At 41.5% G+C, this 72,089-nt stretch overlaps 1 protein-coding gene across 2 annotated transcripts; it reads right to left on the bottom strand.

The window, feature by feature from the left end:
- Nucleotides 1-16,819: 16,819 nt before the first annotated feature.
- On the bottom strand, nucleotides 16,820-44,086 carry LOC127644506 (guanylate-binding protein 1-like). 2 transcript variants are annotated; one of them, XM_052127692.1, is made up of 11 exons: nucleotides 43,954-44,086; nucleotides 42,642-42,836; nucleotides 42,428-42,555; nucleotides 41,499-41,608; nucleotides 36,610-36,800; nucleotides 30,532-30,774; nucleotides 29,850-30,127; nucleotides 25,392-25,604; nucleotides 25,003-25,105; nucleotides 23,522-23,715; nucleotides 16,820-18,619 (listed from the first exon to the last, which is right to left on the bottom strand). In XM_052127692.1, the coding sequence occupies exons 2-11, from the start codon at nucleotides 42,832-42,834 to the stop codon at nucleotides 18,503-18,505; spliced, it is 1,770 nt and encodes a 589-aa protein (XP_051983652.1). In that variant the 5' UTR covers nucleotides 42,835-42,836; nucleotides 43,954-44,086; the 3' UTR covers nucleotides 16,820-18,502. The 2 variants fall into 2 exon arrangements, with proteins under 2 accessions (XP_051983652.1, XP_051983653.1); XM_052127693.1 differs by lacking the exon at nucleotides 43,954-44,086 and adding an exon at nucleotides 43,079-43,264.
- Between the last annotated feature and the right edge of the window lie 28,003 nt (nucleotides 44,087-72,089).

The following is a 72,089-nucleotide window of genomic DNA, read 5'->3' as shown; positions in this document are numbered from 1 at the left end:
TAGATCCTAGGTTCAAGGAACTGGGATTTTGTAATAAAAGCTGTGCTCAGTTAGCTGTACAAAAGGCGTCTGCACGAGTGTGTCAGCTTCATTGAGCCTGGGGCAACAACATGTTCACAGGACCCAGCAGCAATTTCAGGAACATCAGAGCAACAAAATAGCCTCTGGGCCCAGCTGGACTCAAGTGTGTGCACAGCAGTGGGTGACAAGTCCAACTGCCAGTGCCACTGTTCAGGTCCAGAGGTACTGTATGTTCTATGCTCATTGACTGCTGCTGAATGACCATGACATTTCTCCTGAGATCTATGCATCTTTATATTCTTTTAAATTAAGTAAGAACCAAATGTTCCATGGTCACAGGACCCTTTGGAAACTAGGCATGTGTAACCCCGTTCAACACCGTTCTACATTTTTGTTAATTATATGCAGTACCTATATAAACTGGTTGACTGAGAAGAAAATATTAAGAGAAGACTGCATATAGCTGATACGCACGAGGTGATCAAGTGCTGCTTTTGAAGTACTAAAATGCGTGATTTTCTGACAAATAGAGTTTAAACTTTTCATAAGATTTATGCAGTATGTTCATGGGTTCAAAAAGGAAATTCCTTTGATTTTATTGAGAAACTTATGCGAACTCTGTTTTTTTTTGTTGCCTGATTCCATTCTGTGAAAAGATCAACTGTGAGATATGGCGAGCCGGACCGTGATTTGGTGAAGGGCCTACTGCGTTCTACTGACGTTCAACCCGGACCAGTTTCCATCTGTTTGCATCGTGGGATTCATTTCAATTACAGCTAAGCTGTTACTTGACACACACTACCCGGGTAGTAGGAAAAGGCCTTCCATATACAATTAACTTTATCACACATTTATACACACATCAACTTTCAAAGGAACCAGGAAGACTTTTGGACATTTTATTTTTCTTTATTTTCATTTTTTTCCCTTTTTATTCTTGGATCTTTCCTGCACAATCTGGACTAAATATTGTTTTCAGATAATGTTGTGACGAGACCTCAATATATTTTGCAATTGAAGCATTCGTTTATTAAGTTGTTCAGTCAAATAAATGTGCTGGCTGTTAGCTGATTTACACTATTTGGCCTAAACTTTATTTCTATCCTCCTAGAGTCGAACCTAGTCTTATATATACTCAGAGTAATAGAATACTTATGTGTTCTATTGACAACTTTAACATTGTTACACATGCATCCTCATTTTCTTGCTAGTCCGTTCTCAAGCCCATGACCCAAAAACTGTTCAAAGTCTGCCATCATGAAGGATGTATCAATTCTCTAAATGCACCACAAGGTGAGGACTGAGGAAGCTTGAGCGAGGAAGCACAGGAGTATATGCGGAAGACTTTTTGGTCAAAGAACCTGACACCCATAGATTCTCCTCCCCCTTCACATCTGACACAATATTCTTAATTCATTTTTCACCATTCCCATTTAAATAAACAATAATTTTCAAATATTTTAACAGGGCATGTTGAATTATTAGGTTTTATAATTGAAACATCTATTAATCAAGTTTCAAAAACATAACGGCAAGCGCTCAGAGGTACTTTTGATGGTCAGAGACATGCTTGAGTAATCTGGAAATTCCATTTTACAAATACATCTTGCTTCAGATCTTCCATCCTCATTTCCTTTCCTTGCATACTTTCCTTGTTTACTAAAAGGGAGGAAATAGGAAGTGAGCAAAAGAAGGATGCACAATTTCAGAAACCAGAAGCACCAACAATCACGCACAGAGCCCATTAAAACGGGTCCCTGTTGTCGTTACAAACAATGTTCCTGAAAGGATATTTTAAACTTTTGCCACAACAAATATTGAGAGAAGAAACTCAAGACATTAAGTTCAGCGTATACAATAAAGGTTTAGAGCAGTGAACCAAAGTTTAACCCACCTGGTGTTTATTGATTTCATAGTTGAACTGAGTGATGTGACATTGCAGACTGTTGTTTAAGTGTTTATGTATAATCCCTTTTTTGTTCTATGTATTAGTATTAATGCTATAAAAATAGCCATATCAGCACATCTTTGGCAGGATGTGGCTGACTTGGCTGTGCTGGGCTGTGTCTAGATTGTAACTGTAAGGCAGGTGCCAGTGAGTCTGGGCTGCTCCTCGAGATAACAAAAGGCTCTCATGAGAATTAACATCTGAACTCTCTCTTGCACATGTAACAGCAACATCTGAGATGCAACAAACTGTGCAGCTAACACCTCCCTTCTAAAGTCTCTTCATCTCACTCCTCCTCCTCACTTAAAGCTCACTAAAAACCTATGCAATGTGAAGTGTGTAAAAAAAGTAACTATAACATGTTTGGTATCATTTAAAGTGTCTCAGTGCGCCTGGTAAACTGCTCTCATCCTCCCAGCCATAATAAAAAGCAAAAAGAAGTAATAAAATATGAGAACTGTGGTGTGCCCCTTAAAGATGTGCCATCCCCCATATCCTCCATACCTCCTGTATAAATCTACAGGAACCCCCTCAATAGGGGACCAAAATCTAATTATAATGACAGACACCACCATTTGGTAAGCATATTGAATTATCTGGGTATTTAAGGAGATGTGATACATTGTTCATGGTTCTCTGTAGTCAGACGAACCCACACCATTTACTGTGTGTAATTTATATCAGGTGATTGCGATTCGAATTTCTTTGGTTTTGATAAAATGTCTAAATTTGACTTATCACTGTCTAATTGGAATTAATGAATTGATTGTTACCTGGTCAATAAATTGTAACATTTGATTTTATTCTGACTGACTCTGACATTGTTTTCCCCAAACAGATTAAATGATTCGTATGTTACCGCAAGTCTGCGTCAGATTAGTGACGACTAATATTTGGCATCAATTCAAGTGTACTTGGTTTGCAAAGACAAAAAGGGAATTTCCATTTAGAACAGCAAACGCTGCTTGACCAATCTAAATTTGGGTGTGTCTTACCTCTGTTTTAATTTGATGTTTTTCCAGATAAGTGTACGTGGGAAACCACGCATGGCCAATCCAAAGCTATTACAAGAGGAGTTATGTTGGTCAACTAACATCTGTAATAGTGGCCGTGACCTCTACTGAAGAAAACGTTAAGTTAAATTCAAGTGTATGCAATTCCAAGGGGGCTATACTGAAGTATCTTTGAGTGAATGTGACCGATCTCAGGTATATAGCAATTACCTCTGTTTGATGATCCAATACTGGCCGCTTGTGATAGGGAGACCCGCGGTGTAGAGAAAAACACACGAGGACCTCAAAGCGACAAAATGTCCTAATCAGAACGGGTAAAATATAATTAAAGGAGTTAAAAGGAATAATCAAACTTTCGCTCACTTTTAATGATGCTCAGATATCATTAAAACCTTTTTCATTTATGGAGTCAGATGAAATAACGAGGTAATACATAAGAGAAAATGTATTTCATTTAATCTTGTTGTGTTGCGTAACAAGAAAGACAGTAACGCGCAGAGACCTTCACCCATATTATTGGAGACCGCCAATGGACCAATAAACGGGCTTACAAAACCTCCCTGCAGCCAATTTCACAAGAGTCTCATTCGCTGTTACTAAGGTTTGGGTTAAGACCAAAGTATACTTCAGTTGGCCGCATTCCAGATCGCTCTGAGATTTCTTCAATAGCACAGTCTGCACGGACTGTCACCACATGGCCCAGATTTTCTCAATACGCGAACAGTCCTTGTCTGTGTGCACTGACTGTAAAGGGTTTCACAAAGCAGTCGTATTGTGCAAGCTGTGACCACATTCTTATTTGCTCATGGTCAAAAGAGTATTCTTTGAAAGGCTCAGCAACCCTGTTTAGAAAAACAAAGTATACCAAAACCTTTATGATTAGATTTAGGTGTAGGGTTAAGTTAGGTTTAGGGGTACATGCTCCACCAGAGACAGAAATTGCTACACAACAATAAAGGATACATATCGCTCTGTCCCTAGAGCAGCTTTGGGATTCTCTGAACACTGTATGGTTCATCTTCTTCCAAACTACAGGCAGAAACTAAAATCACCCAAGCCAGTAGTTAGGACTGTACAGAGCTGGACCAATGAAGCAGAGCTGGAACTACAAGCCTGCTTTGACTGCACTGATTGGAGTGTTTTTGAAGCTGCAGTCACAGACCTGGACACGCTCACAAATACGGTTACATCATGTATAATTTTCTGTGAGGATATGTGCATTCCAACTAGGACTTATTTATCATTCAATAATGATAAACTATGGTTTACAAAACTCAGACAGCTTCGTCATACCAAAGATGATGCTTACAGGGGTGAGGATAAAGTATTGTATAATCAGGCCAGAAACACACTGAATAGGGAAATCAGAGTGGCTAAAGCTGGAAAACAAGTTTTTAGCTAACGACCCTGCATCAGAGTGGAGTGGCATGAAACAACTCACAAATTACAGGACTCCTACACCAACCCTGTGATGGACCAACAAGGGGCTGACGACCTGAATGTGTTCTACTGCAGATTTGAAAGGACCAATCCCTCACCCAACACCCGCTCTGACTTTCACGTCACAAAAACACCTCCTGCAACCCCCTCCTCCCCCCTCCTGCTACTCAACCTGCCGGGTTTTTCAGAAACAAAATACGAGGAAGGCATCAGGCCCAGATGGCGTCTCACCAGCGTGTCTTCGATCCTGTGCTAACCAAATGCCCCCTTCTTCACACAGATCTTCAATAGATCACTGGAGCAGTGTGAAGTCCCATGATAATTCAAATGCTCAATCATTATCCCTGTCCCAAAGAAACCAAAAATCACAGGACTTAATGACTACAGACCTGTCGCTCTGACATCTGTGGTCAAGAAATCATTTGAGAGACTGGTGTTGGCCCACCTGAAAAACATCACTAGACCTTTTCTGGATCCCCTTCAATTTGCTTATCAAGCTAACAGGTCTGTGGATGATAGTCAACATGGAATTGCATCATATCCTGCAACATCTGGACAGACCAGGAAATATGCAAGGATCCTTTTTGTAGACTTCAGGTTGGCTTTCAACACCATCATGCCAGCTATACTCCAGAACAAATTATACCAACTCTCTATTCCCATGTCTATCTGTCAGTGGATCGCCAACTTTCTGACAGACAGGCAACAGCTTGTGAAACAGGGGAAATCCAGAGTGAGGAAAAAGGCTAGAAAAGTCACTCGGGACCCCACTCACCCAACCCACTACATTTTTGAACTGTTTCCTTCTGGCCGATGCTTCAGAGCTCTGAGCACCAGATCCTTCAGGTGCAGCAACAGTTTTTTCCCCCTCAGGCTATCCATCTCATGAACAGTTAAAATTGCCCCATTGAACAATTATGTGCAACACACTGTTTAGTCTTTTCTATATTATCCAAAACATCTACCTCTTCTGCCATTTCATTCCTCAGGGGAAAAATAGCACTGTACATAACAGATTTGTATTTTGCACAGTACATAACTGATAACATATTTGTATTAGAATTGCACTATGTATGTGTATCTGTGTGTGTATGTATGTATGTGTATAATTATTGTCTTGCTGCTGTTTTTGTATTGTTTTTGTATTGCTGTGCACTGGAAACTCCTGTCACAGAGACAAATTCCTTGTATGTGTAAACATACTTTGCAATAAAGCTGATTCTGATATGTAGGGTTTCTATGGGACTCCAAAAAAACACAATAAACATAGAGAGTGAACAATACTTGCAACAGGGGGGTTCAATTCAAGACACGACCGCTGCTCTGGTGGTGCTGTGCTAGCTACCGCGAGTGAGAGTAATGCCATGCCTGATGTCACAAAGGCTCGAGTAACAATGTGCTTTATCTTGAGTTCAAAAAGAAATTATTATGTGGCTAATAATTCATTGATGTTCTTTAACCGAGTCAAAAACATAGGGATAAACAGCTGTAATTTCCTAAATAATTTGCTTAAAAAAAAAAGACAGACTTCGAACTGAATCATTTATTTAAACTGGTAAAAATAAAATTTGATAATGTGCTTAATTTATTTTCAACATTTATTTTTTACTTATTTTCACCAACAAGCAATGATGCATGAAAAGTTACATTTTGCAAATCACATCAGTCAACAGAAATTCCAGTATGACAAAAGCAAAGAATGTGTGAGCATGAGGAGTGAGTTGTTTATTAGAGATGTCCTGATACCGATACTGTGCCTAAGTACTGTGCAATTGTATTCATGCACGAAAAAATGCTGGGATCCAAAAAAAGATACCATCTGATGTATGAATGTCATCACATTCGTTAGTCATAAACATTCAGTGTACAAAATAAAATGTGTCCTAATGTGATTATTAACCTCCTGAGACCCAAGCGTGACTGTTGTATGCATTTACCACTTCCCTATTTGATTTGTAACTAGTAGCACATAATAAAAAGAAAAAAATTGTAAGCAAATAATTTTCCTAAAAATGTAAGTCCACAGATGTGAACAGTGGGACTAAGTTGTGAAACTTTAAATAATACCATGATATAGAAAGTCAGATTTTTTTTTTCATCATATTGTTTATTTCCAGGAGTGTAGGTTATTCAAGTTTTTGAGCCGTTACAGACATTACAGCTGATTTTGACCCACAGATGTTTTATTGTTGAAACTTATTCAATTATTTGAGGGAATAATGTCCCAAAATCCATGTATGTGGACATCACGTTTATCAGTGCGCTGATGCACAATAAATTAATAATTTTTTAAAGTGCCATAAAAAGCTAAAGTAGAGATGCTACTCTTTACACACAGTTTTCAATGAAAAAACTTGAGGTTTCTTACCAGAGGCACTTTTGTTGGCTCTGTGTCCATAGAAGTGCTTCACTGAAATCTACGTCATGTTGCTGTGTCACGTGACTCGGTGTGCCAGAGGTTAAATCCTTAAATGATAGTCTAGATTGTTGAGAACAGTATTCAATTATGCATTGCGTCTAGGAAAGCCAAAATACAACGTCCACACATGTGGACACTGTCGCACAAGGTTAAACAGAAAAGCTGTGATTTAATGAGATAAATATACACTCACCGAGAACTTTATTAGGTACACCTGGAAAGTATACTTCGCCTCATGCGATTATCAAATCAGCCAATCATGTGGAAGCAGTGCAATGTATAACATCATGCAGATATGGGTCAGGAGCTTCAATTAAGGTTCAAATCAACCATCAGAATGGGGAAAAAAATTTCAGTGATTTGGACCATGGCATGATTGTTGGTGCCAGACGGGCTGGTTGAGTATTTCTGTAACTGCTGATCTCCTGCGATTTTCATGCACAAGTCTCTAGAATTTACTCAGAATGGTGCTGAAAAATAAAACAGTGGGCCTCATTCATGAAACACGAGCAGAACGAATTTTTGTGTAAATCGTTCGTAAATTCGGTTTGACTTACATTTTTTGAATCATGATTTCATGTATTTTTTGAAAATGTTAATTGGTACAAAAACAGTGCTTTAATTTATGTTTCATAATTTAGTATAAACATCGGTAAATCACATTCAGTTGATAATGTATAGTCAATCGTAATGCTGTTAAACTCATAAATAAACACATTTTGGCTAGTGCTTACACAATACAATGGAGAAAAAAGAAAAAGCCTGCGGTCATATAGCTTGCAAATCTGTAATATCTTACAGCGTTTCGGTCAAAGACCTTTTTCAGGCATTCTATTAATTTCTTTGAAGATTTTTCCTGTTGCTCGAGAAGTTTCTCCAATGACGCTGGCGAGGCGCTCAACTGAACCAGAAAATTAAGGGGGAATTATTATTCCACTTTTTACATATTGTAATAGAAGTCTCATGTTTCCCCAGAATGTGTCTGTCAAGTTTCAGCTCAAAATACCTCACAGATCATTTATTCTACCATGCTTTATACCCCTGTTTTGTAGCCCTGTTCCAAACGGGCTGTTTTAGTGTCTGTAGATTTCAATGCAAAGGAGCTGCTGCTCCCCACACCCCATTCTTGAAGTGGGATGTGCCTTTCCTGTGGTGCCATGGATACCCCGGGGAGAACAATACAGGATAAAACAAAATTATAAATAACACAGTCAGGGCTGGACTGGTAATCTGTCATACCAAGTATTTTCCCAGTGGGCCGATGCACTTTGGAGCCGATCAGGGGCGGACTCGCCATCGGGAGAATCCAGCCTTTTGTTAACCATCATTGATGAAGCAATCCAACTTAGCACAAGCAGCTCTAGCGAGGAGATACATATGGCAAACTGTGCAACGCTCGCTCAGGTTTTAATGAGGGTGGATCTCTTTGCCAGCTGTGGGCAGTACCTTTATCCTTTTCACCTCATAAGGGGCTGCAAACCTGAACGGCTCATTCAGAGACAATGTTTTTTATTGATAAGGAAAGAAAAGAAACGAGAGCATGGTCTTTTACCATATTTTGTGGTTGTCTACACACACTGGGGACACATAAATATGTCAAAAAAAAAGAAAAGTGGATTTTGCATAATATGAACCCTTTAAGGTTAATGATGGTGGACATCCTCCTGACAGCATGAACAGACATTTTTTCACACTATAACTACATCTCATACCATTTTTATTGACCTTTTGGACTGTTTAATTCACAAAAGAACCTCTGATGACAGCAAAAGTGATGACTAGGGTTGCAACTAATGACTATTTTGATAATCGATGAATCTAATGCTTATTAGAACGATTATTCGACTATTCGCAGATTATTGCAACAATTAATCATTAGCCCTTAACTGATTATTCAGCTTGTGTCCCATGTATGTATGTATGTTGTTTTAAATGATTTTTAGATATATTTATTGGAAAACAAGCCAAAACCAAATCAAAAAAGTATTTTGTTGCGGTGTATAATGTTGCGAAGACTCTCTCACCTTTCTGTTCACTTCAATCCATCTTTAACCCGCTGGGGTCTGAAGGTATTTTGGGCCCTGGAGATGTTTTGACATGCCTTGACATTTGTGCTTTTTTCAGTTGCTTAAAAACACATTAATGGCTAAAGTCTGATAACACTGTATTCAGCAAACAATAAGTTGCGAGCCATCACTTTATAATCTAGCTGCATTAAGTGTGTGCACTTGATGAGTGTCCCTGTGACAGAGAGTGCATAAGCCGGGTGCAGTTTCAATCTCTCCCCCTTAGATCGCGACATTTGCGCAACTCATAGAAGAGGCGCTGAAAGCACAAAGAAATGCCAGTTTCTGAGTTTGTTGTTATTTACATGATCTGCTTCCGTATTATTTGAACTTTAATAAAGCTAGAACGTATTAAATATAACTGCATTTAAGATGTAACACCAGGATATTTCCATTAAAGAGCTCTGGCTCCGCTTATTCCACAATGAGTGTGCTTCTGAATTTACCTATTTGGTATTTTTGTGTAATTCCCTTATACTTTGGGATCTACATCACCTGAAGCTGTTTGTAAAGTTTTGGGTAGCTCAGAGAGTGTTGACTACCACACCTGGAGTCACGAGTTCGAGACTGAGTGACTCCAGCCATGTCTCCTAAGCAATCAAATTGGCCCGGTTGCTCACATGGGGTAACCTGTTCGTTGTCGCTATAATGTGATTCTCGCTCTCGGTGGGGCGCGTGACAAGTTGTGCGTGGATGCCGAGGGGAATTGCTCGAAGCCTCCACATGCATTGTGTCTCTGCGGTAATGCGCTCAACAAACCACTTGATAAAATGCGCGGATTGACGTCTCAGACGCGGAGGCAACTGAGATTCGTCCTCCGCCACCCGGATTGAGGCTATTGAGTCGCTACACCACCACGAGGACTTGGGGATTGGCGCATTGGGAATTGGGAATTCCAAATTGGGGAGAAAAGGGGAGAGGAAAAAAAAAATCTCACATCTGTGAGGCTCCATTATGCAACACTTTATTTGACCAAAAATAACTTCTATGTTGTATTAAAGCATCTGCTGAGTGACTATATGTAAAATGTAAACGTAATGGCTGTTGACATGAGATCAATACATAGATATACACTCACCTAAAGGATTATTAGGAACACCATACTAATACTGTGTTTGACCCCCTTTCACCTTCAGAACTGCCTTAATTCTACGTGGCATTGATTCAACAAGGTGCTGAAAGCATTCTTTAGAAATGTTGGCCCATATTGATAGGATAGCATCTTGCAGTTGATGGAGATTTGTGGGATGCACATCCAGGGCACGAAGCTCCCGTTCCACCACATCCCAAAGATGCTCTGTTGGGTTGAGATCTGGTGACTGTGGGGGCCATTTTAGTACAGTGAACTCATTGTCATGTTCAAGAAACCAATTTGAAATGATTCGAGCTTTGTGACATGGTGCATTATCCTGCTGGAAGTAGCCATCAGAGGATGGGTACATGGTGGCCATAAAGGGATGGACATGGTCAGAAACAATGCTCAGGTAGGCAGTGGCATTTAAACGATGCCCAATTGGCACTAAGGGGCCTAAAGTGTGCCAAGAAAACATCCCCCACACCATTACACCACCACCACCAGCCTGCACAGTGGTAACAATGCATGATGGATCCATGTTCTCATTCTGTTTACGCCAAATTCTGACTCTACCATCTGAATGTCTCAACAGAAATCGAGACTCATCAGACCAGGCAACATTTTTCCAGTCTTCAACTGTCCAATTTTGGTGAGCTCTTGCAAATTGTAGCCTCTTTTTCCTATTTGTAGTGGAGATGAGTGGTACCCGGTGGGGTCTTCTGCTGTTGTAGCCCATCCGCCTCAAGGTTGTGCGTGTTGTGGCTTCACAAATGCTTTGCTGCATACCTCGGTTGTAACGAGTGGTTATTTCAGGCAAAGTTGCTCTTCTATCAGCTTGAATCAGTCGGCCCATTCTCCTCTGACCTCTAGCATCAACAAGGCATTTTCGCCCACAGGACTGCCGCATACTGGATGTTTTTCCCTTTTCACACCATTCTTTGTAAACCCTAAAATTGGTTGTGCGTGAAAATCCCAGTAACTGAGCAGATTGTGAAATACTCAGACCGGCCCGTCTGGCACCAACAACCATGCCATGCTCGAAATTGCTTAAATCACCTTTCTTTCCCATTCTGACATTCAGTTTGGAGTTCAGGAGATTGTCTTGACCAGGACCACACCCCTAAATGCATTGAAGCAACTGCCATGTGATTGGCTGATTAGATAATTGCATTAATGAGAAATTGAACAGGCGTTCCTAATAATCCTTTAGGTGAGTGTAGATGGGTTTTGTTTAAAGTGTTTACCCTGAAAATGAAATTTGCTCAGTATGACAACTTTGGACAAGGCTTTTTTAGATGTGTCTGTAGATTACTCGACTGGGTAAAACTCTTCCCACATGACGTGCAGTGGTATGGCTTCTCTCCAGTATGCACTCTTTCATGTGCTTTCAGGTTTCCTAACTGAATGAAACCCTTTCCACAATGTAAACACTTGTACGATTTTTCTCCGGTATGGATTCTTTGGTGCTGTTTCAAGTCACGAGCTCTGCTGAAGGCCTTACCACACTCCGAGCATACGTGAGCTTTCACACCGGTGTGTATTATCTTGTGATCATTAAAATAGTTCAGCCGTGAAAACTCTTTCCACAAATAGAACACAGGTAAGGCTTTACATTTGCATGAGTTTTCAGGTGCATCTTTAGGTGTGAGTCCAATGTAAATTCTTTGCCACAATGATCACAAATGGCTTTAATCCAGAGTGAGAGTGCAGATGAGTTGTGAGATGGCTTGCTTGTGTAAAACTCTTTTCACACTGAGGGCATGTGAATGGCTTCTCTCCACTGTGAATTCTTCTGTGTTTTTTGAGGCTCTCTTCTTGTGTGAAACTCTTTCCACACTGATTGCATGTGAAAGGCTTCTGTCCAGTGTGAAAGTTAAGGTGCCTCTTAAGGTTTCCTTCTACTGAGAAACACTTTCCGCACTGATTGCATATGAAAGGCTTTTCTCCAGTGTGGGTTCTTCTATGATTTTTTAGGCTTTCTTTTTGTGAGAAACTTTTTCCACACTAAATGCATGTGAAAGGCTTTTCTCCAGTGTGAATCCTCAGGTGCCTCTGTAGATCTCCTTTAACTGCAAAAGACTTTCCACAATAACAGCAGGTGAAATCATTTTTGTTTCTTGTTCTTTGAGTTTTTTTCATTTCAGTCTGCAAGCAACTAGCAGACTCTTCACTGGTTATGAAATTATCACATTTCTGATCCTGATATTGTTTTTGATCCATGAGATTCAGTTCTTGACTTTCCTCTTTTACTGCCATCAAGTCTGAAATGAACAGTAAATAGTGACAAATGTGAAACAAATGGAAAACTCAAGTTTAATGACAAGCATCCACTGAGTCCAAATACTCCACTGTACCAATTTATTTCATTATCTCTGATATGCTGAAAAGTAGTTCTGTCAATCTCATGTTAGAGGGAGATGGGGAATGATGCAACAAGCAAGAGAGCACAAATATTACACACAGCGAACACGGTCTACGGGGACTCCGAGACGTACGAGCATGATGCTATTGAGCGCGCAGAAACGAGCGAGCGCATAATATACTGGAATGCTGGCGTGAGCACACAAGAGCATACAGACACTGAGCATGCTCTCATCTAACTGTCCTCAATCTATTCAAAGTGTTAGTAGCATCAATTCCAATGGGTTAAAAATACATTACTCGGCATACTAATGGTGTTTAATATGAAATAAATAAATAAAAATCACTATGGCTTTTATTATTATCAGAGCTGTTCTGTAAAGCCCTTATATGGGGTTACATAAGGCCTTAAGCTGACTTCAAAACAGCATGTTAGTAGTAAAAATGTTGCCAGGGCAAGTAAAAATCTAAACCAAATCCTTAAATAGAAAACATCCTTAGTGTTGAGCCATGCATAATAACAGTTCAAATGAAATAAATAGAAATTAATATCCATAGCATCCTCTTTAAGTATCAGTATATTGTGTATCATACATTAGGTTGCACCAGAATCATGTAAATCAGATTTTATGATGGTCAAGTCTGCAATTCTTAACTGTCTAAAGGCTTGACATCATTTTCTGGAATTTTCCAAGCTGCTTAAAGGCACAGTTAACTTAGTGTATGTAAACTTCTGACCCACTGGAATTGTGATTTAGTCAGTTAAAAGTGAAACAATCTATCTGTAAACAATTTTTGGAAAAATAACTCTTGTCATGCACTAGGGTTGTGCCGATGGACGATATCATCGTCCATCGTGATGGCTGACCAACATCACGATGTAGAGCCACCATCGTGATGCCACGCCCCCTTTTGCGAGTCTTGCTAGTGTGACTCACTAATCCTAGTCTCTTCTATAGTTAACCTAAAAACTTTGCAGGGATTGCTCTGTAAATTAAATTGAGAATATAACTAATGCATATATGCTATTTTAAATACTGTAGTATATGCCAGAGACGTGACGTGTTAGTCTGTGAAAATACCGTGTCAGGCAGGCTACACAAATATTGATCTTGACATTGTTAGCTTCTTGTCTTTTTTTTTACATATCTTACACTGTACATTTAGATTAAAATATTTTATGTTGTAGGATTCAAGAAAATAGCCTTTATTAATTAATTATTAGTAGTTGTAGTGTCTCAGAAAATCTTGCTCATTGTCACATAGCTCTTGTACACACTGAAGCGGCAGTTTAAGATAAACCCAGACCAGCGAACGTCAAATAACTTTTGTCTGGTTAATACTTTTAAAGAAAAATTTCCTTGGCCATAAATCCATAATGTCAAATCAAATGAAAGAAACAAGGTGAATATGAATAACACACATTTATTAAAACATAGAACAACAACAAATAAAGAACAAGAAAACGTGAACAACACTCAGACCGAAACTCGGCATTAACATTTCACTTATAATTAGCAGCACAATTAACTTCAGCACAGGCTACAAAATAAATTATGTTATTGAAATATTGTAAAGTGGTCATATGAACTACACAAATGAACGTTTAAAAAATAATATGCAAAATCGAATAGCTCCATAGCGGATGGCGAAAAATGCGTAAAGAAGTCTAATATCTTTCACCATAGACCATGTTTAAATTTCGATGTTTCTGGCCAGAAATACCAACATATTCACTTTATCTGGTTTTAATAAGCTGCGGATTGGAGTAACTACACTACCCGCTGTGCTGAAGACCCGCTCTGATGGAGTACTGGTAGCACATATGCACAGATATTTCCGTGCTAATCTTGCCATGAACGGAAACCTTTTGTCGTTCGTTTTCCACCAAGTCAGCGGGTCCTCTTCCCCATCAATGGCCATTTCCTGCAGGTACATGGTCATTTCTGCCTCGACCTTTTGCTCATCAGTGAGCGTGGCTGTGGCTGCTCTCTTCGCAAGAAGGCTGCCCAAAGACGACTTTTTTTCTTAGGCGCAATATATTAAAAAGCCTGGATGAGTACTAATTAGTTGAGCTAGTAAAATAATGAAATTATAGTTTTTCAGTAAAAAAAAAAAATATCTATGTAAAGAGATATTAAAATAAAAAGTGCTTAAAAGTGCACAACTCTTCTTAAGTGGAAGAAATATTTTTCCCCTTACGTGCAACCTATTGGAAAGCCGGATGAGTCAGTTGGGATAGTAAAATAACGAAATTATAGTTTTTAAGTGGAAAATAGTATTTATGTAAAGAGATATATTAAAATAAAAAGTGCACAACTCTTCTTAAGTGAAAGCTAAAAAAAAAAAAAATGCTTCACGTGTCGTGCAACCTATAAAGCGCCGACGATGGGTTGGGTTAGTAAAATAACGAAATTATTATTTTTCATATAATTTTTGATAATCGCCCCCCCCCGACGATATCATCGTCCATCGCGATGTTTTACTGTCAACATCGTCAACTGCCAATTTAGGGGACATCGCCCAACCCTATCATGCACAGAGTAGATGTCCTAATGACTTTCCAAATATATAGTTTGCTAATATGAAATCTGTGGAGTGGTTCAAAAATGAGTTTTAATGACTTGAACCTAAGTGTATGTTAAACTTCTGACTTCAACTGTAAACGGTACTGTGCAAAAGTTTTAGACTCTTGTGAAAAATGTTGCATAGTGAGGATGTCTTCAAAATATCGACATAAATAGTTTTCATTTATCACTTAATGTCATACAAAGCTAAATCAACAGCACCAATTCTCCTAGGTACACCTGGACAAAGTTTTTCTTGGTTGTTGGAAGATAGGATGTTCCAAGCTTGTTGAAGAATTGGCCACAGTTCTTCTATCTATTTCGGTCTCAATTGCTTCTGTCTCTTTATATAATCTCAGACAGACACGATATTCGGTGGGGGGCTTTGTGGGGGTCATGACATCTGTTGCAGGTCTCCCTGTTCTTCTATTTTGTTACAACAGGCCTAAAAGCCCAAAGTCCAGCATCTCTCAGCCTATTGCAGACAGACTGAGCACTGATGGAGGGATTGTGCATTCCTGGTATAACTCGGGCAGTTGTTGTTGCCGCCATCCTGTACCTGTCCCGCAGGTGTGATATTTGGATGTACCGATCCTGTGCAGGTGTTGTTACACATGGTCTGCCACTGTGAGAATGATCAGCTGTCCTTCCTGTCTCCCTGTATCGCTCTCTTAGGAGTCTCATAGTATGGACATTGCCATTTATTGCCCTGGCCACATCTGCAGTCCTCATGGCTCCATGCAGCATGCCTAAGGCACGTTCACACAGATGAGCAGGGACCCTGGGCATCTTTTTTTTTTTGGTGTTTTTTTAGAGTCAGTAGAAAGGTCTCTTTAGTGTCCTAAATGTTTATAACTGTGACCTTACCGTCTGTAAGCTGTTAGTGTCTTAATGACCGTTCCACAGGTGCACTTTCATTAATTGTTTATGGTTCATTGAACAAGCATGGAAAACATTGTTTAAACCCATTACAGTAAAGATTTGTGAAGTTATTTGGATATGTACAAAATTATCTTAAAAATGCAGTGTCCTGAAAAAGGGAAGTTTCTTTTTTTTACTGAGTTTACACACCGTATATATAATGTGCTATGACAACTGTAGATGTGTGTACAAAGTCTACAACAACAACACTGGTAGATGTTTCTATTTATTTCCTGTTATATTATATTGGGTAATGCATCATCATCCTAAACATCTAAATCTATATCTAAATATAGTAAATGCAAATTGCTCTCAATCTTCCCTTAGTCTCACAAAATCAGGTAGATTCTGGTATTATTTGTTTGAAACTGCAAGATCTAGCAACCTACCTGCTTTTCTACCTCAATGTTCCTCAAAACTGTCAATGTGAAGAATCATGAATGACCACCACCCTCTTTGCTCCTCATTATTTTCATTTTTCAGTTTGCATGCTTCTTTTTGCTTTTCAACGGCGGATTGTAAACTATTAAAGCACACTACCGCCACCTGCTGTTAGCTCAGACCAGTGACTTTCTGTTTACCTTCCCCCCCTCAGACCATCAGAGCTCCCAGTTACATCTGGGAGGTGCATGTTCAGCTCCTCAAGCTTTGACTCAGAACCCTTCTCAATACCAAGAGAAAATAGAGATAAAAAATACTTAAAGTAGGCAATATAATATACTACAGGCCAGGGTAGACAGAGTACAGTTGTAACACTGTGAATATTTCCCTTCTCATGCATGTTTGAACAGTTACTATCAGTGTGCAGATTCACATTAGCATCCTTTTCATAGTACTGTACTGACTCTTTAATTGTGACTGACCAAGAAATGTCCTTCCTTGTTGTAATCACTGATTATTCAATGCAAAATAAACATATTTTGAGACACACTAGGATTCAAGGTCACTGAAAAAAATCAGTCAAATGTCACTAGGGTCTGAGGCATAAGGAACACATTACAATAATTGTTTATTGAACATCAGATTTCAGAACATCACAGATCAGATTTTTTTTTCATTCAAAGATCATGTTCTTCTTTAATACAGTCTGCAAAACTGCCTTAAATAAAATATTATATATATATATATATTATAAATTGTATTTTATTAATAGGAAAGGGGACCTGAGCAATACACAGTCAGGGGGCCCAAAATACCTTGCTACAGCCCTGCTTATGTCGTTTTAATAAATTTGCAGTTATCAAAAATATGGGTTTTGCTTTGTCATTATGGGTTATGGAGTGCAGATTGATGTGAAAAAAAATTAAAAATAATTGAAAGCATTTTAGCATCAGGCTGCAACATACCAAAATGTGAAAAAATGAAGGGGTCTGAATACTTTCTGAATGGACTGTATATATTTCTATGAACATTTTTAAAAAGGATCAAATATTAATTGTAAGTACAAAATTATAATATACTACTTAGTACTTAGTTTTTCCTAATTTTTTGATTTACTTGTTTGTTGAATGTTAAACTGTTATATAAAACCAATATCACACAATCATGCTGTGTGGCCCTAAATCAGCACAGCTGTAATTACCTGAGCCACTCAGCCTGCGGACTGGGCTGGTCTGGGAAGAGAAATCGGCCCAGGATTTTACATGGCAACTGGCCCAACTGTTGGGGGGGATGAGCCATTTTGTGGTCCATTCTGCATAACGAGGCAGCACATTTTTGCTTAGTGCGGACCATTCCGGCATGTTTCGCGGCCGACCCACCAGACCACTCGGTTCTCCCGATGGCCAGTCTGCCCCTGATTGGCTCCAAAGTGCGTCAGCCCACCGGGAAAATGCCCGGTATGGCAGATTACCAGTCCAGCCCTGGCTGTGCTGATATAGAGCAATACAGTACACTTGCTCGTGTGATATTTCTTTAAAAACTGTAAAACTAAGATTTAATAATCTGATTATTCTAGCCATCCTTTGAAGACATTTCAGAACATAATAAACTTTTTTAAATAAAATGACTTATGTGAGGTGTCATTTATATAGTAAATCATTAAATATTACTTAAACTAAAACTTTTGTCTCAGCCACAGACATGCTGAAATCTCAGAAATTGTGTGGTTTTAACACTATGAACGTTAAAATGAAATAAAAAAAAACAGTAAATATCTGTTGCCAAACCAAAAAAAAATAAAAAAATTGTCGAGTCAAATACATTTTTTTTCCATCATTATTTACTTGATCTAACAAGAAAAACCCCATAAGTTGTATATGATGACAAGTTTGAAGTTATACTGAAAAATATAATATTTTTTTTTAAAACTAAACAACAGCTGCATGAAATTAATTCCATTTTAATTCCTTTAATACTAATTTGAATTGCAATTCTACATCCTACTAGTTACCTCAATTCAAATTCAACTGAATGGTGCACAACTCCGCTTTATCCGTCCTCTAAAAATGACCTTGGGACTGTTTAGTTGAAAATAACTGCAAAAATCCCTCATAACAATGAAGAAAGCAAGCAAAGTCTCAGCCAATATTTAAATTGTTCTAAAAAACACCTCAGAACCAATGTAAATGATTACCTGTCTGCTTCCTTTACACTTATGAAATAAAACACATGATTTTGTGAAAAGAAAATAAATACTAATAATAAAGCAGATCACGTTTAGTGCGTATTTTCAGGAGATGCTGCATGAGCTGCCTCCCCTGCTCCTCTGTGATCTCAGATTGTTGATCTCCATCTGCAGGCGTGAAGCCTCCTGCTGGAAGCCCTGCTGTAGAAGAGCCTCCTTTTCCTGTAATACAATGGAAACTATTGAATAGAATAGATGACACAGATCCAAACCCTCACTTTGAAGAGGGAACTGCTCACACATTCACTGAAATGACAAAGGCCACATTTGGAATGTTATACTACCATTCTACTCTTACCATTTCTGCCTGGGCCCGTATTCACAAAAACGCTAAAGCTAAATGTAGCTCCAAATGCAGAAATGAACTCGTAAAATTACGTAAGTGTTTAAATGCATTTTAACGCTAAAAGTAGGTCCTAAACTCACGACAGTTTATAAGTTGTCCTGAGGACTTCTAAATCCCTAAGAGTGACTCACAAATGATCCAAAGCATGCCTTCTGTCATCAATCCACATTAAAAACAATGTATTAGAATATTATTATGACATATACCTTTTACAAATGTATCGCCTGGAGCGTAATTGAGTGGATGTATTTTAATAATATAAAACTTTAAGTAAACTTAAACTTAAACTTAAAGTAAAAACTATGGAAGCAGTAAGGCCGTGTGTCCACCAAAGGGTTTTTTGCTGAGGCTGGTATATTTTTTCAATTGTTTGCAATGGGAGCGCAGCGTATTTAAAAAAGCTAGCAGGGTGATGAGTCGCTGAGTATCTATCCCATGTTGAGCCATGTGCACTTTGCATTTTTTCTGGACATTGAGAGTTTAATAATTTTCAACTTTGGGTAAAACGCAGCACTCGTCACTGTCACTTTTTAACCCAGCTGCGTTCCATTCCAATTACCATACCATACTGTTATTATTATTTCTGCCAAGTAGTAAGTATGAAGTAGTATGGGTAGTATGCCATTCCAAACTCATCCTAATGCTGCATTCCATTCCAATTTCCTACTTGGAAAAGTGCAATGGAATCCATCTTTAAGTCAGATTTCCAAATTGGAAACTCGTGCAGAAATCTTTGATTTTCACAGAGATTTTATTAAATTTTTTCACTTTAGCAAATGTTTGCAGAGACAGAGTTTCTAAACAAGGTGAATTATACTCTATTAACGTATACCTGTAGATCAAACCCTAGCATTGCAGCATCGTTTAACAGTTTGGTTGCTAGGAGATGACAATCAAATACCTGCTAAGCTAACAGTAGTGTTGTATTTTTGTTTCCTTATACATCATCTTCTGAGCATCAGTCAAAGGAATATTTGATGGCCGGAGATATCAAGTAGGAATATCCCACAACCGACATTGAATGTAACGCAGTATACGTTCAGGAATGAAACTCACCATGGTGCAAACTGAGAGGTTCTTTAAACTTGTTAAGCCAATCAGCTCACATGGTGTAAGCTGATTTTTCTCTAAAAATACTATTTGCTCAGGTGGTCGCTGGGGTTTTCTTCTACCAGCTTGCACCGTACGGTCAGCTTTTGACCATGACACAAAGAAACACGTTTTTAACCAGGTCATCTTTTGCCAAATCTGGAACTGGCACACGTATCTTAGGTCAATAGTTTAAATAAATACATAGCTAGGATAAGTCATTTGTTAAATAAACTCTGGGCTTTCCTAGTCCAGATACACATTTTGTATCCAGCCACTAGTCCCATTAGGATTTTGCAACACTTTTTCCTGATTATTGTTGCCCAATATGTTTTTTTTTTTTGGCGATAATCGCCTTAAAAAATGTCGCGATTATTTGATTACATCGTCAACCCCCCTGCCAAGGTTCGGTGAATTCTTTTTTTGGACTTATTCATTTTGCTTATATTTAATTCCTTTATTCAAATATGTAAAAACATAAAAGACATTTCTAAATTCAAATTGTACTTTACACTAAATGAAAAAAGCAATAAAATAACAAAATTATAAATAAAACATATTTAACCACCTCCCCAAATCCAAACATTTGCCATCTCCAACGGCTCCATTTACCATCACACAAGCATCCTTCAACGACGACAGGTGGAAAATTACTAATAGTCTACAGATTAAAAACAAAGACAATGATGAATGTAAACACAATAATAATTAAAATAAATAAGCCAAATAATTGCCCTTTTGTTCCCCAAATAATGCTGCCAAATGTGTGTTCTTATCGAATTTGTGTTTTTATTGCGTTTTGGTAATACAGTTAATGCTGCCTAAAGAAAATAATATAAAAAAAAATGTTTGGTTCAAGGTGAACGTGTCTTGTATTACTTTATGATTTAATCACTTTCGTCTTTGTTTCTTTAATACAAATATATATATTACTGAACCTGCAGAGTTGCGTTCACAATGGATGCCAACTGCATGGAAATAAAGCGAACTAAACTCACAGCACCTCCTGAGATGATCGAAGATAATTTGCAGCATTCTCATAGATGGAATTATACTTGCAAACAGTTTTCAGATGAATGAAAGAGAGAAAAAAAAACCCACGCCCCCACAACCACATACCCCCATCGCCCGACTCAGGCAAGGGAGCCATCTAGCCAACCCAGTACCACCCCCCCACCCCCTCATTTCTGGAGAGAAAATCCACCACGGTCTGTGGACCACTTCAAACTTAAAAGACTGAAGAGCCAGATGCCAACGAGTGATCCTTCATGCGATGGAGCCACTGAAGCGTGGCGTGGTCTGAACAGAGGGTTAAAGCCAGTCCCAGGAGATAGTACTGAAGGGCAAGGACCACCCACTTGATGGCCAGACACTCCTTCTCAATGGTGCTGTACCTCACCTCTCTCACTGAAAGCTTATCGCTGATATACAGCACCGGGCGCTTCTTCCCCTCGACCACCTGGTACAAATTGGTGTAAGCCAAACATTGTGGAGAAGGCCATTTTTTTCACAGGACATTGGTGTTAAGGGGATCTACCAATAACCCTTTGTTAAATCCAGTGTTGAATAAAAGCAAGCCATGCCCAACCGATCAAGCAGTTAGTCAATATGAGGCATTGATACATGTCAAATTTAGAGGAGTGGTGGCTTAGTGGGTTAAAGCACTGAACTGGTAAGCAGAATGTTGCCGGTTCAATCCCCAAAGCCACCACCATTGTGTCTTTGAGCAAGGGACTTAACTCCAGGTTGCTCCAGGGTGATTATCCTTGTAATAAGTGCATTGTAGCTTTGGATAAAAGCATCTACCACATGCATAAATGTAAATGTAGAACCGGACCGAGCCGTCACTCTTCAGAACCAGTACCACCAGGCTGTACCAGTCACTGTGGGATTCTTCTATTATCCCCATAACAAGCATTTACATTTATGCATTTGGCAGACACTTTTATCCAAAGCGACTTACAGTGCACTTATTACAGGGACAATTCCCCCGGAGCAACCTGGAGTTAAGTGTCTTGCTCAAGGACACAATGGTGGTGGCCATGTGGATCGAACCATCGACCTTCTGATTAACAGTTATGTGCTTTAGCCCACTACGCCACCACCACTCCAAGCATGGCCTTAAATTCTTGTAGTCCCTTGATCAGTTAGGATTTGTTTTGGAATCCTCACTTGGGAGATAATTCTGAAGAGTGCCTCCAACACTACGTGCAGAGATGTTGCGCAAAGGCACTGCTTTCGAATATTGCGTTGCGTAGTCCACCAGAACCAACACAAAGCGACGCCCATGTGCCGTACGCTCTAATGGCCTGACAAGGTCCCTACCAATTCTTTCGAATGGGACGTTGATCAAAGGAAGTGGGCGCAAAGGCACTCTTGGGGTGGCCGGCGGATTCACCAGCTGACATTCACAGCATGCCTCACACCATCTGCAAACATCCCTGCGAATGCCCGGCTAACAGAAACGGGCCATTAGATACTTCAGTGTCTTTTCCTGCCCTAAGTGACCCACCATCGGATTATAATGAGCCGTCTGGAATAACATTTCTCGACAGTTCTTCATTATCAATAACTGGGTTGTATCTTCCTTTGTCTGAGCATCCTGCATCGCTTGATACAACCAGTCATTTATAATAGAAAAGTGCATCACAAATCACACACCGAAATGCTCTGTTACAGGAACCATCCGCACAAATTTGCCTTAATAACGTGGGAAAAAGCTGGCCAATTCATGCACAAAATTAGCGAATGGGTGAGTCGCGAACTAACCACACCCTCGACACTATGCTTTTGTGCCAGAAATTTTATCATCACGGTCACTACAGGATAATTGTGGATATCCCCATGCACATACCTTACCTTCACCTTGTGACTAGCACCCAAAGGTGATTGTCAACAATGATGACAATCAAAAATCATACTTTTAGATAAAAAGTAAAACCTGAACCAACTAAAACTGCAACAAAACAACAGCAAAATAAACCATTACATAGTAAAAATTCATGTAATTTCTTAATGCCGCAGTGCATGCTGGGACCTGAAATGACGACATAGTACTGTAGAACTAAACTTTAATTACTCTGAAAAAGCTGTATTTCATGATTTTAGTAAAAAGCTGCATTTGAGCTTTACATTAAGTGTGCTGTACATTTGCAGTAAATCGCTGCCAGTATTTTACTGTAAATCTAAGAGGTATTTATTTACCGTGTACTTGACATATTTGTTCTGTGTTCTAAAAGAAAAAAAATCAGATCAACCACAATATTTCCCTTTATATTTTAGGAGGGTTGTCCCTCACAAGGGGAACATAAAAAGATTGAAAACCCCTATGCTAGGCTGAGATAGATTTTCTAGGGATTTCCAGAAGTCAAAATGTGAGTTGATGGAAAACAGTTTATTAGCAAAAATGATGATGACGTTTTGAACATTTGAGCACAAGAGTGGCCCAATGAAAGTCATAAAGGGTTATAAAACACTAAAGAGATGTTAATAAATATGTGTTGCAGGGTGACCACATTTTTAATGTCTCTAACCAGGACCATTGTTTTGTTTTTTTGTATTTTAGGGGGGTGTTAGGGTTTCATGAAGACAGACAGACAGACAGATAACAATGTGTTCCCTCTTCTTACCTTTAGTTTAGCATCCATCACTCGTACATTGTCTTGCCTCGTTCTCTCCTGTTCTTTCTCCATCCTCTCCATGAGCTGCTTCACATTCTCATCATGGGTTCTTTGCATGTCACAAAGCATCTGATGCTGTAACTGGTTTTGTTCCTCTAGACCCTTTTGCTTCTGTTCTAAAAAATCCTTCTGTAAACTTGCAACTATAGAGACAGACAGAAAATGAAGGAAATCAATCTGTTAGAATGATCGAGTCAAATTCCAACATTTCAACCTCACTGAGATGCTGCGCTCTGATGGGACCTTGGAAGCAAACACTCTTGGTGTTGTAATAAAGAGTGGGTTAAAAATGAATAATAATTGTAATAAGGGAATTTCCTACTATCAGAGCAATTCAAGATTAAAGAGCAGCAGAGAATGTGTAAGGATCTGTTCACACAGAATGTTTTTGCATTCAAAACAGCTAGATTGCAACAGATTGGAACTGAACGCAGGGGTCTCAAGATTTTGTATCTCCAATTTAATTTTCCTAACTACAATTTTTTTAATTTTCAATATAAATAATAACAATAATGTTTAAAAAAAAAGATTTGTCAAAGCAATTCAGAGTTATGCGCCAAATAAAATTATTGGGTTTGGCCCATTTTCGAACATTATCTTTAAATGCAAAGACCAAACTTAACAAAACTAGGTAAACTTTGACAAAGACATTTTAAGGATGCATGCTAAATTTCATCTAATTTTGCCCATAGTGGGCACTTAAAGTAAAAAATTACAGAACTCTGCAACAGTTTCCTCAATGAAGCTGGAATATGGATTTGAAAAAAATAAAATTTTATTGGCCACCCGGAGCCAATCTAAAAATGTCAAAATTTCAGCAGCTAATAAGTTGCATTGTAAATAGCCATGAAAATTGGTATCTAATTACAGGTTTCCAAAATTTGTATTGCATTTAAAAGCCATGATCTACATGTGTACATAGACCAACAATAAAAAAATATGGAATACAACAACTGGTCTTGTGTGAACGGCCCCTACCTCAGATAGATTCACAATTGCTGAATTAATTTCTGAAGACAGCAGGCTAGTGGTAAACTATGGCAATGAAATAGAAACATAGTGTTTTTTTCATCTGTCCAAATGAATCATCATTTGGTAGCTTTACTCTGCAAAAAATTAAAAAATGCGATTTTGTTTAATTTGATTGATTAAAAATGTTAATCAATTTATTATATGCCAATTAATTAATCAACAGCCATACCTAATGTTTTGGACCTGGTATGGACCAGATGATTTGTAAATGTCCTGATGCATAAAATTACAAAAAACACATACTTTCTTATTCACAGATTAACCGGCATGTTGTTTGGACGGTTTAGACATGTAAATGAGACCAGTATATGCACTTTAGCTTGAAAATCAGCATGTACATCTGATATTCTAAGTCAGATTTCATTACCGCATGTATTCAGTGTGAATCTGATGTTTACCCTCTTGCTGGTGTTGCGCTTCAGTCAGAGATTCATCAGCAGCTAAAATTATCATTCCAGAATTCTCCTTCTCTTCCCAATATTTACTCAACACCTCCTCACTCTGTAGAAACCACACACATTATTACATATTATTATTCTTTTTTCTCAGTAAGTTTATCTTAAATGCGTTTTACCTTGTTTATGACAATCACTTTATTTGTTAATTATATTTATCTGCCCAAGATCTTAGATTACCTTTGCCCATCTTTAGCAAGTATTTAAAAGTTATCTGCAGTGATCAGTACTGTTCTTACGGTGACTGACTTCAAGATAATATATATATATATAAGAAATGCAATAGTATTCATCAGTGTGTGTTTATATTTATAAGTGTGTGTATTTTGTACCATTATTAGTGAGTGTGCTTGTGATCTGTACTCCTCAGCCAGCTTTGCAAGTGTGTCTCTGAACTGTCTGTATCCTCCAGGTTTCAGATATGATCCATCACGGAGGGCATTTTCCAGCGGATCAAACACACAAAGCAGAACTGTCTGACACTCGCTCACAGATGCTTCCTTATTCTGTACACAAAAATCTTCATATTCTTTTTGAATCTTCTCCTGCAGAGAGCAAAATTGAGAGGGATAAACAGAGGGAATAAGACATGTTGTACTGTATACTGCTACAATTTTCATACTGTATTTAATGTGTTGTTGTGGGAAAAATTATATATAACCTATAGGCCAAATTGTTCAGATTTTTCAGAACACAAAAACACTAATAAGTCAATGCCTGACACAGCTTTTCAATTACTGACCCACAGCTACTGGTGTGTTTAAATCGCCATGTCAAAGTCCAAAGTTTCAGCCACACTGAGATGCTGTGATGGGATCTTTAGAGAGCCGTTTGAGGTCTGCTATCTGTTACGGTCAGTTTTTCAACTAAGGGTTAATGTCTAGTTTGAAATTAATAAAAAAAAAAATTACATAACTTGTTTTGTATTTTTCTATCAGAAATCTAATGCCAGTCCCCACTTCTGAGGGACTGCATGAGCAAGGGAAGCAATGATGGGAAATAGATCACAGAGAGTTTGAGGATGATTTACTGCCAGCTCAGGTCTTGCATCTCTCTTCTTCTCTATCTCAAACAGCTTTGCCTATTCAGTATGACCTTGACAATCTGCACCCCACTGTCGATGCACATGGTTCGATTATGTTTGGCAGAGATGACAAGGGGGATGCTATATCACTGGAGGTCTCTGATGGTGAGGCCTGGTTACACTCTGCTAAAGCGGCCACTGGTATTTCCCCTCCACGATGAAAAACTGGGCCAGAGTGGCCTCTGATGTGGAGTTGAAGGAAGTTCTCAAATAGGCGATTTAGAAATTTAAGCTCAACTGGCCCATACTCAATGCACCAGTGTCTCAACTCGATGAATGTTCTTTACCGAGTCGGCAAGACTCCCAAGTCCTACCATTCGGTGTCGTTCTTCCTGGAGTTGCACAAACAGCTGGTTAAGAAATTGACCTACTCAGTGAGAGTGTATGTCTCCAGTGCTGCAGCCTTAATGATGTTTGATAGCACTGAACAGAGAGGCTATTTAGAGCTTCCCCCAGTCGAAGAGGCTGTGGCATTCCACTTGTTCCCTCCTTCTCTGGACTGGTGAGGAAATCAAAGCTGGTGCTTCCGTCCAAGCCTTTGGTCAGATAGGGTTATACTGCGGCAGGCTAGGCTGGTTCGACCCTGCACACAATGGCAATCCTACAGGTCTACCAAGCGAACCTTTTAAAGGACATGGGTGAACATGGCCCAGACCCAGAGTCCTTGCTGAGGGTGAAACCGCAATGGCAGTGGCCAAAAAATAAAATTGTGCTTTCAGGACCTCGTCCCAACAGAAAATCTCCTTCTGGGAGAGCAAAGCATTCCTGATGGTCTGTGGACCTTGAAACAGGCACTAAAGCTTGTGGAAACTTCCGTGTCCCCAAAACAATTCTCTTGCTCAAGAATACGAATTTAGTCTTATTACTGCTTGTACTGCTGTTGGCAATGTGCCATCAGACTGCCATATCCAAACACAATTGCCAATGCCAGCAGTCAGGGAGGAGCCCCTGTGTCCATTGACTCATTGCCGGAGGATTACCTGGCCTGAATCTGGAAGTGGAAAAGTGTGACGACTGGCCCTGAGCTGTCTAATCAGTGGGAGAGAGATAAGGAGGGGGCGGGACGCCAGTTCGGGAGAGAGAGAGATATGCAAGTGTTGTGGGTGTCTTTGTTTTGTTTGCTGCTTTATGTTATGATTGAGTTATGTTCTGTCATTACAGTTTCCATTGCTGTTCAGCCTGTTCCAGTCTTCTCCTTGCCCATGCTGTGAAACTTGTTACCTAACCCTAACTTGTAAGGAAACGTCTCGGTTACAAGGTGTAACCTCAGTTGTCTAAAAGGAGGCAATGAGATGCTGCATAGCTTTGCCACACAACTGATTTCTTGCATATAAGGACCAAGAGATAGCTTATCCCTTCAGTCAAAAAATCCTGACAAAAAGGAGCTTTGCTCTTATTGAATATTGTGCACACAAGTGTTAGAGCATAAAGCACCATCTGCGAATAGATTGGCATGATTCTACAAGGGCTTCAGAGATTGTGACTCCTGGGAGGAGCTTCCATAGCATCAGCTACTGATGCAGCATCTAATTTCCTCCTTTCAGGGAACTAAGGTTAAACTTGTTATAGAGATGTTTAGGCCTTAAATTTGAAGGTACTGATCAGGTTGGGTCACATGGTGGATGAACAATATCTTTTGGAATTTTGTTTAAAATGCCATAAAGAGAAGTGAGCCAAAGAATAAAAGCCATACATGTATATACACAGAAACAATTAATTGATGACCTGGAACCATCAAAGTTCCAGCTGGTTATAGGGGGTCAAGCTGATTTTTGGCACATGGTTGCTGGTCCAGGCTTGCCTACATGCTCAGCAAGGTCCCCACTGATTAGTCAATGAACTTGCACCTTGTTCCAAAAATAAGTTTCCCTTTCAAGTTGGATCAGACAATATGGGAGCTCCTCTCAGGAGTAACAATCTCTGAAACCCTATAAAATCACAGCAATTACATATTGGCAGGTGGTGTTTGGGTATTCCCCTCCTATGCACGCAAACCACGTGCATATAAACCGGGGTACAATGCCTCATCTGCAGAATTTTTCAACTGAAGGGAGGAGAGCACATCTTTCCATCCCCTAACAGCGAGAAATCAGTAGTGCGGCAAAGCTAGGCAGGTTCCCTCCTTTCAGGGAACAAAGGTTACCCAAGTTTATTCATTACCGAGAAGTTGATTGCCCTAAGCTGTCAGACCCATTTGGGCCAGCGACTATAATCTAAACACCAGCTTGACAACTTTAAGCTAGTATTACAAGCTAGTAGCTGGTTTGTTGGTGGTGCAAGATGACCTACCAGATCAGTATTATAAAGAAACAAGAATATCATGAAGAAAGTTTGTAGGGTCTGTGGCGGAACAACCTGCCCCTCCCTCTACAATTTAAAAGCCTTATTTGGTCAGTGGATGATGAGGCACACCTGATGTGAATATAGCCTCATAACTGCTGCCATTAAAACACAGAGTGCATCTCTCCTCCTGAAGTTGGCTTCTATCTCCTTGTGCATACATAGATCCATGAATGGAATGGGGAAAGTCCGGCGCAAGTTTAATGCTTCGCCAGACCCTCACCCCAGACCTCCGGTGCAAATTAGATGCAACGCCGGGGATTGGAGCACAGCCGATGGGCTGGGGGGCCGGTCCGCCATTTCCCTCACACACCATAACCCCAGAGAAGCCGAGCCATTCTGTGGAAGTCACCGCCCCTTGTCACTGCCCATCCAGGGTGGGCCTGCGTCGTGGCCGCCAGACCCAGCCCATTACACCTGGACCTTACTCACTCTACACTTCCCACTGGCTGGGACGCGTGCTCCATAGCCCCATACACAGTGAGGATGCCAGATTTATATTGGTCTCTTGCTCACCCCGCTACAGGTCATTAACTTTGCCTGGAGTTTAGTTGGTGTGGGTGTTAAAGGGTTAGTTCACCCCAAAATGAAAGTTATCTCATCATTTACTCACCCTCATGACATCCCAGATGTTTAGGACTTTCTTTCATCTGCAGAACACTAAGATTTTTAGAAGAATATCTCAGCTCTGTAGGTCCATACAATTCAAGTGAATGGGTGCATTGGGTATAATTTGAAGCTCCAAAATCCATATAAGGGCAACATAAAAGTACTCCAGATGACTCTGATGGTTAAATACATATCTTCTGAAGCGATATGATAGGAACAGATCAATATTCAAGTCCTTTTCCCTTCACGTTCTCTTTCTTTTGTTTCTGATTCATATTCTTTTGTGTATATCGGCCCCTACTGTGCAGGAAGAATTTATTATGAAAAATGATTTATTGAATATTGATCACCCACACCTATCATATCGTGTCTGAACACATGGATTTAACCACTGGAGTCATATGGATTACTGTTATGCTCCCTTTATGTGGATTTTGCTGCTTCAAAATATTGACACCCATTCACTTGCATTGTATGGACCTACAGAACTGATATATACTTCTAAAAATCTTAATTTGTGTTCTGCAGAAGAAAGTAAGTCATACACATCTTGGATGCCAGGAGGGTGAGTAAATCATGAAAATTTTGATTTTTGGGTGAACTATCCCTTTAAAATTCTATAATGACTATCATGGTCGTGCACACCAATTTACTTAATTTTTCAAAAGCATGTATAAATGAGAGTAATACCTCCAAACCTGAGAAAAAAATTCACCACTAACTACAATCTTCTATCTACTGATATGTTTGCAGGTACCGCAAGCTCTCGTTGGTAAATATGTTCCATGTCATTGAAGGATGTGCTCATGAAAACTGCAATGGCTTTCTTCTCTGCACTTTCGTGGATGTTAGACAGCTGTTTTGGATCGACTGGAATCTGGATTAAACTGAGAATCTCAGTCCTGTAGGTTTGCAGGGCCTCATCCACAGCTTGGACATTATGGATCTGAGCTAGGGACACCACTGCATTTTCCAGACATGGAACATTTCCTCTGCGGATTGCCTCCACATACACCTCAGCCAGACTACCCAGAACTGCCAAAAGACAAGATACATTTTTAATCGGTTATTCAGTCTTTCATTTGTTAATTATATCATGTTCATTAAGGAGTTATCTAAGATTGTCATGAAATTCTGCAGTTTCATTCTTTAATGATTTTGGTTGTAGCTACTCCTATTGTGGGGGAACCACTATAGGAGCTATTGGGAAACATTTAGAACATACACCAAGAAGAAGATCTAACGTTCATACTGTATATTCTGGATATCCATTAACGTTAATGACTGTCGTTAATGACTGTCATAAAATTTAAAACTTAAAAATAGACTAGAAAATAGTCTAGAAATATAGAACAGAAAAATACACAACTTAAAAATGCTATGGTACGTTAAGTGTTTATTTTTTTTAATGCCATGGTTTGGGAGGTACAGATTCTGACCAGGTCCGGAGACTGTGCGACCTTCCATGAGAGTTTTTGACTCTGAACAGCTGTAGATGTATTTGCAGAAATGTTTTGCCTCCTGCAGGAACTCTTGATCCAGATCTGCTTCAGTCAGCTGCTCCATTCTTCTCATATCCTTCGTTCCAGCAGGCCGAGGAAACACAAAACACTTTCTCACCGCAAAGAATTTCTGCAGACAGCGCCGAGGCAGGTTATACTGCTCAATCTGAGGTGAACTGCCTTTAAAAAAATAAAAAATAAGAGTAAAAAGCCAACAATTTTAAATATACAGTGTGAATTTTTTTTCTGCTGGTTGGGAAAACTTTTTGTGAATTCACAATATGGGTTTGAACTTAGGAGCTCAGGTTGGCTGTTTGAATCAGAGTCTCTTTCTCAGAGAATCATAGAGTGAATCAGCCATCAGGGAGTCACAAATGGTCAATTATAACATGCAATCGCTGATGATGATGCCATTTTGTTAATGAATTAATGATCCTTTTGTTATATGAAAATGTTCCTTTTTTTAGTGTTTATATTGCAATGTGTTGTAAATCCCATCTCTGTTTGTGTGAGCATCTTGGAGGGCACAAATGTAAAAAGAGTCCTTGGAGTATTTCAGGCTTGTTTATAATTCAAAGTCCTGTGTTATGAACCAAATATTTGTTTTGTATTTTTGTTAGAATTGATGTTGTGGTAGCACAGTAAACTGCATCTGGACCTCTGTGTCTGGGCCACCTCATAACAGTAAGGAAAGTCTTTTTAATAATTTTAATATACACACACACACACACATATATATTTACATATATACTGTACAGTATACACAATATATAGGCAGATTAATCAGTTATCAGCTGTCTTGTCCACTGTGTCTTTACTTGACATGTCTGTGACAGGGCGGAGGGCGGGGCTGGGTGATGATTCTGAACACCCGGCCCCTAATCAGGCTAATCAAGCCTCAGAGAGGGATAAAGACCGACTGGAAGCTGCAGTTCGACAGAGAGACACCTGTCCGACACCTTTGTGTGTTTGTCTTTTTGTTTCAGTTTTATATTAAACTATTATTTATACTGTCAAGCCGGATCTCACCTCCTCGTTTCCAATAATCCCTTTAAAGTGCCATAGTTATTTTTAGATTTATTTTACTATTAATTTATAGTACCAAACAAATGTATTGTACCAAACAAAATTATGCTGTTGATACAGCATCATTACAGTACTACAGAAGTGAGTGAAAGGAGAGTGTGTCAGTGATAGTATTTACATATGTCATACAGTTCCCTTCCGAGGGAACTTGCACTGCGTCGTTGAAAACGACTCTTTGGGGAACGCTCCTTAGCGTGCACCTCTGAATTATGAATGAAACTATTCCAATCTTGATTGGTGTTGCGTCATGACGTAACATGTGACGGCATAACCGGATGCATAAAAGTGACGCCGGTACACACACACATTAGCTTTCGCTCTTCAGCAAGCGCTCTGTTGAAATTGTTTGTCTTATTTGGTGTTGTTTGTCTGATTTAAAAATATTATGGCCACCGAACAGTTCAAGAAGTGCGTGCACCCCTGCCCTCGTTTCATTACGGGTAGGGACACGCACGCTTTATGTGTGAACTGTTTGGGAGCGCAGTACGCACTGAGGCAGCTCTCGAGGGATCTGCCTGTGAAAGTTGTGAAGCACTACCCATGAGAGTGCTGCGCTCCCGGTTGGCGTGCTTTGATGAGCACGGTCAGGCTCGCGTTCCCCACGGTTTTGGTCCCGCGTCTGTTGAGGCAGCGCGGCGATTGAGATCGCGGGGTTCGCAGCGGATTTTGCGGATGAGAATGAGACTGCTGCGGCACTTTCTCATTCTTCGCTTGAGGATCCCGAGCCTACTGTGAGTGGTGCAGAAGCCCGCGTCGCGGCTTCTTCTGCCCATGATCAGGTCCCGATGCTTGAGCTCACTGCTTCCGAGGAAGTGGATATGCTCAGCATCGATGCGGATCGACCGTGAGCCAAGCACGCCAGTTTTTGGCCAAGCTTATGAGGAGCTGATTGAGGTTGTGACGCGTGCCGTGGCCAGACTGAATATCAGCTGGCCACAAAATGAGCAGGGAACGCAAGTTGAAAGCAAATTAGACGTGCGCTTCCTGCGGCACAGATCACAACCTCAGCGCCGGGTTTGCCGCTTTTCCCCGATCTCCACAAAGATATCTAAAACGAGATCGTGGGGTAAACCGCATTCGTCCCGTGATCTCCAGCCCCAGTGTTTGATTACAGACGATGTTTTGGGGGCACGGGATATGGGCTAAAACCCGGCGCTGCCTAGTAAGCCCTGCAGAGATACATCTGCTTTAATAAGTAGGGCTTACATGGCGGCACACAATCGGTGTTGGTTTCCCGCCGTCTCTGACGCTCGGGCCACATCAATTTCCAGCTGAACGCACACCGTGCCGTTCGTGTCAAAAAAAAAAAAAAAATATATAAAAAAACAACAAGCATCAATTGTGGTCACAAGAACCGTATCGACTAAATCCTGCTGGTCTCTCGCTTCAGAAAGTCGGGAACAGTGCTCGAAAAACACCCGAGACCAGCCTCAAGAGGCTGGTTCCCTTAGTTGAAGCTTCGGGAAAGAGGTCCTACCGAGGTGGTAGAACCTCGGAGGGCTGTCCCCCCCCCGCTGCAGAGCAACCGCGGTTGCTCTCGCAGCGGAGTCCTCAGGAAATCGGTGTCGGTTCCCGCCGTCTCTGACGCTTCGGGCCACATCAATTTCCAGCGAACATGAGAGGCTGGTTCCCTTAGTAGATTTTGTAGAGGCATGGAATCATCTTCCCAACATATCTGCATGGGTCCTGGATATAATAAAATCAGGGTACAGACTGCAGTTCGGGCACCGCCCCCCCAAATTCTCTGGGGTGGTGCAGACTACAGTGGTTCCGGAACAGGCTCAGGTGATGGAACAAGAAGTGCAATCTCTGTTGCTGAAGGAGGCCATAGAACGTGTTCCTCATTCAGACAGGGAGTCCGGTCTTTACAGCCGGTACTTTATAGTTCCAAAAAAGGATGGGGGGTTGAGGCCGATTTTAGATCTCAGAGTTTTGAACCGGCCTTTGAGGAGGTTCAGGTTCAAAATGCTTACCATTCCTGTCATCGTGAGTCAGATCAGATCCGAGGACTGGTTTGGCACGATAGATCTAAAAGACGCCTATTTTCATGTACCCATCCTTCCATGTCACAGGAGGTTCCTGAGGTTCGCTCGGGGCTAAGCTTACCAATATCGGGTTCTTCCGCTCGCCTAGCACTCTCTCCCCGCACATTCACCAAATGTATGGATGCAGCTCCTGCTCCTCTGAGACTTCAGGGCATACTGAATTATATCGATGACTGGCTCATTCTGGCCCAGTCTCGAGAAATGGCGGTTCGGCATCGAGATGTCGTCCTTGGCCATATTCGAAGTTTGGGGTTGAGACTCAACACAAAAAAGAGTGTGTTACAACCATCCCAGTGCACAACGTTTCTGGGTGTTGTGTGGGACTCTGTTACGATGCAGGCACGCATGTCTCCTGCACGTATCGAGTCCGTTCTGGCGATGGTGTCCGGGTTAAAGCTAGGCCAGGCCATCACTGTAAAGCAGTTTCAAAGACTGCTGGGCCTCATGGCAGCGGCATCCAACATTATACCTTTGGGCCTTCTACACATGAGGCCCCTCCAGTGGTGGCTGAAAGCCAAGGGGTTTTCCCCCAAGGGGAATCCATTTCGTATAATCAGAGTAATGCGCAGGTGCCTTCGTTCTCTGCTAATATGGAAGAAACCTTGGTTCCTGTCCCTAGGGCCAGTGTTGGGAGCGTCATGTCGCCGGAAAACCGTTTCGACAGACGCCTCCCTCACTGGCTGGGCGCGGTCATGGACGGCCGCTTGCCAGGGGTCTGTGGCAGGACCATCATCATTCTTGGCACATAAACTGTCTAGAGATGTTGGCTGTGTTCAGGGCTCTGAGGAGCTTCCTTCCAGACATCTAAGGTTACCATGTCCTAGTACGTTCGGACAATACATCAGTGGTAGCTTATCTGAACCAACAAGGGGGACTCAGATCGCGCCCTCTGTGCAGACTGGCGCATCAGATAATTCTTTGGTCCTAAGGGTAAATACTGTCTATCAGAGCAATGTATGTTCCGGGGGTTCAGAATCAGGGAGCAGACATCCTATCGAGGCAGGGGCTGAGGCCCGGGGAATGGAGACTTCATCCAGAGGTGGTGAAGTCGATAGGGGACAAATTTGGACCATCGGAAGTGGATCTATCCGCGTCTCGAGGGACGTCCCACTGTCCACTTTGGTTCTCCCTCTCACATCCAGCCCAACTGGGGTTGGATGCCATGGTACAGGCCTGGCTGAGGCCTTGCCTGTACGCATTTCCCCCGATCGCTCTGCTCCCGGGAGTCCTGGAAAGGGTCCGCCAAGAGGGCATCAGTCTACTTCTGGTTGCCCCGATGTGGCCGGCCCGAGTATGGTTCTCAGACATAATTTCACTCCTGATAGCTCCGCCACGGCAGATTCCTCTGAGGAGGGATCTGTTGTCTCAGGCAGGGGGCACAGTTTTCCACCCTCATCCAGAGCTGTGGAAACTGTGGGTCTGGCCCCTGAGGGGGTTCAGTACCTAAATGCTGGTCTATCAGCGGGGGTGGTTGAAACCATACTTAGCTCTAGGGCTCCGCCTACTAGGAGATTATATGGCCTAAAGTGGAATGTGTTCTCCACTTGGTGTAGAGAACATGAATTAGATCCAGTTAACTGCCCGGTGGCTTCAGTTCTGGAGTTTCTTCAAAATCGTTTCTCTGCGGGTCTCTCCCCACTTAAGGTGTACGTGGCTGCCATTTCGGCTTTCCATGCACCACTGAGTGATGGGCCTCTGGGGAGGCACCAGCTGGTCATTCGTTTTCTCCGTGGTACATGGAGGATGAGACCGACAACCAGGTCCAGGGTTCCTGCCTGGGACCTGGCGGTGGTTCTCGAAGGGTTATCCCTGGCCCCCTTCGGACCCCTTCAGTTGGCTTCGCCCAAGGACCTGACGTTCAAGATGGCTTTTCTCTTAGCTATTACCTCTCTAAAGAGGGTGGGAGATCTTCAAGCCCTGGCAGTAACACCAGCTTGCTTGGAGTTTGCCCCTGGCGGAGTTAAAGCCATTCTGCACCCGAGACCTGGCTATGTGCCTAAGGTGCCTTCTAACACGGCACGGTCCACGGTCCTGCAGGCTTTTCATCCTCCACCTCATGTGTCGGCAGAAGAAGAGAGGCTCCATTTGCTCTGCCCTGTCAGAGCTTTGGGCATTTACCTCGAGAAGTCCTCTTCTTGAAGGAGGTCGGACCAACTGTTAGTGTGTTTTGGGTCACCTAAGAAGGGGCTCCTGCCTCGAAACAAACCATTAGTAATTGGATTGTTCAGGCTATTATCTCGGCCTACAAGGTGCTAATTTGCCTTCACCTTTGGCCATAAGGGCTCATTCAACTAGAGGCATTGCATCCTCTAGGGCTCTCTTATCGGGAGTGCCCTCCAGGAGATCTGTGAGGCAGCCGGTTGGGCTACCCCGCACACTTTCATCAGGTTTTATAGTCTGCACCTCCCTAGTACGCCTGGCGACGTGTGCTCTCGCCCTAGTTGAGTGCCTGAGTTCAGTTTCACTCTAGGGCAGGCCTTTTTTCGGTGCGTGGCCTAGTGGGCATTCGTCCCCAAAGAGTCGTTTTCAACGACGCAGTGCGAAGTTCCCTCGAAGGGAACGTCTTGGGTTATGACTATAACCCTTGTTCCCTGAGAAGGGAACGAGACACTGCGTCGTCCTGCCACGCCCCTCAATGCCTGAGAGCGGCTTGCTTCATCGCTAGGCTAATGTGTGTGTGTACCGGCGTCACTTTTATGCATCCGGTTATGCCGTCACATGTTACGTCATGACGCAACACCAATCAAGATTGGAATAGTTTCATTCATAATTCAGAGGCGCACGCTAAGGAGCGTTCCCCAAAGAGTCATTTTCAACGACGCAGTGTCTCGTTCCCTTCTCAGGGAACAAGGGTTATAGTCATAACCCGAGACGTTTCCCTTACCGTTCTTGAGTTTCAAAGCTCCCTCCAGATATGCATCAGATGTGATCGGTTCATCGTCCTTTATTAGTTCCAGAGTGAAATCACGAACAGTCCAGACAAAAGCTGGAAAAACATTCATGAATTGTGTAGAATCATCCTTATTGTCTCGCACCGACTTCACACGGATGTGCTCTCTCAGCTCTGTCACATAACTACAGGCAGTTGCATTTAGGAGGAATTACACTGTGTGCTTGTAAATGTATATCATTTAGTTAATACACCGATCAGCCACAACATTAAAACCACCTGCCTAATATTGTGTAGGTCCCCCTCGTGCTGCCAAAACAGCGCTAACCCACATCTCAGAATAACATTCTGACACGCTATTCTTCTCACCACAATTGTACAGAGCAGTTATCTGAGTTAACGTAGACTTTGTCAGTTCATTCTCTGTTGACCTCTCTCATCAACAAGACGTTTCTGTCCAATGAACTGGCGCTCACAGAATGATTTAAAAAAAATAATAATTTGACGCCATTCAGAGTAAATTCTATATACTGTTGTGTGTGAAAATCCCAGGAGATCAGCAGTTACAGAAATACTCAAACCAGACCGTCTAACACCAACAATCATCCATGTGATTATCTAATCAGCTAATCGTGTGGCAGCAGTGCATTGCAGAAAACCATGCAGACATGGGTCAGGAGCTTCAGTTAAGGTTCACATCAACCATCAGAATGGGGAAAAAAAATGTATCTCAGTGATTTGGACCGTGGAATGATTGTTGGTGCCAGAGTACTTCTGTAACTGCTGATCTTGAAGAGATGAAAATGGGGGCGGAAGATGATGCGGAGGCCTTTATTGATCTCTTCGAGAGGACAGCGGAGATCTGGGGCTGGCCGCGTGTACAATGGGCGGCGAGGCTCCTGCCACTACTGTCCGGCGAAGCACAAATTGCGGCCCAACAATTGCCGATGGCTAATCTCTTAGCCTACGCGGACCTAAAAAAAGCTATCCTGCAGCAGGTGGGTTGCGGTATCGTCAGCTGTTCCAGTCTTTGAAGCAGGGGAAAGACGATCGCCCGTTTGCTTTCTCGCAGCGGCTCCGAGACGCGTGCAGGAAATGGCTGCTGGCAGGGAATCCTAACGTCAAGGGAGTGATCGACTAGGTGGTGCTGGAGCAGTTGGTCCATGCACTGCCGAAGGGGACAGCGGAATGGGTCCAGTGCCACCACCCCTCGTCACTGGAGGAAGCTGTCCAGCTCGCGGAGGACCACTTGGCGGTGTACCCGAGGACTGAAGAGCCCTGTTCTCTCTCTCTCCCTCTTCCCCCTCCCCCTGTGTGTTCCCCCTCTCCTCCTCACTCTGCTCTCTCCCCAGAGCTCGTTCCTGCCCCGCGCAAGGCAGTGGACGACCCCCGCCTCTATAGAATCTCGCCGCCCTCCCCCTCAGGTGGAAGTGCCTGCCGACACAGGTGCGGGCGTGGCGTCTGGGCCGGCCTGCTGGAGCTGCGGGGACCCGGGGCACTTCCGGGATCAATGCCCTGTGATGGAGCTGGGGACGGAGGTCCGGATCCCCAACGCCCCGCAGGCTGCCCCCAATCGAGCAGGAGCGTACCGGATACCGGTAAGAATCAAGGGGGGTACTTACCGAGCATTGGTGGACACCGGTTGTAATCAAACCACTATCCACCAACGCTTGGTTCAACATGGGGCATCGGGTACACATAAAACAGTGAGGGTGAAGTGTGTGCGTTAGGATATTCAAATACCCTGTGTTGACCCTTGCAATTAAATTTTATGGAACAAAGCATAGAGTGGAGGCCGCTGTTAGTTCCCGCCTGATTTTGGGAACTAATTGGCCTGAATTTAAAAAGGGATTAAAGGGAATGTGCGCAGATGGGTCCTGCATGACGTGAGGGGGAGTGAGGCTGCAGCCCCTCCATCCTCAGGGGGATCCCTGAAGGGGATTTCCCTCTGGAACAGTCGCAAGACGAAACCCTCAAGCATGCCTTTGACCAAGTGAGAGTAATTGATGGTCAACAACTCCGCCAGGGTGTCGCACTTTCATATCCCTACTTCACAATTATAAATGAGCAGTTGTATAGTGTGACGCAGGACGCTCATACAAAAGAGGAAGCAACCCAGCTTTTGATCCCACGGCTCATTATAATCCCATGGCAGGTCACCTAGGGGAAAGGAAGACACTACTCCGTCTGATAGCCCATTTTTATTGGCCGGGCATTGGCGGCGATGTCCGCAGGTGGTGTGCGGCGTGCCGCGAATGTCAGCTGGTAAACCCACCGGACACCCCAAAAGCGACATTGCGCCCCTTACACTGGCTATTAGAATGGACAGCACGCGGACATCGCTTTGTATTATTCCTGGTGGATTACGCAACGTGATATCCGGAAGCAGTGCCTCTGAGCAACATCTCAGCACGTAGTGTTGCAGGGGCACTCTTCAAAATTATCTCCCGAAAGATTCCGAAAGAAATCCTCACCGATCAGGGCACGACTTTTATGTCATGTACACGCAAGCTTTATGAATTGTTGGGCATTCACGTCTTACGTGAAGCCTGGGAGGAGGCTTCAGACAGTAAGAATGAAATACAATACGTCCTTAATCTCAGAGCAAACTCCACACTTTGGGGAAATTAACACAGGAGAATTTGCTCCAAGCCCAAGAACACCAACGCCGGTTGTATGACAGGGGTACTCAGCTCAGGGAATTTGCACCGGTAGATAAAGTACTCATATTGCTCCTAACATCGAGCTCTAAATTATTTGCCAAGTGGCAAGGACCCTTTGAGGTCAGACAACGAGTGGGTGATCTCGATTATGAGGTAAAACGAACCGATAGAGGGGGCGCACGTCAGATATATCATCTCAACCTCCTGAAATTGTGGAGGGAGAAGGTTCTTGTAATGATAGCTATGATAGTCCCGGAGAGGGCAGAGCTTGGACCGGAGGTAAATAAAAACCACAATCATAACACCCTGCTCACTTGTGGAGACCACCTCTCACCATACCAACTTGCAGAAGTTGCCGAGTTGCAAAAGGAGTTTGCAGATGTGTTTTCCCCTCTACCGGGTCGTACGAACATCATCCAACACCACATCGAGACTGAGCCGGGAGTGGTGGTACGTAGCCGCCACTATCGCCTCCCCGAACACAAAAAGAATATAGTTCGGCAAGAATTGGATGCGATGCTTGATATAGGGGTAATAGAGGAATCCCACAGTGATTGGTCCAGCCCGGTTGTTCTTGTTCCCAAGAGTGACGGGTCGGTTCGCTTCTGTGTGGATTATAGAAAAGTCAACGCGGTGTCTAAATTTGACACATACCGATGCCCCGTGTTGATGAGTTGCTCGATCGGTTAGGTACTGCTCGATTTTATTCGAAGTTGGATTTGACAAAGGGTTATTGGCAGATCCCCTTGACACCAATTTCCTGCAACAGCCTTCTCCACGCCGTTTGGATTGCACCAATTTGTGACGCTTCCGTTCGGTTTGTTTGGGGCCCCAGCTACGTTCCAGTGTCTCATGGACCGTATCCTCTGGCTGCATTCAGCTTAAACAACACAAACAACATCTGAGGGCGGTCTTGAGGTCGCTGCGGCTGACGGGGCTCACAGCAAACCCCAGGAAGTGCGCGATTGGGCGTGTGGAGGTACGGTATCTGGGGTTCCACTTGGGTCATGGCCAGGTGCACCCCCAAATTGAAAAGACCGCAGCGATTGTGACCTGCCCAAGACCCAAGACCAAAAAGGGGGTGAGGCAGTTCCTGGGGCTGGCTGGCTATTATAGGAGGTTCGTGCCTAATTATTCGGACGTCATCAGCCCGCTGACTGACCTCACTAAAAAGGGGGCTCCAGACCTGGTCCTATGGTCGGAGCAGTGCAAACAGGCGTTCACGCAGGTTAAAGCCGCACTTTGTGGGTGGGGGGGGCGCTTTTACATGCACCTGACTTCTCTCTCCCTTTTGTATTGCAGACGGACGCTTCAGATAGAGGGCTGGGGGCCGTACTCTCGCAGGTGGTGGAGGGGGAGGAGCGCCCAGTGCTGTACATCAGCCGGAAGCTCTCCTTGAGGGAGACCAAGTACAGCACGGTAGAGAAGGAAAGTCTAGCCATCAAGTGAGCGGTCCTCACGCTCTGATATTACCTGCTGGGGCAGGCCTTCACTCTCTGCTCGGATCAGGCCCCACTCCAATGGCTCCACCGCATGAAGGATGCTAACGCACAGATCACCCGTTGGTATCTGGCCCTCCAGCCCTTTAAATTTGAGGTGGTCCACAGACCGGGGGTACAGATGGTTGTCGCTGACTTCCTTTCCAGAAATGGGTGGGGGGTGGTAGGCAGGCCGGATGGCGCACCGGCCTGAGTTGGGCGGTGGGTGTATGTGGCAGCGGGGGCGTGGTCAAGTGCCCATTCGGGGGAGAAAGCGGTAAGGGCGCTTGCACCTGAGCCAAATTATGTCTAACACCTGTCTCTAATTTCAGTGAGCATGGGGAGAGCGGCATAAAAACGGCCACAGAACCTCCAGACGAGGGAGAGTGACACGCGTCAGTCCAGTGTTGCCGCGTACAGAGAATCAGAAAAGCTTTATGTTAATTGAGAAGTTTTGGTTGTGAAGAAAAATATGAGTTGTGAGCAGTGCTGTGGCCATTAAAAACTTACTTGTGAAGAACTCTGTCTTCGTTCCCTCCTTGTCGTCATACATCTTTACAATATCATAGAAGTAGTTCATGCAAGTCATGCGTCATATTCCAAGTGTTCAGAAGACATATAATTGAGTCCAGATTTTAGCTCAGATTTTAGGATAGTTTGCATCTGCATAATTCCAAGTGAATCTAAACTGAACTTTAAGTGGCTAATTTTTTGTGAATTCCCCTCTGTGTTGAAAGGATACTGCAGTTTTTCCAGTGCCATACTGTCTATGACTCCTAAGCTGTTGTACACCAGGGTGCTGCTGAGCAGAAGAGCCAGACAGAAGATCCAGGTGTCGTGTTTTGCATCCCCCTTAAACATTCGGTCACAGGAAAAAAATTATATTAATGGAGGTGAGGCTGTTACACCTCAGGTGGGCATTTGTTTGCAAGAATTAAACAGTCCTGAGTTAGTAAGTCTGCTTTTATCAATGTTACCACATCAGTGCCTCTAAAATGCTTGCATATACAACTATTTCATCATGCCACTGATTAAGTTGTAATTATATTTCAAAACTTTGCAACAAGATCATGACAAAATTATATAACTATTAGTTGTGCAGAATTAGAAAATGTATCAACCCCATTTAAAGGGATAGTTCACACAAAAATGAAAATGTTCCCACCAGAAAATGTTACTCACCCTAAAGCGATCCCAGATGTGTATGACTCTCTTTCATCTTCAGAACACAAATTAGGATTTTTAGAAGAATATCTCAGCTCTGTAGGTCCATACAATGCAAGTGAATTTTGACCAAAACTTTGAAAAGGCACATATTTTATTTAAATATTTAAAAAATGATTTGTGTTCAGCAGATAAAAGAAAGTCATACACTTGTGGGATGGCATGAGGGTGAGTACATGATGAAAGAATTTTCATTTTTGGGCAAACTACTGTATACCTGTAAATGTGTTTCAACAAATCAGAATCAAGAATTCAACAATGCTCTGGTATAACAACATTCATGTCATGCTCTCCTATTCTATCATTGTTTTTATCAAATGTATTTTTTTTCTGTCAAAGGAATTGTTCACCCCCAAAAAATCCCATAATTTATTTGTATTACTATTAAATTATACTGTCAATAGGGTTGTAGATAGTCTGTTTTGATGCTGTTGGAGTAGTCCTCACCTTGTCTATGTCTCCAAGTCCCTCCGTGTCCAGCAGCACCAAAGTGTGTCCTGCTTTAGAGGGGTGAGGAACGCACCACATCCAGATGCCTTTAGTCTTCGATTCGATCGTGCTGCCGAGAGCAAAGCCTGAGACCACAGAAGTGGTAAGTATTATTATTATGTGAATACTATTGTTCTGACATGTGAAATAATTTGCACAGTGTTTCTCTCACCAGACTGTTGTCCTGCCAGGCGGTTCATCAGGTAAGATTTCCCTGTTCTGTAAAGTCCCACTATAGACACCACCACGACCGGCTCTCTGATGCTGTCCAGAATATCTTTGGCCTCTTTTCTCACACATAACAGCCCATCACCATCAGTTTCAATGAAGCACACTGGAGCTGACATGAACTTTGTAGACGCCATATCTATAAACAATACGTTTACAACACACACAACAGACAGAAACAATGAGTACAACATAAGCATAAAACACAACATCAACAACAGAACTCACACGACACTTATAAATCACCATTATATCAATATGGCAACACCAATATATATGTTATCCGTTTCTATTCCACTAATACGTTTTGAAGATTGTATACTAACATGAATATGTTACATTAGATCCGATTAACACAAATTAAATCTGATTGTTAATTACCTTGAGGGTCAAATGATCCTTCAGTTTAAAACAACGTTTCGGCTTTACTATTCTGAGGTACTATACGTCTGAGATCAACTATGAGATGCTCGTTTTGCATCATTAGTTCAGTCGTAAGACTGTGATCAATAACAATCGAAATGAAAGTGAAAGTATGTCACTAGAGCTTATTTAGCAGAGACGGGTCACTTCTATTAAAATTAACGGGAGAAATTTTACCGGTCAACGGATGTAGAAAAGGAAGTCCCGCCCTAGAGGTAAAATAGCCAATCCCCTTTTAGATACAGACAACGCCTAAAAATCAACTCGAGAACGCGCATGAACATTAGCGATACAAGTCGGGGATTTTTTTTATTTTTATTTATTTTTATTTATTTTAAGCATGCTCTGTGGTAAAGCAGCACAATTTATGACACCAGTGTTTTCAGATTTAACTGCTGCTTTGAAATATTTTCTTTGATCGTAATCTTGACCATCCGTTTCGGAGATTTCGGTCTTTCCCAATTCAAGTAGATAAAAACTGCACACTCATGCAACTTATAGAAAATACCTGACTAGCTGAAGACACTTTGATATCACTCCCAGAAATTCCGTGTTTTCCCCATTGTTGTTATCGCTGAGCTCCAGTGTTTCTCCCTTAACGATCTGCACTGTTTCGAAAGTTTATTTGTTCATTTAATCTAATCTAACATTGACAGAAATCTTTGGTAAAAAGACCTTTGATTTAAAGATTTCTAAAACAAAAAACAAAAAGAAAAATATATATAATAAAAGAGACAAAGAGAGACGGGGGAAATAACTGAGCAATGTAATCTACAATACTAACATAAATGTTACATTAGATCTGATTAACACAGAATCTGATTGTTAATTACCTTGAGGTCAAATGATCCTTCGGTTTAAAAAGTTTCGTCTTTACTGTTGTTTTTCTGGAGACAACTCCACCAGTCTGAGCTCAACTCTGAGATATCGTTTTGTTTTGTTTTTGTTATTTGCTCCTTATTTGGCATCATGCATTCAGTCATAAAACTGTGATCAGCCAATAAGAATCGAAGTGAAAGTGAAAGGATGTCACTCGCAGAAACCCCCCACTGTGGGTTTCCCCTGAGCTCCAGGATTTCTCCTAAATGATCTGCACTGTTATGAACGCTCATTTCATCACTTACTCTTATTGTAACGTTGGGGCAGGCAGGAGCAGTGAGTGTGCGCATGTTTGCGTCGCTTTAACTCCTCTTTGTAAGTCCCGCCTTCTCGCACACCAATTGGTCGATTATAAGAGGCTTGCAGCAACTTTTGGCCAAATTCTTGCCTGTCAATCTCTCCGCGAACGCACGAAGCGCTGTTGTGTTCGGCATCAAACAGTTGCTTGACAGTAGCAGCAAATGACAGCTGAGTTGAAACAATCCCCAAAGAAAAGTGCAAATTTACAGAAGATTTGCACAAAAAATTCCTATGCTTTCGTCCAGGTCGAGATCCGTGGGAAGCAGATTGTATGACATGTAAATGGCACTTATGTGTCAGTTGCTAATAAAGGTGCAAGTGATTTAGAAGCACACATTAGCTCTGCGAAGCATAAAGTGTCAGCAAAAGGATAAAGTTCATCAGGTAAATTAACGGACTACTTTTTCTGACCAGGTAAAATTGTTATCACATTGCTTCATTTTCCAAAGCCATTCAAAATAATAGTAGGCTAATAGTAAATGAAGGTACACTAATGGCATCAAATATTTTATTTTAGTACATGGACATTCAAAAGAATGTTGGAAATTGTTATTTATTTATATATACATGTTATATATATATATATATATATATATATATATATATATATATATATATATATATATATATATATATATATATATATATTAACATGTTATGCTAATAGAGTGTCTTTTTCACTTTGTTAAAGTTTGCATTCATTGTAACACGGTTTTGAACCCTTTGTGTGTGTGTGTGTGTGTGTGTGTGTGTGTGTGTGTGTGTGTGTGTGTGTATGTGTGTATGTGTGAGCGTGTATTTATCACTTTGTGGGGACCAAATGTCCCCATAAGGATAGTAAAACCCGAAATTTTTGACCTTGTGGGGACATTTTGTCGGTCCCCATGAGGAAAACAGCTTATAAATCATACTAAATTATGTTTTTTGAAAATGTAAAAATGCAGAAAGTTTTCTGTGAGGGTTAGGTTTAGGGGTTGGGTTAGGTTTAGGGGATAGAATATAAAGTTTGTACAGTATAAAAACCATTATGTCTATGGAAAGTCCCCATAAAACATGGAAACACAACATGTGTGTGTGTGTGTGTGTGTGTGTGTGTGTGTGTGTGTGTGTGTGTGTGTGTGTGTGTGTGTGTGTGTTTGTCTGCAAACGGAAAGTTATTATTCTGGATCTACCAATACTTGACCTCCTTCTTGAACAGGAAGTAACAAAGCAGCAGAGCGGATCCAGTGTTGTCCAGACCAGAAACTCACAAGCTTCCTTTGAATTTCTTCTATAAGTCCCGTAGGTGGCTGTAACACTGCTAGTTTATGCCAAAGATTGGAAGCAACCAAATTATTGGTCACAGCTCTACTGTGCCCTCCCAGTTTAACTTTTGAAAAGTATCCGACCCCAAAAAAATTCCCAACATTTAAATTCTTTCTCTGCCCCACCTAAGGTCCCATGGCAATTTTGGGAGACTTTCAAACTTCTCTGACCCACACAAAATGATATGTATTCCAGTTTACTTAAGCTGATGAAGCTTTCTCATTACAATTAAGAACTTCAGATAACCTATAAATATCCTCATAATGATTTACAAAAACTGTAATATCATCAGCATAAGCAGACAGACATCTTTGAGACAACAGAAGATCCAGGCACATGCAATCCCCATCTTGACCACTCAAGAAGCATCAGTATATAACAATTGCACCAACTTTAAGAAATTGTCACCAAAACCAAAGACCTTTAACACATTGAATAAATAGTTATGGTCAACACGATCGAAAGCTCCAAAGAGACCAAACCAACATTCATATTAAAAAACATTACACATATCCAAAACATCTCACACTAAAAATAAATTGTCCTTAATAGACCTCTTAGGAATACAACATGATTGATCCTTGTGTACAATCAATTCTATATCATTTTTTAATCTATTTAACAAGCATTTTGAGAACATTTTGTATTCAGTTGTAAGAAGTGCAACAGGACGCCAGTTCTTTACAAAAAGCTAGATCCCCCTTTTCTGGCAATAATGATAAACAGTAGATTGACAGGAAGTAGGCAAAACACCATCTCTTATACTTTAAACTTTAAACTTTAAACTTTATTACAGGCTCTAGGCCCAACAACCGGACATACATCACAAAAAAAAGAGAGAGAGAGAAAAAAAAAAAACAATTACATAAACATATACATTACACACTTTTTCACAAAAATCTTAAAAGGCACTCATACCAATGCTTCCATAGGTGTGATTGATATCGGACCGAGCTACACCTGGGACTTGTGAGCCTTACTATAATATAGTTTCTTGACTCATCAAGTCGACCCATAAACTTAAACATTAGGTTCCTCAAGAGGGCCTGTAAACAGCTTAGCCTCAAGTCACAAAAAAGCTTACTTGCACTGCTGCTCCTGGGCTTCTTCAGCAGTATCCTCAGACAATCATTATATGCTACCTGCAGTTTACGCATGGTCTCCTTTCTGTAGTTGACCCATAATGGGGCGGCATACATAGGGGTACAGTAAGCACTGAAACAAGTGCACTTTCATATCATCAGAGCAGTAATGAAATTTCCTGACTAACATGTTCGCTTGTACATACAACATTCGTCTTTGCCTATACATGTCAGCATCATCTTCCATCTTGTCAGTAATGATATGCCCAAGATATTTTGTACAGTTAGATACACAGATACATTGCCCTGACAGGTAAAACATAGGAAAGTGCAGCTTCTGATCTTCTCTAGTCCTACAAACCAACACAACACTCTTCCTTGCATTGTACTGTACATCAAACTCACCCCCATACTTGGAGCATATATCCAACAACTGCTGGAACCCAATAGTACTGGGGGACATAACAACTAAATCATCTGCGTACATCAGGTGGTTTAACAGAGTGTTCCCTATTACACATCCCGTCTTACATATCCCCAACTGCTTTGAGAGATTATCCATATATAAGTTAAACAGTGCCGGAGACAAAAGCCCCCCCTGCCGTACTCCATTCCTTACACTAAATGGTGACGATAAGCGATTTCCCCATTTAACCTGCATGCTTTGTTTTGCATACCAGTAAGCCAGTATACGTATGATGCATCCCGGCACACCCCTAAGCATAAGTTTATCAATAACAGACTCAAAACAAATTTGTCTACATCAGGAAAGAACTGGGAGGCGTACAGGTCTACCTGTGCCTTGCCGAATCGACTCCAAATCAGCTGGACCGCCTGAGGGTGGAGTCTCCACTCTCCCCTGAGGGTTATCTGCTTTGACAGAGCATCTGCTGTGACTTTGAGGTTGCCCGGGATGTGAGTGGCACGCAGCGACCTGAGCCGCCGCTGATTCCAGAGGAGGAGATGACGGGTGAGTTGTGACATAAGACGGGAGTGTAAACCACCTTGGCACAACATCGTCGAGGTCTTCCGAGGCCGGCCTGAGAGATGGGGGCATTGAGGAACCGTGCCTTGTCTGCCTCCCTCATCTCGACCAGGTTGAGCCATAGGTGGCGCTCCTGGACCACAAGTGTGGACATCGTCTACCCGATGGCTCGCACTGTGACTTTTGACACTAGGAGGGTGAGATCGGTCGCCGAGCGCAGATCTTGTAGCACACTGGGATCAGAACTACCCTTGAGACTAGAGGGGGGCATGGCCGCAAGCGGCGCGCCTAACCCAAATCCCAGTTGTCAAGCCATGAGTGCTCATGGGCGGGGGAAATGTTCCACTCAAGCACACCTCTCGCGGCAGCCCGGGCAAGCGTGGCGGTCAGCTCCGCGTTGGCCTCAGACTGGGCTGCCACACCCGAAGGCGGCAGCCTGGTCGAGTCCTCGGCGTCTGACATCACCAAGGTTCTCTCCGATGCAGCGATCGACATCTCATACGGCTCACGAGCTCCGGAAGAAACATAAGGCTGACGGTGAGGCAAGCCTGTCTCATCCCAGTGCTGGACAGAAGCAAATGAGCGTACCGGGGAATGGGTAGTCAGTGGGGAATTTACCCGGTGGAACTGTACCCACCGAAGCCCCCGAATCGCCTCCAGCATCAACCAAAGTGGTCTCATACCCGTAGTTAGGAGGAGCCGCGAGGGGGACAGTCGAAAGAATTAAAGCTGTGACTGTAATGTTGCCACGGTTATGATCTTGCAGTGAGGACATAAACCATCCATGAACGCTTCCTCAACGTGCTTATAGCCCAGGCATGTGAGGGAGTGATCGTGACTGTCAGAGGAGGAGAGATAACGACCGCATCCATGAACGGCATAGAGACGGAAATGCATCTTTAAAAAGATGTGTATTTAAAAAGACGTTCAACGTCACTGTGCCTGCTCTAATAGAGGAAATACAAATTATTTTAGAGGAAAAGCTCTTTAAAGCACGCCCAGGGGTGTAGTCTGCAGCGGAGTGCAGAGTGGAGAGAAAACTGCTGGAATGCGCCGTATATCCAATAGCAATGCTTTGCAGAAAGGTGAATGGATGGCAGTAGTATTCAGTTTGCTGTTAATACAACCGCTCGGCTCTGAAGAAAAAGTCTGAATCAACTTGCCTGCTGGCCTCCCTTTATACCCGTATGTCGGGGGGAGTGGCATGCAAATTCAACTCGCCAATTCTCATTGGCTTTTTCTCAAAGATTTCAAGGTGAATCGGGCTCCCAAGAGCGACCCCTAGTGTCACTTCATCGACACAACTTAGAGTGAGTGACAGAAGGGGAACTCATCACACTTGTTTATGGTTATGTTAACATGTTTTAATTGCTTCCCTCTGATCCCCCTCCACACAAATCTCAATCTCTATGGCTATTAGGATTGTCACTGTTTTATTAAACCATAAATTTGCCCTAACCATGTTTTGACTTTGGCCATCTTCAGACTGCCACTAAGGCTATGTTCAGACTGCAGAAAAATCAGATTTTTTATTCAAATCAGATCTTTTCAGGCAGACTGTCCGCACTATTAATTGCAAGTGATCAAATCAGATTTGTGCATTCAGACATAATCAACCTATCTGCATGGGTTGTTTTGGTATCGACGTAGGTCTCTCTGCAAAAAAGTGCCCTGCCCAATCGCAGTGCAGAACTCCACCATCACACAAGAAAAACTCAGCGACGGAGGAGACTGGTAAATATTGTAATGTTTAGTGCTTCAGTCACCGCATTTGAAACCACCTCCCAATGTGGTTTGAATCAGATTTGGAAAAATCAGATTTCATGTGGTTTTTTGCTGTCCAGACCATCAAAACTCATCTGGATATGCAAAAATCTGATTTTTAGTGACAGTCTGAACAAGGCCTAAAAATTTTTAGTTTATAGTGCGGACAGTCTGCCTGAAAATATCTGATTTGAGAAAAAATCTGATTTGCCTGCAGTCTGAACATAGCCTTAGTACTGCTGGGTATTTGCCAAATGTCCATATTGTACAAGCACACTACGCAATTATTTCACAAAAATACAAATATATTTTTTTTTTTTGGCTAAATTACTTTTCAAATTACAATACTTCCATTACATGTTCAGTGATTTCACTTACATTAGCACACATATAGAATTATTGTAATTTAACTAAAACAATCCATAAAAATTAGATCAATTACTTTTTTAAATTCCAGTATTTGTTACTGTGGTGGTGAGGGTGTGGCTAGGCGTGGCTTGTGAATGGAGAGCGTGATCAGGAGATGAGAACAGTAAGGATCACCACCTGGCAATGATTGTCTTTAACAGCTGTTTGGTATTGCAGTGAGAATGGAGATGGGCTTTAAGAGCAAGCAAGTGAGGGAGGGAGAGTTACCACACCTAAAAGAAGAGACTGTGCTGAACTGTTTCTGCTGAAAAGCATGTTATAGACTGTTGCAGCTGAAAAGGTTGAATTCTGAGTATAAAAGACAAGACAAGTAATTTTTATTTGTACAGCACTTTTCAAAGCACACATCAAATCAGCTTTACAGGAAACCATGGATTGACAAAAAATTGAAATGTATTGTCTTTAACGTCTTGGATTGATCATTGTGTTGTTTGATTCAATATGATTGTAAGTTGTGTATAAACATTTTATAATTGTATTTAGAACCCCTGTGTGTAAATTTAAGGAACACAAAACTCCATAAGATGTTGGTTAATGGAGACAAGTAATCTTGAGAGAAACCAGACTCACTGTGGAGGCCAGTTCTCCTCTGGCTAACATGATGAATATAATGCCAATATTAGTTATTTGTGTGCAGTGCAAGTCCTAAACATACAGTTTCAGTTGGATTTGCCATCTCCGGCTTCCTCCTTTTCCCTAACTGTGAACTTTGTTACAGTTAAATTTGCAGTAAATTGTATTAGAACAAATAGACTATAACCCTGAATATGTTTACAGTGCAAGGTTTGGGAGGGTACAATATGTCTTTGTTTCCCTATCAAAGCGAGCTGGCGTTAGAGGAGGTGTTCTTCGGGTATCCACTTTTTTGTCTGGGGACAACTTCCAACCATCCTGACATTGTCAGCTTAATCCTGGGCATTCTGGGACTTGCTCCTCCCTGCGGTGTAAGTGTGGGCTCATCTCGTCCCCTTTTGTCCTTTCAGGCACCACCTGTCTTGGGGCCCCAGCTTTTCTTGTGGTGCTGGTGGACCATTATCGAAATGACCGGCTCCCATACTCAGCTCTTCAGGGGTCCAAATCACCAGGGACCCTTATGTCTCTCAATGAAAAACTCAGTAGCAAGATTTTTTTGCACAATAGCTATTTATATATCAAGTATTTGAACAAAGCTGGAAATATTGACCAATCTGCACCCAGTCAGGGTGATCAGGACCCCAACACAAAGCATGTTATCCCATGTATGACACTGCTACTAACCAAATGCATTAATAAATGACCATGAAATATTGATCTCATGTGCACCCCATTCCATCCAATAATTTAAAAGTTCTAAGGCTGTCCCCTTTGTTCCAGCTTAAACCTAATGGGACTCAATGCTTGTAAAGTGTTGCTATGAATGAATATATAATAATTGAATGCAGCTGATAATTGTTGATGGTGCCAAGATATTAGATCTCAGAAATTGGTGCATAAATAGTTGCATTAGGAAATGTAGCCTTAGCTACCTTCCAGAGCCCTTGTAGTTGTTTGATAGCTGTCTTTTGTAAATCCTGTTCTCTATTGTTTATACCAACTGACAGAATTGCTTCTTATGTGTTAAAGTTAGGGGGAAACTTCTGTAGAATCTTAGCAATGTGTAAATCATTGGCTACCTGAAAACTATTTACTTGTTAAATGGAAAAATTTGAATCTCCAAGAAACATTAAAATGTTAAATGGTCTGCACTTATATAGCGCCTTTTTAACCGTAGCGGTATTCAAAGCACTTTACACTGCGTCTCATTCACCCATTCACACACCAATGACGGAAGAGCTGCCATGCAAGGCGCTAGCCTGCCATTGGGAGCAAATTGGGGTTCAGTTTCTTGTCCAAGGACACTTCGGCATGTGGACTCGTATGGGCCAGGATTCGATCCACCAACCCTGCGATTAGTGGCCAACCCGCTCAATCAACTGAGCCCTATAATTGCTTCTATAAATATAATGACCAATCAAGAGTGTTCCTATTGGTGTTTGGAAGTCATATGTGTTTCTGTAAACACAAAGGGGTGTTCTTTTCTGCAGCTGAATGGGTAAATCTTGTCAACTGTGAACAATTTCATTGATTGTTGTGGTTGTGTTGAGAGGATTTAGATTGGGCTTTCCTTGTAACAATTTTCCTGCTCATCATCTCATTCCTCCCCTCCTACAATGGCCTTGTACATCAACAATACTATATGTAGAACATGTCTGATGCTCTAGTTGTGCATTAACAACAATGGTTTTGCAGGAGCTGCTCTTACAGTTTTTATATCCAGAGGAATTTTATTGTGCTTCTGTGGAGAGCTCCATATCATCTGTGAAGATGTGTGAGATTCATTTTTAAATGACATCTTAAAATGTCCTTTTCCTGTTGTACTATTTGTGGTAGAAATGTCAATTTATTTTACCTCTCATTTGTACAATTATATCCCAACTGCTGTAGTGCTACGAGAACTGCCCATATGTGGAAAAAAACAAACAAACAAAAAAACACCAGAAACCTGAGGCTGTATCTGTAAGCACCACATGGAATTTTAGACTCAGTAAGTACAGTAGATCATTTACTTTGCCTATTGATTTGTTTCTGAAGTTTCTATTTGATTTCTATTTTTTGTTTAGTTATTTGTGCTGTTTTTCTCTCTCAATGTATGTGTAAACATAGCTTTTGCCCATTTGTTAGCCATCTACTCTGCTAACTAATTATCAATATTTGGTAAACTGTCCCTGTAACATAAGAAATGTCGGAAAATTGGAGGCCATAACTGCAGCTGTTCACCATATGTTCAGGGGAGGGAGCCATACACATATCAAAAAGGGAAAACCATGGAAAGCTATATTGAGTTATATAAAACACTCTTGATAGCCTATGCTCTTGATATTTGTGTTATTGTGCAACATACCACTCTATCATAGTCTACACTCGATCAAGGAATCAACATCGAAAATGTAAGCAATAAAGGATGAGGGGCTGTGACTGTATTATGACTGGACGTTGTGTGGTGAGAAAAAATAGGTGTTTTGCATCATAACTGTTTCTGTATCATGTATTTTAAGATGGCTGGATATCCATATTGATCAGAAAGCACCCTGTCAGGGTGATCAGGACACCAACACAAAGCTTACATTATCCCATTTATTACATGGCTACGTAACAAATAAATCGATAAATTAACATGATATTTTGATTCACATTTTTTATAATTTTATTATGTGAAATAAAACTAGCACATATAGGAAATCGGTTGCCTGACAATTAGTAGCAGTCAATTATACAGTGTAGTGGTCTTTGTATAAAAATATATGACCACCGAATGCCATGATTGACCAAGCACAAAACATCACCAAATGAACACAATCCTAATATGATGGTATACCACTAAAAATAATACTGTTTCATTGTAAAGTTGGGGCCCCTGACCTATGCAATTTGTAAAAGTGCTCAAAAATATGAGAGCTGAGCAGAACATATTCAGTGTCTGGATCCCACCTTATCCATCTTGAAAAAGAAAACTTCTCCATGTAATGCTTTGTAAGCCTTGTAATAATGCTGCTGTCATTATTGTTCATGTTGTGGAAACCCGTAGGAAAAGATCCTTCTTCAACTCTGGTATTAAGAGTATAAATGTATAATCTACCTTATGGAAGGATGTTAGGGACTATTTTCTGTAGTTCGATGGAAAGGAGGAGGCGAGAATCGGCTTGATAATATAAATAATAGTTTAATATAAAACTGAAGCAAAAGACAAACACACACATGACGGACATGTCCAAAAACAATCTCTCTCTCGTCGCACCACCGTCTGCCATCGGCCTTTATCCCTCTCGGAGGCTTAATTAGCCTGATAAGGGAGCGGGTGGGTATAATCACAACCTGCCCTCCGCCCTGCCACTTTCCTCCCTCGCTCTCTCAGGCTGGGGAGCCCCCGGCCTGACATACACCCCACCCTCTTTCCCTGGGGGAGGGCGTGCTTTAAGCCTGGTCTGCCGGCAGGTCATCCCCATCTACCTGGACGAGGGAGGGGACAAGGGGAGCGAAACAGAAATAATTAAAAGGGGAGGGGTACTTCCTGTAACAGTGTAGTACCCCCCAAAAAAACACTGTAAAATTTAAACGAGAGGGAAAAGGCCAACGCAGGGCGACAGTGAGAGAGAGAGGAGTGAGAGATGAAAAAAACAAAAAACCTACTTGCCGATACACCAATACCCCGTCACATGGTCCTCAATCACTTCTCCACCCTCTCAGGCGGACAACCCCCAGAGGTCAGAACGCCCCTCTGCTTTTTCAGCGACTCGTGGGGACACGCCTCCGCCACTGGCAGAAGCCCTACCGTGGAGATGAATCAACCTACTAAATGTTGCTGCATCTTAAAATGTAAGGTACCTTTACATAAAGCATGGTGGTAGACTTCTTGAGAGGAGTCATTATAGTGTCTATTTGCAGCTATTTGCACCACAATAGTCTGGTGGAACCACAGGAATATATATAACAAACTAAACAATAGGTGATGCTGCAGTGGCGTGGGGTGTTGTCACAGTTTTGTGTCGTCTGCACCTTGTTTCGTGCCGTCTGCACCGTGTTTCGCGTTGTCTGCCCCGTGTTTTCTGTTTCACCCGTCACTAGTCACGTCCATGTCACGCTCCCTTGTTGTCCGCTCCGTGTTTTCTGTCTTGCCGCTCACGCTTCCTGTCATGTCTTCCTTGTTGTCCGCCCGTGTTTCACTGTCTCTGTGAAAAACTACATTTCCCTTCTTCCCGTCTTTTCCGGCCCCGTCACTGTGTTATTGTCCGCACCTGTCCGTCATTTTGTCATTACAGACATTACCTCTCCCAGGACTCCGCCTCTCGAGCCTTCCAGGGCTCCGCCTCTTGAGGCTCTCGAACCACCCAGGGCTCTGCCACTCAAGTCTCTCGAGCCACCCAGGGCTCCGCCCCCCGAGCCTCCTATGGCTCCGCCTCCCGAGCCTCCTACGGCTCTTCTCCCAGAGACACCCGAGCCTCCTATGGCTCCGCCTCCCGAGCCTCCTACGGCTCTGCTCCCAGAGACTCCAGAGCCTTCTAGGGCTCCGCCTCTAGAGCATCCTACGGCACCCCCTCCCTCAGCTCTGCCTTCAGAGCCTTCCAGGTCTCCGCCTCTGAAACCTCCTACGGCACCACCTCCCTCGGCCCCGCCTCCAGAGCCTTCCAGGTCTCCGCCTATAAAGCCTCCTACGGCGCCGCCTTCCTCGGCCTCACCTCCTGAGCCTTCCCCAAGCCTTCCTCCTGAGCCTCCTACGGCTCTTCTCCCAGAGACTCCCGAGCCTCCTACGGCCTCGCCTCCTGAGCCTTCCATGAGCCTTCCACGAGCCTTCCTCCTGAGCCTCCTACGGCTCTTCTCCCAGAGACTCCCGAGCCTCCTACGGCTCCGCCTCCTGAACCTCCCTCGGTTCCACCTCCAGAACCTCCTTCAGTTCCGCCTCCTGAGCCTCCCTTGGCTCCGCCTCCGGAGTCTCCCGAGCCTCTCCCGGCTCCGCCTCCGAAGCCTCCATTGGCTCCGTCTTCAAAGCCTTCTTCGCCCTCGCCACCTTCGGCTCCGCCTCCTGAACCTCCCTCGGTTCCGCCTCCGGAGTCTCCTTCAGATCCACCTCCTGAGCCCCCCTCGGCTCCGCCTCCAGTGGCTCCCCCAGCTCTGCCTTCTGAGCCTTCTACGCAATCGCCTCCCTTGGCTCCGCCTCCTGAGCCCCCCACGGACCTGCCTATGCCTCCTTCGGCGCCGCCTCCCAAGTCTTCTACGGCTTCACCTCCGAAGTCCTTCTTGGCTCCGCCTCACGCGGCACCGCCAGCCTCTGCCCTGCGGCCACCTCCCAGGTCTCCTGTACCGGCCTCTGCCCAGAGACCAGCTCCCAGGCCACCCAGACCAGCTCCTGCCTCATGGCCCACTCCCAGACCACCTAATCTGAATCTGGTGCTCACCTCGTGGCCAACTCCCGAGCCCCCCAGACCTATCCCCACATTGTGGCCGCCTTCCAGGCCTCCTGAACCTGCCCCTGCCCGGTTGACGTCCCCCAGGCCGCCGGACCCGGTCACCTTCGCACACCCCATAGACTGCTTGCCTGTCCTCTCGGCCTCCTTGGTTTGCCTGTCTGCCCTTTGTACCCCCGTGGTCTGTCTCTGTGCCCTTTATGCCTCCCCGGTCTCCCTGTCTGCCCTTGGTACCCCCGTGGTCTGTCTCAACGCCCCTTGCACCCCCTGTGAACTGTCTTTGTGCCCCTTGTTCTCCCCCTGGTCTGTCTGTTTTTCCCCCAGTCTACCCCCTCTCTCCTTTTTTTTGTTGTTGTTTCTTGTTTTTCTTTTAAGACCGTCTGGAATCCGGTCCTTTTGAGGGGGGGTTATGTCACGGTTTTGTGTCGTCTGCACCGTGTTTCGTGCCGTCTGCACCGTGTTTCGTGTCATCTGCCCCGTGTTTTCTGTTTCACCCGTCACTAGTCACGTCCATGTCACGCTCCCTTGATGTCCGCTCCGTGTTTTCTGTCTTACAGCTCACGCTTCCTGTCATGTCTTCCTTGTTGTCCGCCTGTGTTTCACTGTCTCTGTGAAAAACTACACTTCCCTTCTTCCCGTCTTTTCCGGCCCTGTTACTGTGTTATTGTCCGTCATTTTGTCATTACCGTGTCTCGTTATTTAAACCCCGCTGTTTTCCCTTCCCTTTGTCGTGCGTTGACGTTCTCTGTTCGTCGCCCATGTCTGTGCTCGTTACCCTCGCCTTCGTTCTCTGTTCATGTTTCTCCACCTTAGTTTGCTTACCCTCGCCTTTGTTCTTTGTTCATGTTCCTCCACCTTAGTTAGTTTTTTTCCCATTGTGGACCTTTTGATTTGCTCCTGTGTTTGTTTATTTTGTTATTACCTTAATAAAACTGCAATCTGATCCACCTGTCTGCCTGCTCCTGCTTCCCACACTAACGTTACAGGTGTAAAGTGTCCTAGCAACCGCGGTTCAAATCCGCCTTTTCTCCATCTCTTTTTCCCCCATCCGATTTAATTTCCACTCTTAATATTTCCTTTAATACTACTTAAAATAATAGACAAAAATGAATATTAATGTTGATTTCATCGTAGTGATTTGGTCACGGTGAATGTCAAGGAGTGCAGAGAAGGGTTTGATCAAGATGCGGGGTCATCGTCATTGATTTCTCTCGTTATCTCCCGTGGCCCAGCCTCGCTTATGTAAAGATTGCATTACTGTATTACTATATTAATATTGTAGTAACCATGTTTTTTTTGGCAGAAACCATTGTTTTATGGTTAATTTTGTGGTAACTGTAAATTTACAACAAAATACCATAGTGAAACTATGGTTACTTTTAACATTAGAAAGGAAGTCATGAGAGCTGGATCTAGGTGCAGCAAAATAGTATTTAATAAAGTAAGCAAAGTACAGATTAACTGGATAAACACAGGCACAAATGAAACATCCATGATGGGGAAAAACATAGGAATGGGTCAATGAACAGGAGGTCAAAATATATATAACAACTTACAAGGATTGAACAGAAATCAGGGCATTATATACACAAAGACTAATAAGTTAATGAAACACTGGTGAGGACAATCAAGGACAGCTGGCAGTAATGAGGTTAGGGAATTATGGGAAGTGTAGTCCAGGAGGAACAGATGACAGGGGAGAAACATATGTCAAACAACAATGAATCATGACATTACTGTAGTAAAAAACAACTTAATTTTTCTAATGTAAGGTTTGGTTTAGGGGTAGGGGTTAATGTAGTGTGTCTGTGGGACTCTAAATAAACAACAAATATACAGCTGTTATGCCCATACTGTATGTTAATATTTTAATATGGGTGCAAATAGTATCTGACGCTATGTGCACCAGGGTGAAATTAGTATCTACCATTATTTGCACCAGGGTGCAAATAGCATCTGCCTTACTGCCTTCATTTTCACTTGTCTCCTGTTGTCTAAGTCCAAACTTCCACTTTGCCCTATTTTTCCAATCCAGTCAAGCTCACATAGGTTTACTGCACAAGAAACTGAGCTTGTGCACCTATAATGCAACGTTGCTCATAATTACATTAGGAAAACTGGAGGCAGTGGTGGCTCAGTGGTTGAGGCTCAGGGTTACTGATCAGAAGGTTGGGGGTTCAAGCCTCAGCACCACCAAGATGCCACTGTTGGGCCCTTGAGCAAGACACTTAACTCCAGGTTGCTCCGGGGGGGATTGTCCCTGTAATAAGTGCACTGTAAGTCGCTTTGGATAAAAGCGTCTGCCAAATGCATAAATGTAAATCGATTTCCAGCCCAGAGTAACCCCTTCACAATCTTTCAGCTATTTGTTTCTTTGTCCTTTGTGTCAGAACAGATAAAAGTCAATATATGATTGAATTATATCTTTTATACAACAGTTCAACAAACAATTAAAAGATAATGGCTGCATCAGAAATCAAAGGCAGCTGTCTTGTTGACTCGCTGCCATATCAGTCAATGACTCAACAGACAGCATTTGCATATGAAAGTACCTCTAGAAACTGGTATTAGACAGGCTACTGAGGCAGTATAATGTCACATCCTTGCTAGGATAACAGCAACTGATTATTGCCATCTGGTGTCCACTAAAGGGGCTTCATTCAGTTCAACCCAACCACAGTGGTCTAATGATCTAGAACAAATTCAAGAGAGTTTTGGTTATACACAAGTGCATATTTCATAACAACGAAGCTACTTTCTCGCTATAAATAGAATGAAAAGTTGGAAAATTTGGGAAAAACATACATTTATACACAAATTGGCTATCAGCCGACTCTTCAGCCGCCAACCGAGAGAACTGGCTTGACAACATAAATAATATTTTAATATAAAACTAAAAAAGACAAACACACAAAGGTGTCGGACAGCTGTCCATAAATCTCTCTCTCTCGCACTGCAGCTTTCAGTCGGCCCTTATCTCTTTCTGAGTCTTGATTAGCCTGATTAGTGGCCAGGTGTGTAACATCACGACACGGCCCCACCCTATGCCCTGTCACATACTGACAACATTTTTCCCAAATTCCAAAGTAAAATATTGTAATTTAGAGCATTTATTTGCAGAAAATGACAACTGGTCAAAATGAGTAAAAAGACCTTGAATAATGCAAAGAAAACAAGTTCATATTAATTTTAATAACACAATACTAATGTTTTAAAAGATCAGAAATCAATATTTGGTGAAATAACCCTGATTTTCGATCACAGCTTTCGTGCGTCTTGGCATGATCTCTGCCAGTCATTCACATTACTGTTGGGTGACTTTATGCCACTCCTGGAGCAAATATTCAAGCAGCTCGGCTTTGTTTAATGGCTTGTGACCATCCATCTTCCTCTTGATCACATTCCAGAGCTTTTCTATGGGGCTCAGGTCTGGAGATTGGGCAGGCCATGACAGGGTCTTGATCAGGTGGTCTTCCATCCACACCTTGATTAACCTGGCTGTGGCATGTAGCATTGTCCTACTGAAAAAACAAAACAATAGTTATGCTGGTAGCACATCCTGATAGGTATTATCTGCCCGACAAGATGTGCTACCTAACTTTTTAACACACTTCTTGCTGTTGTAATAAATACCGACAGGTTCTCCTGTGACTCCCAACATGTGCTACCCATGCTTTAACTTTACATGTCAGTGTTGTTACTGCTGGTAGCACTTCCTGAGCACGTAGCACAGATTGTCAGAACCCTATGTTTGAATGGTGCAGCTTCTAGGCTACTAGGTGTCACTGTAAGCCAATGTAAATCACTTCGACATGCAAATTTTTGTAGGCTTTCATGTAAACTTGTATGATATTTATGATAGAACTTAAGTCCAGTATGAGAGACAATGCAGTTGTTCCGACCTGCTCACTGACAGACAACGCAGACTCTCTTTCTCAATGGAAATTCACTTAACTGAATACACAAATTGTCCCATTTAAGCCTGTCAGATGGCGAAATCGTGTAAGGGGGATCTGCTTTATATACTTCTTAGACTCTTTACAAGGGTTAAGAACAACACAAGATGAATATGTGAATCTTTTTAATACGCTTTAAGACAGATGCCATCTCCATCCTCTCTGGAAATGCACTTTATCAGTCGTATAAGATAATTCAGTAGTCTACACAATATGTAAGATAATATACTCTGTCTGATTATTGTATGACTTCCACCATAATCTTCCATAATCTTTAATAACACAGCAGAGAAAGGCAGAGCTTATCTCGTGGTCACAAAGATTGATGCCTCTAATATTTGCTGGACTGTTATGTCAACATCACAACCCCCCTCTAAAACCATCACGTGGGATGTCCATCATAATAATATTCTTATCATTAATCTCTCAGTGAAACAAAGAAAAGTGCACTGGGCCAAAAGACTGGGGTCTAAATTTGTGTAGGCCTATTGTTCGCAATCTTTTTCATTCGGTCTGGTAGATTTTTTCTGTTACTACAAACGTTTGTTAGGCTAATATACGTATTTAACCGCGACCTTATTTTTGGATTGTCAGTCCTTTACTTCTCTGTAAACACAGCAGGTGTAATGATGGCACAGAGGTGCACATTTAATTTTACAGAATGAGTGCTCTCTAAAATATTTAGAATCTCTGATCTACTGTATTTTATTTGTATACAGTTGTTTACTGAGGCATTGCCTCCCTTGCCTCATCTGAGAAAACGCAGTGCTTCTGTGCACATGGTTTTTTCACACTGCTTGACTCTGGGTTAATGTCTTTTTAAATTCTGTGTTAAGGCCATATTTAAAGACCCCTGAAATAAAATAAACATTTTGACTGTTGTTTGTTTTTACCCATAATCTATTAGCTTTGAATCTCTTGGAATGTTATGCATGCGATTCGCATGAGCTACGTTTATGATACTTTTAGGTGCTTTTTAAAGCTTTAAAGTGGTTCACTATTTCACGCTTGTTCGCGCTGCTTATCAGCAGCACCTGTTTCCCATTACCTCACTGCCTCCCTGTCTGTTTATTTTGTGCGTGTTTGTGTGTGTGTGTGTGTGTGTGTGTGTGTGTGTGTGTGTGTATTTTCTCTCAGTCGCTGCTTCACCATGCTGGTTGGCCCTGTTGGTTTAATTTGGATTACACTCAAGCCAGTTTCACCTTTACTTACCTTACAGACTTATTATTCTCTCTCTCCACCCAGGTGTCCCAGTATTCATGCCATTCTCGCCTCTCTTCTCCAGCCTGTGCCTGGTTTCCCATCTCAACCCAGTCATGAGAACGTTGCCATTGCCTTTATTCTGTGTGTTCATTAAATATCAATTGACTGTTAATCTCTGCCTGTGGGTCCTCCCTTCAGATATTGTGAGTTAACATTCTGGCCACCATGGACCCAGCGGAAGAACCCAGTCATCACTATGCACTTGCTTAATATAGGGTCTTACTTGGATGCCATTAAGTACAGAACTCCTCCTCCAACCAGGCTATGGAAGCCATAGTGACGCAGATAGTCAAGTTATTATCGCTAGTCCAACAACTTGTATATGTATCTGCATTATGATGAAGAATTACAGTGACAAGCTGACCTGTAAATTTCTTCTATGTCCATTGTTTTGGTGTGGATCCAATTGCAATTGCTGTGTTCATATATGCCTATACGAACAGAACCAAGGGAGAAAATGCACCAGGTACTGAAACTAGTTCTGCAAATGAGCCAGGAGGGAAGACACCACAGAGACCACACCCTGCCAAGAGAGAGGGTGGGGGGTATTTTGAGTGGAAATACGTCACATGGTCATGCCGAGCATTGTCGGAAGTATGTCATGTGGAGAAGTCCCATGGTAGGTCCTACCCAACCGGGGAGGAGTTTCTACACACATATTGACTGGGGCAAAGGGGTCTCTGCCAAAGGAAGATGCAGTTTACCAATAGGGAAACGTTTTAGCGGAAGATATACGTTGCATGGGGTTACCTACGGGGGACCAGCACAAGCGGAGCACCTACCCCAGTACAGGGCTTAGTTAACACATGTACTAAGCCAGCAGTGAGTTTCTCCACAAACTCATCATCCACAGGGATAGGAGGAAGTCATACAGGGAACACATTTCGTGAACACTACTGGGAGTCAACAGCGCAGCTCAGGGGAGGTGAAATGCACTATGCGTAAGCAATACACCCGGCCAACTGTCCCAGACTTACCTGTTATTTCCTGCCAAGACACAGGACAAACACTGCTCCACCCAGAGATTGTAGAACCTCGCAAAGATGTTGGGTGTTGCGATCCAAATGTATGCGTAAAGCATGCACCGGACACAGCAACGTCAGGGCTGGGTCTTTCTCCTCCTGGGGCAGCGCTTGCAGATTCACCAACTGATCCCTAAATGGGGTTGTGGGTACCTTGGGCACATAGCCTGGTCGGGGTCTCAAGATCACATGAGAGTAGCTCGGACCGAACTCCAGGCACGTTTCGCTGACAGAGAACGCTTGCAGGCTCATACCCTCTTGACGGAAGTGAGCACAGTCATTAGGGTAGACTTTAAGAGAGTGCCTTAAGCTCAGCTGACTCCAAAGGCTCAAAGAGGGCTCCCCGTAGACCCTGATGGACTACAGAGAGGTCCCATGAGGGAACAAGGCGCGGTCTGGAGGGATTCAACCTCCTGGCACCTCTCAGGAACCTGATGATCAGGTCGTGCTTCTCTAAGGACTTACCGTCCACTGTGTCATGGTGTGCTGCTATAGCGGCTACATACACCAGCAAGGTGGATGGGGACAGCCGTCCCTCCAACCTCTCCTGCAGGTAGGAAAGCACTGATCCGACTGCTCATATCTGCGGGTCTTCGCATCAAGAAGAACACACATAGCGAACAGATGCCACTTCAAGGCTTACAGGTGCCTCATAGAGGGAGCCCTAGCCAGAGTGATCGTGTCTACCATGGTGGGTGGTTGGCCACTTAGATCTTCGGCGTCCCATCCAGGGGCCAGACATGGAGATTCCAGAGGTCTGGTCGCAGGTTCCAGATGGTGCCCCGTTCCTGAGAAAGAAGGTCCTTCCTCAGGGGATTTCGCCGGGGGGGCAGACGCGAGGAGCGTGAGGTCCGAGAACCAAGTCTGGGTTGGCCAGTAGGTCCACTGTAATCGTAACCTCCTCACAGGTGTGGTAATGCAGTGTTTAAAACTAATTCCAAGGTAAAATAACACAAAGCATTATTTTATAAATTTACACTCAATATTGGAAAAAATTATCATATTAAATAAAATATTCTAGATTTACGCTGTGGTTAGGTGGAAATGCAAACACCACAGTCTGTGAAAAAGGTAAATTCTTTCAAATATATCCTCAAGTGTTCCTGAGAAAAGTTTCTCAGGTTCAAGTTCCTTTTATGGAGAAAATCCCAGCTACTCAAAGCCTCCACCATCAAATCACAAAAACTGGTGCGTTATCCCTCAACACCAGCACAATGGTGCAGTTGCTAGGTAAGTGATTAAGGTTAAAGTTATGATTTGGGTTATGCTAGGATTACAGTTAAAATTCAGATTAGGCTTGCCTATATATTACTACTCACAATTTTGAATATAGAACAATAGTGCACTGGTTTAAAATGCATGCATTCTTTACTTATTTGCCTAGTGAGTGCTTAAACATGAAAATGTTCAAATGAAAAAGAGATCAAATAAATTTTTAATGCCTGCTTTCATCATGTATATATGCAAAAACAGCGAATGGCTAAACATAACATAAAAGCAACTGTAATGGAAACCGCTTCTAATTAGGCAGCTGAATTTGCTCAAAGCTCCTTGAAATGGAGCTTCATATTTTCAGACGCTGGGGGCAGGAATGGAAGATGATTTTATAGTCAAATAGAATTCTTAAAGTATATGCTTAGATCTCCCCCTGTCTACATACAAACCCATATACTCCCTCTACCTATGTACATTACAGGAATAGTTCCCCCAATAATGACAAGTTTGTCATGTACTCATTTCATTCCTGGGGGGGGGGCTGGCCGAGAAATGAGGCTGAATGGGCGGTGATAAGCTGAAAAGGGCTGCCGCGTTATGCCGAACTTTTTGTAGGGCCGTGACTTTCTGTAGAGACTTTCTGTAATTTTTTTACAGATCAGCGCAGTATATACTTGCTGATTCCCCCAATACAAACATGGTCTTTACACATTACTTTATTCCTTTTGCAATGACATTTGGATGATGGGGTCATGTGGATTGGTGTGACACTGGAAAGTATAATACCGTTATTATAATTTGCATTGCTAATCAGCAGTCCCAAACTGAATGGAGAGCCTGAAAGCAGGCAGCTACAACAGATCAAAGCACCCCCCAACACACACACAAATCCCTCTTTTCACTGTGCTCTAATTTCAGGAGGAGAATTCCCACTTCCTGAAAAAAAGTGCATATGTGTGTGCACATCTGTCTCTGGGAAACTCTGTTTAGAGTGTCTAGTTCAGAATATGAGCATCTAAAGCAATTGCATTTGAATAAATGGAGCATGATTGTGATTCTGGCAAGAGTCAATCAGGCAGATAACTTGATGGCAGACTGAAATTGTATGTTTGTGTTCTGAAGCTTTGCGTATGTGAATCTGTCTTTGTATTACATTTCCTTTTTTCTCTCTCATTACAAATAGAGTACTTCAAATAGTCTATTAGTTGTAATTATTAGCTCTTCCTATCTAAACACAAACTCCTTGGTTGATTAGTGGTGTCTGCTGAGGCAACCATCACTATTACTTAGGGTAAGGGGAAGTATGGCCATCAGAAATATCCTAATGCGCACTTCTGAAGTTGCAGTTACGAGTATTTCACTTGTATTGAAGTGTTTTGTTGTCAGAGAGAAATTCTGGAGGACGTCAGGTTCATTGTTGCATATTTCTTGGAAAACTCTTATATTGACACTGTAATATTTGTATGTCAACTTGTTAAAGATAATGGAAGTTTGTCAAATGCATGCTGTTACAATATGCATCTACTGTTTTACATAAATTTTTCTGACAGAAATGGCAGACAAAAACAAGGCAGCTGCATTTAGAAAAATGAATAAAACGTAACATTCCCATCTCCTCCACCATTATGATTCTTCTCAACTTGGAAACTCATGTATCAAAATTACCTTCAAATTTCCCAGTCTCAATTAGAACTTGAGAGGGCGTTCGTGTGCAATATCCAATTGGGATACTTGTAATAATGGTAGCTCCAATAGCAAGTGAATGCAGAGAAATACCGATGTTCTGACACTGGGTAAATCCGCTCAATGACAACTGACAACACAGACACTCTCTCGGAGACAGAAACTCACTCATAACACATAAAATATGGTCATTTGTTGCCATATCCTGGCATAAATGTGTAATTTCAGTTCAGTTTCAAACAGTAAATCATCCCGGTTCCGTTGGACTCCTATATCAGCATTCTTGAAATGTGTCTCATCTAATTAGATTTGCAGAAAGTAACGGAACTAACTGTTGTATAAAAATGATAAAACAAACACCAGAACTCATTTAGCCATGCATGTACCTAGTGTGCACAAAATTATGCATCATTAAAAATACAAATATTAACATTTTTACAGTAACAGTTTATGATTTGACATTCCATTTTCACTTATCTGACCTCCCACATCCTGATGCGTGACTGCCGTCATTTCAAATTAAATTGCAACTTCAGTTTTTATACAAACGTTTTTGACTTTGACACTAGTGTCGCTAATCGTTACTAATTGTAACGTGTTTTTTACATTTTATTTTTTAGCTTAAATTAAATTAAGGAAGTTGATTGAACATGTAAATTGAGTGTGAATTTTTTTATGTTATATTTTAAATAATAATTCACACTCTGTTTACATGGTCAATCAACTTCCTTAATTTCCAATTAATTGGAGCAATACAAGCTTGAAGTACAAGCGTCATATCTTTGTGACTCGCATTCAGAAGGGGGCAGTCAGCACAACTCCAGCTGTACAAACCCACAGCTGGATGGAGCAGAGTACAGGGGTTTCAGCTATGCTTATTTCAAAGTTTCAAACTTCACTTAAAGTGACACCGCATCCTAAAGATTTAGCGATTATGGCTAGAAACTGTGAAAACCAGTAAAATGTGATACAACCACAGTGAGAGTCTTTTCGAAAGCATCCATCTGATGCACATGTACATAGACCAACGACAATAAAGTGGTTGGAATGCAAAAACATGTCTTGTGAGAACAACCCATCTCGATCAGTTTGACAGACTGAACTGTAAAATGGATTTCTGTGGACTGTAGGCCATTGATAGTCTTATGTTCAATGATATGGGGGAAAAAATATTGACTTCTAAAGCAACTTTGTATGGTCAAAGACATTTTTCTCTCATCTGCCACAATAATGTAATGTCTTGGAATTATATGAATTGCCATTTATTATACGTATAATTATTTTTATTTATTTACAATTACTTTTTGTGGCAAATGTATATATAAGCAATTCATTATGATTTATTAAATTAATGTCACACAATTATTTCAATTACATTTTTAATTGCTTGACTGCCCTATTTATTTACTTTTTTTTATCCATGTCAACAGGAAAAAATATATGTTAAAGGTCTTGTCTCAGACCAAAAAAAAAGAAATTAAAAAGGGGATCTCTGCAAATATTTAGGTCGAGAAACATTATACTCTGACATTAGCGCTGAATCTTTATCTAAAAGTAACATGGCAGTATTTTGCAAGAACCTCAAGGTTAGTGTTCCTATCTTTTAAACTTTAATTCATTAGAGGACACAAACAATCAAATTGAAAGCACAATATTTTGAAGAAGAACATGAAATGAGAGTATGATATTTTATTGAATGAGTCCTAATGTGTTGGAAAATAGTAATAAACTGATTTGCTGAGATATTTTTATGTTCCTGCCCCTATAAGGATTACTCGGTCACTCCTGGTATTATTGTGCCCATCTTTACTCTCTCTCCACACAGAGCAACTGGAGTCTGCACACTGCTCCTGAGTGCTCTACAACACTCCTACCGCTGCACAGATTGAGAGTACAGTTCAGCGGTGTAGTTACACAGCCATGTGACGTGTAGGTCGCTGTGAGGTGCCCTGAATATCACGGCTGTGAAATTTAGGTCAGAATTGCATGCAGTGAGCTCATAACTATGCAACAGCGCATTATGAATGCAGATCACAAACCGCTTTATCTGAGATCCTCACAATGAAGCTAGCAGAACCACACATTTCCATCACATCTTAAATGTATTGTGTTTTATTGTGTATCATTCTGTGCATTTTATGTGTCCTAAATACAAACAGATTTTTTTTTTTTTCAGAAATAGATAGTTTCACACATTTTGCATAATTTGACAAAAGTATAATTGTAACACTTTACAATAAGGTTCAATTAGTTAACATTAGTTAATGAATAGGTGTCATAAATAAACAATTAACAATATATATTTTACATGAAATATAACAACCTTATATATATATATATATATATATATATATAATATTAAAGTTGAAATCTGTTAGTTTAAATAACAATCAACCCTAGGGACAAAGAAGGGTTAGTGAAGTGAGAACAGTGAAACCAAGCTCTTTAACATCAATTAGAATGTTCCAATCAGATTAGAGAACCGGAACAAAAAAATTTATAAGAAGAAAAACACACTGCAGACTGATAACCAGAGGTGGGGACAAGTCACACATGGTCAAGTCCAAGCAAGTCTCAAGTCTTAACCATCAAGTCTCGAGTCAAGTCTCAAGTCGCAGTTCAGATAAATCAAGCAAGTCAAGTCAAGTCAAGGGTTCACCCAAAGCAAGTCAAGTCAAGTCCTGATAAGTTTCAAGTCAAGTCACACTACTAAAATAAATAGAGGTATATTTTTTCGATACATATTTATTTTTGCACAGAAAAGATGAACTTGTATACATATATTATGTATCTTATTTATTATACATTTGCTACATATTAATCATATGCATATCTGTGCTACATTAATATCTGAAAATAAAATAAAATTGTGTTGTTTACAGAAAACGTTCAGACATTAACATTACCTGTAAACATTAAAACAAATTTATTTTCGTATGCACAAACATTCTTTACATTTTTAAAAATAATGTAATTTAAGGAAAATCAATTTGCAAAACCACATTTATCAATCAAATCAAATCAAATCACTTTATTGTCACACTACCATGTACACAAGTGCAACAGTAGGTGAAAGTCTTGTGTGCAGTTCTGAGCAACATAGCAGTCATGACAGTGACGAGACATATACCAATTACAATAAACAACATACTTACACAACAACAATTTACATATCAAATGTAGGCATACTTACACAACACAATAATTATATACAATGTACAGTAAACAATACACACAATATACAATACACACAATATACAATACACACAATATACAATACACAATATACAATAAGTGGGAGTATATGAAATATATATATATACAGTATATATATATATATATATATATATATATATATATATATATACATATATATATGAAGTAGTATATTGAGGAGAATATGTTGACAGTCCAGTGTGAAATTATAGATGAATAAAGTGCAGTGCTAATTATTGATCGTGATAGATCAAGTGTTCAACAGTCTGACTGCTTGGGGAAAGAAGCTGTCATGTAGTTGGCTGGTGCGGGTCCTTTATGTGACCAAGTGTAAATGGAATCGTTTTGATAAATCAGAATCAGCTATCCGATCTGAGAAAACGCATGAAGTGGCCAGGTGTAACGTTAAACATAGGGTTGCCAACCACAACAGTTTTCTGTAGCCTTGTGCAAACTTATTCAATAGAATTAGACTTCTAGAATGTTCTTTCAAGTGCCAAAAAATATATTTTTTTAATTTAGTAGTTTTTCTTATCATAGCCAACAAATGTCTTCGGAAACTCCTTTTCCTCGATTTACTGAAGCCTATATGTAAAACGCATTTGCAGCTGCACAGCCGTGTATATATCTATGCTGCATATATCTATGCCGTAATTGGGAAAAGATTTGGTCCTTACCACAAAAATATTTTTTAACGAATAAAGTAAAAGAAGTATCCTTCAAAATAATAAATAAATTTTACCCTGCTAAATATTTTATGATTAAATATAAAAGTAATATTGACACAAGATGCTCATTTTGCCAAGTTCACACTGAAACTGTTTATCATTTATTTTGGTCCTGTTTCTATACTAAACGACTATGGGAGAATATTGAAACTTTTATTAAAGACAATACTCAGCAAGATATATCAGTAACTTTTAAATACATTATTTTTGGATACTTTGATTCTGATCCCATTAAAAAAAAACCTGCTTTGTAACTAATTAAATTTTTTTTATTGTCAAATTTTATATCCATAAATGTAAATTCACCAACAACAAACCAATCTTTATTGTTTTTTGAAAGAGTTTGAAATGTACCTTAACACCATCTCGTCCTCAGTAAATAAGAAGGCGTTAAAAACATTTTTAATTTGTAATGACCTTAATTTATTTAGGCCTGCTCTAAGTGATGTATAACATATCTCACCCTCTTGACTTTTTTTTTTTTTTTTTTTTTTGTTGTTTTTGTATCTTCTATTTTTCATTTATTGTTATTTTCTTCTTTGTTTTAGATGACACTGTACATATTGTTGTTATATTTGTACAGTTTTAATTACAATTTTGTTACAGAAGTGTATATTATGATTGTTATCTTTGTATTGTTTGTATGCATAAAAAAATAAATAAAAAAAAATATATATATATATATATATATATATATATATCTATGCCGTCTGGCTCGCTCATAGGCTGTGCTGCGGCAACTGCACAGCCAATGGCGCGAGCGCGGGTCAGAGCTCGCCAAGGGGGCGCCAAGTCCCCGAATTTTGCATTAAAGCAGGTCTTCGTTCATTCATAGTCTGTCTGACATGTATATTAGAATAGAAGCTATGTGTCTGTCATGGATTTGCACTGAATTGATCCTCAAAAATACGGAACAAAGTGCGTTCCGTATCAGTTCAATACGGAACAAGACTTTTATGTGTCAAATACGGAACGATTCCGTATTATACGGAACGGTTGGCAACCCTAGTTAAACAGCCCCTTAGAAATGTTTAGGTGCGTGCTAGTGATCACATCGGCGCCTCGTTAGCCTGTCATGCAGTAACGTTATGCGCAATGCTTTATAGTTTCCACACGCAGTCCACAAACTTGAAAATGCGCACATTTAATACATACATTATAACCTAGATGTAATATTGAGCTGCCCGCTCATTTTAAGATGCCAATCAACATTAAAAAATTCAGGCTACGCCACTGTTATAATCAAATTCCCCAATAAGTTACATCTATTTAGACGTAACAGTATAATGATAATGCCATGGTCACATTTCTAATAAGAAAAAAACATAATATGCCATCAAGGCCAAATTATGACAAACAGAAAAGATTAATTCATTACATTAGTAATCGTTATAACGTAGATCTTAGTGAAACTGACTATAAAGAGATTACTTTCTTACCTTTCCTTGTGGTTCTTCTTGATATGTCGAACGAAATTTGATGTTGTGGTTGTCGTGTCAGATATTCGTGCCTTGCATATTTTGCAACTGGCAAATCTTTTTTTATAGGCACGGTCCAGTTCAAAGTCTGTATAGCCAAACAAGACAATTTGTGGAGCTCGACTACTGTCTGCCATGTTTGGCGCGGTTTGAATTGAGCAGCGTTAAAGGCACAGATGCCGATAGTGATGCTGACGTCACAATATATATATATTTTAATTAATTGTATTGCTGTTTGTTTATTATAAGTTCAAGTCATTGTCGAGTCTTCCACTTCAAGTCAAGTCAAGTCTCAAGTAACTTGTTCTCAAGTCAAAGTCAAGTCAAGTCATTTTCGTACTTTAATCAAGCAAGTCACAAGTCCTGAAAATTGTGACTCGAGTCAAGTCATGTGACTCGAGTCCCCCACCTCTGCTGATAACACTGTGAATTCGGCCACAGTAGGTTGAAAGTTTTGCTGCTGAAATCAGTCTGTGTTCACTGAAATTCAAATCACTGCCCCCAGTGGCCAAAGATGGAAGTGTTGTTGAGCGTATGGGCACGTATGAGATCCAGATTCCAGGTTAAATGTTCGAGAGTGGCGCATAAGTTGTACTTTTAGTTGTAAATAATGTACTACAGTCAAAAGGAATGCATGTTTTATTAACCCTACCCCCTAACCCAATCAGACCCCAACCCTAAACCTAAACGTCGGTGGAGTGAAAATGCAATTTTAGAATAAAAATGTTAGCTATGAATAGCACATCGTTTATGTGAACACGATTATTTACTGGTTCCCACAGGACCAAAACCCATGTCAGTTACACTAAAGCGAAATGTGTTAGTTGAATGAATCCAAAAATGTCTGGTGGGGGATTGCACATGTCAGTAATTGGGCTGAATGGAGTTGATTTCAGGCTACAGGAACTTTCAAAAGCAACATGTCGACTTCCTGTGTGATCACATTGCACTCTGTGTATGTACATTACATTCTATGCTCCAGCTATTATTATTTTTGTGAGGAGGTGTGTGTGGCCAGGCCGTGATGATGCATGCCTGGCGCTGAGTTGACTAATCAACTGGAGAGAGATGGGGTTGGGGGGAGACACCAGTTCGAGAAAGATTGAGCGAGAGAGACGCACAAAGCTGTGTGTGTGTGCATCTTTGTTTGTTTGGCAGTTTGTTATGTTTGAGTTCAGTTTGTTATTAAAGATTTACATTGACTGTTCAGCTGGTTCCTCCCTCCTTCTTGCCCCATCTTAAGAATATTTTACAGTCATAATCTGGATGAGGCCTCTATACTTGATTAGGTCTGTTAAAACAATGACAAAATAGGATTGAAACAACATCCTACACAGTAGAGACATTAGAAGTACATTTTAGACTCACATTTAAGTTTAATGATAACAAAATATCAGTCCAATTGGCACAAACAAATTATGCTAGAGCTTTTTACAGAACTAACTTCACTTTTGAAAGGCACATTTACAATGACTTTTCACAAACTTGTCACAAGGTGAATTATAGTGGGTGTATAAAGTCAGTTTCCTTCAAGTTCACACAAGTATCCTAGCCACAAGGTAACAACGTGTGTTGTTCAGCACAAAAAATATGGACATATTCTACTAAAAGTCGATAACCACAAAGTGTCAAACACAAAGTGATTGTTATCTAATGCAATGACATTCAGACAATTTAAGTGTGACA

The sequence above is a fragment of the Xyrauchen texanus genome, chromosome 6, assembly GCF_025860055.1.
Source record: "Xyrauchen texanus isolate HMW12.3.18 chromosome 6, RBS_HiC_50CHRs, whole genome shotgun sequence".
Classification (NCBI taxonomy): Eukaryota; Metazoa; Chordata; class Actinopteri; order Cypriniformes; family Catostomidae; genus Xyrauchen; species Xyrauchen texanus.
This window is presented reverse-complemented; position numbering and strand designations above follow the sequence as displayed.

Excerpts from the sequence above, each read along its gene's own strand:
- LOC127644506 (XM_052127692.1), bottom strand. The coding sequence starts at position 42,834 with ATGGCGTCTACAAAGTTCATGTCAGCTCCAGTGTGCTTCATTGAAACT. Across the intron at positions 41,609-42,427 it reads GACTTGGAGACATAGACAAG|GGGGATGCAAAACACGACAC; the intron begins GTGAGGACTACT and ends CGAATGTTTAAG. Across the intron at positions 30,775-36,609 it reads AGCTTTGAAACTCAAGAACG|GCAGTTCACCTCAGATTGAG; the intron begins GTAAGGGAAACG and ends ATTTTTTTAAAG.